This window comes from Chanodichthys erythropterus, chromosome 24, assembly GCF_024489055.1.
Source record: "Chanodichthys erythropterus isolate Z2021 chromosome 24, ASM2448905v1, whole genome shotgun sequence".
Lineage (NCBI taxonomy): Eukaryota > Metazoa > Chordata > Actinopteri > Cypriniformes > Xenocyprididae > Chanodichthys > Chanodichthys erythropterus.
Window position 1 is genome coordinate 18421216 of NC_090244.1, and position 61114 is coordinate 18482329.

General features: G+C 34.8%; 2 protein-coding genes across 2 annotated transcripts; one reads left to right on the forward strand and one right to left on the reverse strand.

The window, feature by feature from the left end:
- Window positions 1–5696: 5696 nt before the first annotated feature.
- On the forward strand, window positions 5697–12186 carry LOC137015378 (uncharacterized). The gene is made up of 8 exons (XM_067380296.1): window positions 5697–5830; window positions 7006–7145; window positions 7550–7713; window positions 8833–8922; window positions 9158–9323; window positions 9433–9591; window positions 11130–11807; window positions 11950–12186. Exons 1-8 carry the CDS (start codon window positions 5788–5790, stop codon window positions 11992–11994), a joined length of 1485 nt encoding a protein of 494 aa, XP_067236397.1. The 5' UTR covers window positions 5697–5787; the 3' UTR covers window positions 11995–12186.
- A 13995-nt stretch (window positions 12187–26181) lies between these two features.
- Window positions 26182–58887, reverse strand: cib2 (calcium and integrin binding family member 2). Its single transcript, XM_067380116.1, has 6 exons — window positions 58615–58887; window positions 51594–51628; window positions 38488–38599; window positions 32428–32575; window positions 32046–32241; window positions 26182–26904 (listed from the first exon to the last, which is right to left on the reverse strand). The coding sequence occupies exons 1-6, from the start codon at window positions 58663–58665 to the stop codon at window positions 26883–26885; spliced, it is 564 nt and encodes a 187-aa protein (XP_067236217.1). The 5' UTR covers window positions 58666–58887; the 3' UTR covers window positions 26182–26882.
- Window positions 58888–61114: the final 2227 nt, after the last annotated feature.

The window sequence follows — 61114 nt, forward strand, 5'->3', positions numbered from 1 at the left end:
AAAAAACATAAACCAAAATTTTAATCATAAATGCTCATCTTGAAGTAGCTCTCTTCTTCTTCTTCTTCTTCTTCTTCTTCTTTATTTGAATTCCAGCAGTGTACACGCTGCTAAGTGTATTACTGCCCTCCACAGGTCAAAGTTTGAACTAAATTCTCATATACAATATGCTAGTGCAAGTATATAACAATTTAGTTCAAACTTTGACCTGTGGAGGGCAGTAATACACTTAGCACTGTCTACACTGCTGGAATTCAAATAAAGAAGAAGAAGAGAGCTAGTTCAAGATGAGCATTTATTGTTAAAATGTATATAAATTAATTTTTTTTTTTAGATAATGAGTGATGGTTTCTTTAGATAAGACCCTTATTCCTCGTCTGGGATCGTTTAAAGCCCTTTGAAGCCCATTGAAGTCCACTATAAGGAGAAAAATCCTGTACACTCTAAAAAATGCTGGGTTAAAAACAACCCAAGATGGGTTAAATATGGACAAACCCAGCAGGTTGAGTTAAAGGACACCTATTATGCCCTCTTTCACAAGATATAATATAAGTCTCTGGTCTGGTCAAGTTTCAGCTTAAAATACCGCACAAATTTGCCCCTATTTGGGAGTGAGCAAAAACATGCCTTTTACTATATTATTATATTGCTGGCTAAAAAATAAATCCAAAATTGGTTGAAAAAAATGGCTGGGTGAAAACAACTCAATCCCTGGGTTTGTCCATATTTAACCCAGCATTTTTTAGAGTAGGCTAATGTTTTCCTCAAAAACCTTTAAAAAAAGAAAGAAAGACATGGACATCTTGGATGACATGGGGGTGAGTAAATTATCAGGAAAATTTGAATTTGAAAGTGAACTAATCCTTTAACTAAGATTAATAAATGCTTTACAAGTATTTTTCATTGTTAGTTCATGTTATCTGATGCTAATGCTAACAAACGAAACCTTACTTATTGTAAAATTTTACCACAATTTCTTACTTGCAGTGCCATTTGTATTTCTTTTATTTTCTTTTTGTTAAAGTCCATCATTTAAATTCTGTTTAATGCCAAATGATCTTTTAGCTAGTTCTTTCGACGGTTATCTTAACAATTCAAATTTTTAAAGATGGCACACAAATCTGCAGCAAACAGACGTAACTGTCACTCTGACATTCTCCGCTATAAACAGACGTCTGACCTTTCTGAAATGTCACAATATTCCTCCACAGTCTCTCACTGATAAGTGTTTTGTTTCCTTTTACCTTCTGTTTAAACTTCTGGCCTCAAATCTTTGAGGTTCAAGTGGGTCATTCGACAAAACGTGTGTCATTTGTGTCCCTCGTACAATACATGGCTTTGATGACTTTAACAATGAATAACTGATGCCAACGGGTTAGGAAATCATATCAATAAAACCAAATTATTTTATTTTATTTCATGCTTTTTTTTAGTCATGAGGATGCTGTATTTAGCCTGCTCTCTTTTGTTTGTTTACAATGTCTTACTACTGTATATTAGTCAACTTTGATGAACACAAATTAGATGGACATATAACCAAGCATCTTGTCTGTATTTATGTATTCATTCATTCAATCATTTATTATTTTGACTGATTTTATTTGACATTATATATCATCACTGTTACTATCATGTGCCCCAATTTAAAGGCACAATATTTAAGATTTTAGGATTAAAATATCCAAAAAGCACTAAAACAGTGTCATATAGCTATTTTGTTGACTTGTGTACTTACATTATCCCAAATGTTTCCAAGAATGTTTAAATCCAGAGAAATAAGCAACTTTAACCAAGACACGGACCGTGTCCGTGTATCACCTTTAAATTACATCGTCCGCGTTATCCTCGATTTCTGGTTTTATTTTGTGGAAACCATGGAAAGACCAAAGACGCTTTAACATATTATGTGTTTTATTAGACGAGGAACTGTTTGGACACATTCGTCGACATAAAACTAATCAAATTATATTGCTAAACACAGTAAGTCTTATTGTTTAAATCTTGTTTTCTTGATTTACCATGAGTACCATGTTTTACCATGTCTAATATCGATCTAGCTTGCTGTAGTTTGCAACAAGTGCCTCATAGCAGCCGCCGAGTGAACGCACAGTGTAGCATTATAACAACTTTCAACACACATATGTATCTAATATGATAAAACAGCTCTGGGTTACTTCACATATGCTTGACCGGAAGAAGCGCTTGTATGCTACATAATAAAAGTCCCGCTGCTCTCGAGCTGTGTGTCGCGCTCGTCTCTCATTAGCAATCGCTCCAGCGGCTTTCAGCCACAGTCTGCTTCATAATATAGTATCAATAAATCTTTTATACATTAGCTCATCCATGAATATGATCTCTGCCCGAGTCCCGTCGGATTCTTTCCTGTAGACGTGAAGATAACACATCCCATGATTCCACGAAATCAAGGCGTCATCAAGCTACGCCTCTGTTTTGAATAAGCGACCTCTATTGGTGAAAAATGACATATTGTGCCTTTAAAATAACAAACTATTCCATAAATTAAAATAAAAAAAAAACTTTTGTTGTAACGGCATCTTCATCCTTTCAATTATAATATGCTACTTTTATTTAGCAAGGATAAATTTAATTGATTTAAATTGTTACAAAAGATTTCTGTTTCAAATAAATATGTTGTTTTGAACTTTCTATTCATCAAAGAATCCTGAAAACAAAAAATAAAAAAAAACTTTTCATGCATTTTAACCATTAATTTACATTTTGGGGCATAAAAACGCGAAATTTTGAAAACAGTTTTTGAAAATGATACTGTTATTGTCCCCGTGTAAATTCAAAAACATTAATTTGTGAAAACGTGATGTCATGCGTATGTGTATTATGTGTTCGGTATATAGGCTCATAGTGTTTCTTTACAAAGTGACATCGCCATCTACTGTCCTGGCATGAATAATACAGTGTTTTTAGACGTTTTCGTGGATCCGTGTGACGGGGAATGTTCGTCTGCGCAAAAAACGCAAAGGAAAAACTTTTCCATTTTTAGTACATCGTTGTTGTGTAAACATACCACTAAACTCGTAACTTCAAGGTAAAAAGTCCGAATTGTGAGACGTAAACTCGCAATTCTGAGAAAAAAAGTCATTATTGTGATATAAACTCACAATTCTGACTTTTTTCTTGCAATTGCAAGTGGTCCCACTTTATATTAAGTGGCCTTAACTACTATGTACTTACATCAAAAAATAAGTACACTGTACTTATTGGGTATATATTGAATTGCAAAACACTTTTGCAGCTATTGAGGTGGCATACGGGTAAGATTAGGGAAAGCTTTGGTGGTATGGGTAGTTTATATTTCGCAATTCTGACTTTATAGTTCGCAATTGTGAGTTTATATCTTGCACTTGTGAGGGGAAATAGCCAGAGTTGTGAGATAAAAAGTTGCATTTACCGTTTGTAGTTTTTATTCCGTGGAGGAAACAAGCTTCCGTAATAGCCTTTGTGAGCATAAGAGACTCTTACCAACCGCAGACTTTTGAAAGATAATGTATCATCATTAAACTTTTGTAGTTTCATGATCTTGAGAACTGTTAAACAATACTGTTATTTATCTGAAGGGATGATTCACTAAAGTGATTCAGTTGAAATGAAATTATATGTAGAAATGATTAACATTTGATTAAAAAGGCCCATTAGTCACAAGAACAATTCCATTTTCAACATTACAGGAAGTTAGGAAAAATGTAGGTGTCTACCGTCTTACAGAACTTTAGCTGAAAACGAAAGGCCTTCTCTTTTTGTGCCTCATGGAAGAATTAAAACTGTGGTTGAAATGATACAAGGGTGAGTAAAGGACACAATTAAAACTTTTTGGTCAACTCGCACCGTGTTGTTTTTTGTGTTGTACCATAACTTGCAAGTGATTCACCAACACCATATAAGGAACATATACAGTCCTTACACTATCCCTCAAGTCAAGGATCAAACAGCTGATAGAGTACAGTAATGATGAAGCCACCGCAGAGACAGTGGATGGAAGGTCTCAGGAAAACCCTGTCCACCAGCGTGACACACACTGTTTCTGAAGAGGCTGCTGTCCCACGTGTGAGGGGTGGGGAGAACAGATCAGACCACAGATCAGACCAGCCCTGGGCAAAAACCACGAAAATACAGTACTCACACTTTAACCCTGATGAGTCAGTTATTGATTCTGTGCAGGGTTGCCACAGTAATGACCACTTTACCGACATGATGTGTTTGGGGACACTGATTTCCACAAAACCAATTTCAAGATTTAATGTAGTATTATATTATATTATATTATATTATATTATATTATATTATATTATATTATATTATATTATATTATATTAATTATATTATATTTGACATATTAAGAACTATAAAATATTATAGAAAATGTATAAAATAAATAAATAAAATATAGATAAATAAGTAAATTATATTTCATTTGAAGTTTATTAAAATTGATTCAATATTATATATTACAAAAATAAATATTTAACTAACAATTATAAAATATAGAAAATGTATAAAATAAATAAATAAAATATAGATAAATAAGTAAATAAATTATATTTCATTTGAAGTTTATTAAGATTGATTCAATATTATATTTTATTAAAAAATTAAATATTTGACATTAGGAACTATAAATATTATAGAAAATGTATAAAATAAATAAATAAAATATAGATAAGTAAATAAATTATATTTCATGTGAAGTTTATTAAAATTGATTCAATATTATATTATATATTAAAAAATTAAATATTTAACTAACAATTATAAAATATTATAGAAAATGTATAAATAAATAAAATATAGATAAGTAAATAAATTATATTTCATTTGAAGTTTATTGAAATTGATTCAATATTATATTACATTATATTATCATATTGTATTAAAAAATAAAATATTTCACATAAAGAATTATAAAATATTGTAGATGTATAAAATAAATAAATAAAATATAGATAAATAAGTAAATACATTATATTTCATTTGAAGTTGAAAATTAAGTTAAAATTGATTCAATATTATATTATATTAATTATATTGTATTTTATAAATGTTGTACATTTAAAACTTGGCTGAAGTAATTCTTAATATTTTAAATATTTTATTTGTTTATATAAATAAATATGGAATGTATAAAATAATAAATAAAAATATTATGCTATATTAATACTAAATTAAGCTTTTTAAATGTGGTTTAAGTGTCCGAATATTTATTTATTTACATTTCTTTCTGTGAAATGATTTGTTTGAAAATATATTTTTAATGCCACTTGATTTAATATGTTGTATCTAATGCAATTTAAGTATGTAAAGACCATTAAGTATGGTCATATGTTTTATGGCCACTGTATTATAAAAGTAAACTGTTTTCAAATTTGGCACTATGCAGTTTCTTAAAGTTTACACGACTTCCTGCAAGTAGCGTACATAACCCACCGATACAAACAGAAAGTCAGTATGTGTGTGTGTGTGTGTGTGTGTAATGAGACCACATTTCTTTCCTCTGTGCGTTCCATTTCTCTTCAGGAAACTGTAAGCTGTGATCTATAAGAATGTTTGTGTTTTTCCTTCCCTCCCTCGCGCTGTCAGTCACCCGTGAGACGAGCGTCTTACCCTCTGTTTAACACTCTGTTTTTTCCAAACCCAGTGTGGAACAACGTGTGAGGTGAATGTCAGCGAGTTATAACAGCCAACACACCTTCATAATGTTCTTCAGAAGTGTATCAGGCGTGTGAGAGACTGAGGACAGTTTTAATCTTGAGCAACATGACACTCAAATCACACAGCACGCATCTACACGCGCCAACAGGTACGTCTCTGGCATTCAATGTTGTCGATATCGTGATGGTTTGAAGGAATTTTAATGTACAGTACAATCATTTTTTATTTTGGTTACATTTTATTTTAAGGTGTTCATGTCACAGCATAATTATCACATATTGATAATTGATAATAATTAACTACATCTAATTTTAAGGTTAGGATCAGAGTTTGGTTAGTTACATGCAATTAATTTTGTTATTACTAAAGTAATGTAGTAGCACGGAGGACACTGTAAAATAAAGTGTTGCCTTATAATTATTATTATTATTGTTAGTTATTTAGGTATGGTATGTGTAATATTTGTTAAACTTTTGCTTATGAATATGGTAATAAATTGTGTGGTAGTCACTAAGCAATTAATGAAAAATGTTTCACTAAAACTGAAGTACACAAAAACAAAATATTTAATTTAAGCGTTAAAAAAAGACTTATATATAATTATTTTATATAATATTAAATAAATATAAACATTATTTTAATTATTTAATTTAATTAATAACATAAATAACAACAATAAATGAATACAAAATAATTACGAAAATTTTGTTCACTTAATCAGTATTTATACAAATTTTCGACAAAAAATATTGCATTTAATTCAATTATTTAAAAAAATAAAAAGTAAAAATCAATAACTTGACCAACCAATCAATAAAAATTAAATAAATAAATGAGAAACATAATTGATTTTGTATGGAAGTCTTCCACAGAAGTGATACTACACTGCAAAAAAATATTTTCATGATTTATCAACAATTTTATTTTGTCAAATCAACTTAATGTGGTTCAGATAACATAATATTTTGAGTTTCTGTTGATTAAACCAATCGCCTTTTGTGAGTTCATTGAAATTAAAAATTTAAGTTAATACAATGAGTATTAACTCAAATTTTTCATTTCGCTGAACTCAAAATTTGAAGGCAACCAGGTAACTTTTTTAAGTTAAACCAACTAACATAAATAAATAAACAAACAAACCTTTCTATATCATTATCAAAGTAATTTACAAACATTTTATTATTAAATAAAACTTTTAAAAGAGAAAAATCAATCAACAATAATAACAGGAACCTGCAGTATAACAAACGTTTTTCTATGGAAGTCTTCGACAAAAGTACATTGAAGTAAACTGATGGTTTTACACTTAAATATAATTTATAGGATCTCTATGGACCAGCAGACACAGCAAAAGACAGTACAGCTCTAAATCGCAGCTTAACTACCTCACAAGAACACATCCGATGGAGCAGAGGAGGCCCAAAACTCACAGGTTCCACTCCTGCCTGGTGTTTCGCTTAAAGGTACATGACACCACACGGGACACTTGAATCACACTTCACACCGAATGCCATTGCAATGGAATGACTGTATGAAGTCATTTACTGTCAATCGCTTGTAATGTGATCTAATTTGGGCTTCCGAGATCATCTGAAATAACACAAAATTCATAGGAAATGTACATGACCTCCGGCTGTTTCGCTTACTCTGAGAAAGGGCCTTGTGTGGTAAAATATAACCAAGCCGACTTGACTTGGCTCTGGCATGATAAACAAGAACAATGGCTCTGTTGAAACAGCCGCATGTGTTTTATGACGTCGCTGGGAAAATAGGCAAATGAGACTGTTGGTGTGGACCTGCAGCGTTTAGAGCTGGTGGCAGTGGACATCGAGTGCGTCGTCTCATCTGCCCTTCTATATTGACACAGGACCGAGTGAGGATGGACCACTGCCAGCCTGGAGGAGACGTCCAGGAAAACACTGAGAGCAGACTGAGGGAACTGGCCCTGAAGTGGTTTACAGAGACCCAGGCGCCTTTAATTCTCCACAACGGCAACTTTCCAGAATGGTTCCAAGGATTTATCAGCAGAAAGTAAGAAATGTTTCTGAGAAACAAGCATTTAGTACGGGCAGCAGATGTTTTTAAGTGATACTATCTGATACATGGTGTTACAAAAGCTTTATTCTAGCATAAAATACAAATTCTTCCAAGAAAAAGTTTGTTCATTTCAGAAAGTGCTTTGTAGTTTAAAAATATAGGGTAATTGTAATGTCTCATTTGTCAACATTAGTTAATGCATTAACATATGAGAAATATATCTTTATAGCATAGTTGGTTACACTTTATTTTAAGGTGACATTATAGTGTAATTACTATTTAACTACATGTACTGTAAAAAGGATTGTTGGTTTAACTTAAAAAAGTAAGTTATCTGGTTGCCTTCAAATTTTGAGTTCATTGAAATTAAAAATTTGAGTTCATACAATGAAGGTGATTGGTTTAATCAACAGAAACTTAAAATATAATGTTATCTCAACCACATTAATTATCTAAGTTTATCTGACATAAGAAAAAATGTTGAAAGTATATAATTTTTTATAGTGTAGGGTTAAAGTTATAGGTTAAGATTTGGTTTATGGTTAGTTACTTGTAATTTTGCATAATTTGATGTTATTACTATAGTAACGTGTAACTATGTCACCTTAAAATACTTAATACATTAACTAATACAAAGTTTTTTAAAATGTTCTTCACACTAAGAAAAAAAATGGTTCTCTTAAAGGGATAGTTCACCCAAAAATGATTTACTCACCCTCATGTCATTCCAAACATTTGAGTTTCTTTCTTCTGCTGAACACAAAAGAAGATATTTTAAAGAATGTTAGTAATCAAACCATTCTTTTTCCCTACTATGGAAGTCAATGCCTACTATCAGCTGTCTGGTTACCAACATTCTTCAAAATACCTTCTTTTGTGTTCAACAGAATAAAGAAACTCCTCCTATCTCTTTAAGAACTGTTCACGAAAGGTTCTTTGGAACCAAAAATGGTTCTTCTATGGCATTGCAGTGAAAACCCCTTTTAGAACCTTTATTTTTAAGGGTGACTAGGAACCATTTGGAATTTTCGGTTTCACAATCTCATAATGTTATGCAAGCAGTATTCAAAGTTGGGACTCTACCAAAATTTCTCATGGTGTCGTGTTTCACAGGGATGCAGAGGAGCATCTGAAAGACAAGGAACTGGGCTGTTTCCTCATTCGGCTCAGTGATAAAGCCACTGGATATATTCTTTCATACAAGTAAGTGTACTTAGAAACAAATGAAGTTCTGGAAATGCCGTTGGTAATTCTCTAGCATACCATTTAGCATTTTTCTTTTCCTCCCAAATGACTCAGCTAATGTTTGCATTTCCTTGAAACATTTAAAATGCAAACTTTTGGTTGTGTTCCAGCATTTCCTGGTGTTAATTTCTAGCTTGTGAATAAATCAAAATTTTTTTAATTTGCAGATTTTTTTTTAATAATTGTTTTTCAGAGGTCGCGATCGATGTCGGCATTTTGTCATCAATCAGAATAAAGATGGACGTTTTATTGTGACGGGCGACACAGAGATGCATGACACTCTCACTAGCCTCATTGAATATTACAAGTCCAGCCCCATTGAGCCGTTTGGAGAATATCTCACACTCTCCTGTTTTGAGGTGAGTTTGTACTGTGTATATATGGCCTACACATTTGCAATAATATATATTTTAATAAAACACTTGCATGCTATTGTTTATGTAAACATTTTTTTATTTTGTGTTGCAGTCTTCCACAAGCGAGCTCTACGATGTAATTCACTTTGACATAAGGGAAAAGCCAGGAGTGAGTGTTAAAGCTGTGAAGGATATTTGGAACGATCCACGTAAAAAACATGACACAGTGCAACCTCCTGCCTTGCCGCCCAAAGGCAACAGAAACACACCGGTAAGTCACATAAATTCGATTAGTGTCTTTTGTTATTCGTTTTAAAAACTATTATTTACTTTTATTAATTATTTGATTGTTGTATTTAATAAATTCCATACTTATTATAATTGTGTGTAAATGTGGTCCCACTTTATATCAAGTGCCTTTAACTATTATATAATACCATATACATTCAACATCATTTGATACAAAAAGTACTTTTTACATTGTACCTTTATTTAAAAATTACCTGCATATAATTACAGCTGTATTTAAAATCTGTAATTACATATTACTTTTTCGCATAATTACGCATTACTTTTTCTCATCTGGGCTGGACTTGCTTGTTTGTTTTTTAATAACAAAAAAGTTATATTTATGGCAAATGTTAAGTAAAATGAATAAAGCCAATGCAAATTCATGCAGGGCGCAGCGCAGGCAAGGAAAGTTCAGCACTCTTCAACAACAAAAACAAAAAAGAAACACAAATGTGATGCTTATCTACAGTTATATTTGCTTATTAGTATGGTTGAACTGGATCAACAAAGGTCAGCAGCAAAGACATTGTTTAATAAAGTGAGATTAAATACATAAAGTGTATTTGTGTTATTTAACATTTAATTTATGCATGTTTGCGTAATATTCTGAGTTTGCATTTCTCTCAACATGGACAGGAGAGGTGTCAGTTAATAAATGGGAAAACACCCAAAAACGAAATTTCTATCATTAATTACTCACCCTCATGTCGTTCCACACCTGTAAGACCTTCTTCAGAACACAAATTAAGATATTTTTGATAAAATCCGATGGCTCAGTGAGGCCTGCATTGACAGCAAGTTAATTTACACTTTCGATACCCAGAAAGCTACTAAAGACATATTTAAAACAGTTCATGTGACTACATTAGTTCAACCTTAATGTTATGAAGCGACGAGAATACTTCTTGCGCCAAAAAACAAAATAGCGACTTTAATCAACAATATCTAGTGATGTGCGATTTCAAAACACTGCTTCATGAAGCTTCGAAGCTTTACAAATCTTTTGTTTCGAATCAGTGGCTCAGAGTGCCAAAATCATGTGATTTCAGTAAATGAGGCTTTATTACGTAAAATTAAAAAGTTCATGTGATTTTGGCAGTTTGATACACGCTCCGAACCACTGATTCGACACAAAACATTAGTAAAGCTACGAAGCTTCATGAAGCAGTGTTTTGAAATCGCCCATCACTAGATATTGTTGAGTCGCTATTTTTTTTTTTTGGTCCACAAAAAGTATTCTCATCACTTAATAACATTGAACTGTTTTAAGTACATCTTTAGTAGCTTTCTGGGCATTGAAAAAGGAAATGTCATTGCTGGCAATGCAGGCCTCACTGAACCATCGGATTTTATCAAAAATATCTTAATTTGTGTTCTGAAGATGAACGAAAATCTTACGGATGTGGAACGACATGAGGGTGAGTAATTAATGACAGAATTTTTAATTTTTGGGTGAACTTACCCTTTATACATCTGCCTTTGGCTTCACATCTGGATAACTATGATTTCCCTCCATAGGCAGTACCTTTAGTGCCGAGAAAAGGCCCTCCTATGAAAGTCGCCTCCTTGGATGTAAAGTCCAACACAGAAAGCGTGCTATATACGGCGATAGACCTGCAGAAGCCCCGGGAAAGAGCCAGAACACCAACAGAGGGCAAAGACATTTCAGTCACAGCTAGAGGGGAATTCAGAGCCCCGAGACAACAGAAAAGCCCTGCCGCAAACCAAGGAACCATTTACTCTGAGATCATAGTGCCAAACTTCAGAAGTCAATCCCTGCCGTTCCTGGATGATGACTGTGAAGATGAAGGACACTTAAATAGAAGAAGCCAACCACCAACATCTTCCCACGTACAGAGGGAACAGCTCAACAATCCTGCCACCCACTTGGTACCAGGTCTCAGCAACAGCCTGGATATACTATGTAATTCATCGCTGTATCAATTAGCCGGAACACCTGGCAACAAAAACACTGCGGGGATGAGAATCTCAAACATCAGCATGCAGGAAAGCGAAGTTACGTATGCAGAGGTGCCTCTTGAACCCGTTCCAAATCACTTCCTGGTTGACAACACATACGAGCAGATTCCCGACTCGCAACCTACAGCGAGAGCAGAGGAGACTTCACACACTAATACCTACGAGACGCTAACGGACTTAAAACCGAAGCAGATTATTTCTGCCCGGGCCATTAAGGTGAGTGTTGGTGTGTTTTTGTGTATAAACCATGTTAATCTTTTAATAAAGATTCTTAGTGGAATGTAATAGGCATATTTAGAGATGATTATGAAAGATTATCTTATAATAAGTGTAATAACGTACCTATTGTTTCTTGTAGGCTGATAAATGGAAATGGCTGTCCCCGGATTACTGGAAAAAATGACTTCTTGGTCCACAGACAAGCATCATAAAATTACACTAATAGAGAACAGTTGTTAACAAAAACTACTTCCGTCCACTCAAGCTATTTCTGATCATTGAATACTAGAATAGTACAGCTTTATTTTTCAACATATTTGTGGGATTTTTGTATGTGTATTTGTGAAATATTTTAATTTTTCATATTAAAAGAATATTTATTAACTTAATAAACGTATCTTATTCTTGATGCCATTTCTTGATGTTTCATTCTTGTTAGTCATGTGACTGTATTGCAAATTTTCCTTGTGAAAAATAAGTGTGTTTGATTGTACTGAATGTGCACTTGTAGTGTACTTCAGATAAGTATTTAAAAACTACTTGCAGAAAATACTATAATAAAATAAATATGTAAAGAGTACACTTTCATTCTGTTTCTTAACACTTTTAAAAAGTGCAATTTATTCGATAATGTTAATATATTTTAAATGTACTAAATTGCAACTTTATCATTACAAATGTAATTGCAATTATATTTAAATATAAGACATACAAGTCATACAATACATAGCCTATTTAACCATATTTCAAAGACATTATGAAATATATATATAAATTATGAAATTAAAAAAGCACATAATATAAACTTAAATTATAATACATTTTCATTCGTTTGCAAGTAACATGCAATTAAAAGCCTGTTCACACAAAGAAAGATAACTAAAGTTATAAAGATAATTATAATAATAAAGAATATAATAATATTTGCGTCCACAACAAGGATTCATAACGCTTCGAAGCAGTGTTTTGAAATCGGCCATCACTATATAAGTTGTTTTTCTGGCGCACCAAAAATATTCTCGTCGCTTTATAATATTAATATTGAACCACTGTACTCACATGAACTGATTTAAATATGTTTTTAGTACATTAATGGATCTTGAGAGAGGAAATGTCATTGCTGGGCCTCACGGAGCCATTAGATTTCAACAAAAATATCTTAATTAGTGTTCCAAAGATTAACAAAGGCCTTACGGATGTGGAACGACATGAGGGTGAGTAATTAATGACAGAATTTTCATTTTTGGGTGAACTAACCCTTTGAGTAGGAAAAAAATCATCAGATGTGAGCTGTGTGGATGGGGTAGACTAAATGTCATTACACCTACATGTCTCACCCGAAATATTAGCTGACCTAATTCATTTTGATGTTGAAGCATATTTGATATCATTGCAATTTAGGGATGTGGGGAATGACTCTTTTGAAAAGAAGAGAAACATTTCATTTATGTGATATAATAAAATGTTGATATTTTGAAAAGTCAGCTTTGATGCCACACTTTTAGGTTGTTTTTGGGGGGGTAGTAGGCCTGCACAACAATTCTTGTCTCATCCTAACTTTATTGGCCATGAATATAACTATTAATAAACAGAGTGGGAATTGGAAGCTGTTAAAGTTTACAATCTTCTAAATTACCTTACTTGCCAATAACAGAGACCATCTGTTGAAGGTGCACAACTGCCTTTACGAGACTCGGTACAACTACTGGAACCATAGAAAGACATGATTTCATTGTCTCTCTTTCATGGCCTTTCACTGAGTATTAATAGTGTAAAATAGAAACACTTCACACATGTACATAAGTACTGTTTAAAACAAGGAATTCAACATTAAAATCAAGAAAATTTAAAAATCTATAAATGAATTTTTGAATGATTGTGATTCTTGTCTAGACTCATACTTTTATGCCTGTGTAAACATCTATTCGGGAAATTATACGGCACCAGATATCAGGTGCATGAATTACACTTATGGTGCATTCAAGTCATGTCATTCTGGAAAGTTAACGTTTACAGGTTGGGAACGTCAGGTTCAATCAAATTTTCTACAAAAATAAGATTTTAAATCTGCTTCTACAAAATAATGAAGTATGCTATCAGGTGCATAGCAGCTAACAAACATATTTATGTCTGAGTACTTGTATTACACAAATAATGTGACAGAGGTCCTATTATCTATCAAATTATTTAGGTTTCTATCTATTTATTAATGGTGCTTGCTAAGCTATAAGCAATTAACCAGCTAATAGATTTATTTGTTAAGAAACAGCTAACAACTAGCTAATCATCATTACATGACAGAAGTGAGTCCGTAAACTGCTTTCCATTTATTCATCAATGGTGCTTGCTAAGCCATTAGCAACCAGTTAACAGCTTTAACTTTATATATATTCATTAAAGCTGCTATTAGCAACCAGCTAACAAATTTAGCTTACTATATACATTAATGCTGCTGTTAAGCTAGCATTCAGCCAATAGGCCTACTCATAACATGACAGTGAGTCACATTATTTGTAATCTTCTTTAGCTTTTATTCATTAATGGTGCCAAGCTATTAGCAACCACATAACTGTTTTAACCTCTTATCTATTCATTAATGCTGCTTATTAAGCTATTAGCAACCAGCTAACAAATTTAGCTTACTGTCTATTCATTAATGCTGCTTATTAAGCTATTAGCAACCACATAACTGTTTTAACTCTGTATCTATTCATTAATGCTGCTTATTAAGCTATTAGCAACCACATATCTGTTTTAACTTCTTATCTATTCATTAATGCTGCTTATTAAGCTATTAGCAACCAGCTAACATATTTAGCTTACCATATATTCATTAATGCTGCTTATTAAGCTATTAGCAACCAGCTAACAATTTTAGCTTACTATATATTCATTAATGCTGCTTATTAAGCTATTAGCAACCACATATCTGTTTTAACTTCTTATCTATTCATTAATGCTGCTTATTAAGCTATTAGCAACCAGCTAACATATTTAGCTTACCATATATTCATTAATGCTGCTTATTAAGCTATTAGCAACCAGCTAACAATTTTAGCTTACTATATATTCATTAATGCTGCTTATTAAGCTATTAGCAACCACATATCTGTTTTAACTTCTTATCTATTCATTAATGCTGCTTATTAAGCTATTAGCAACCAGCTAACAAATTTAGCTTACTATATATTCATTAATGCTGCTTATTAAGCTATTAGCAACCACATATCTGTTTTAACTTCTTATCTATTCATTAATGCTGCTTATTAAGCTATTAGCAACCAGCTAACATATTTAGCTTACCATATATTCATTAATGCTGCTTATTAAGCTATTAGCAACCAGCTAACAAATTTAGCTTACTATATATTCATTAATGCTGCTATTAAGCTATTAGCAACCAGCTAACAAATTTAGCTTACTATATATTCATTAATGCTGCTTATTAAGCTATTAGCAACCAGCTAACAAATTTAGCTTAAAATTTATTCATTAATGATGCTTATTAAGCTATTAGCAAACAGCTAACAAATTTAGCTTACTATATTATATATTCATTCATGCTGCTATTAAGCTATTAGCAAACAGCTAACAAATTTAGCTTACTATATATAGACACCCTGACGAAGGCAATAGCCGCAACGCGTAGGTGTGCAGTTTGTATCACCTGTTTTTAAGTAACAGCCAAAAATGAAATAAAGGCTTTTTAACATTACTTTTTGCTTGAATCGAGTGCCTTGGACTACCTACTATTATAAGTATTTTTTTCCTCGTATCCAAAGAGCACCAAGCCTGAATTTACACCCCGTGCAGCACATCACTTGCACCATCTTTTTGTGTTAGCTTACTATATATTCATTAATGCTGCTTATTAAGCTATTAGCAACCACATAACTGTTTTAACTTTTTATCTATTCATTAATGCTGCTTATTAAGCTATTAGCAACCAGCTAACAAATGTAGCTTACTATATATTCATTAATGCTGCTATTAAGCTATTAGCCATCAGCTAATACTCATAACATGACAGAGGTGAGTCAAATTATCTGTAAACTGCTTTAGCTTTCTATTTATTCATCAGTGATGCTTGCTAAGCTGTTAGCAACCAGCTATTATCAGCTAAGACCAGCTAAAAACCAGTAATCATGATCCAAAAAAAACCATCCTAAACTGTGTTTTCGGACTCAAATGATCTGGTTTTGACAACATTGCTAGCTTGGGCAACGTAAAACATCCCTTAATGGTCTAAGGACAAACAAAGAACATTAATGTTCTGCTTCAGTTGGCTCAGAGTGTTTATTAGAAAAGCTAAACTGTGAACTTAACTATATGGATTTAAAATAGGACTATTGATCATAGTAATCATGCATAACTACACAATACTGCACAACTACACAGCATTAATCATTGTTTCCTAGAAACCTGAACACATCACAAAGAAAGAAAATTGCTAACTCCATACAGAAAGATATCCTCACATGTGATTTATGTCTGGAAGAAATTTATAGTGGCCATTCTGACTCCCTGGAGAAGCAAGACTGTGATTTGCACGCTTACGCACAAACTCAAGGGACCAAATGGTGTCGGACAAGATCTTCATGTAAAAGAGGACAATAAAGCTGCCAGCAGTGACTGATCTGGTTTTTGTGGGGAGCAGGAATCATAAATAAGAGAGTCATTGCACAGACAGCGTAACTTCAGGCAGATTTAAGAAAAGACGAGAGACAGTCTACAAAATGTGTCCTTCTCTGTATGACACATAAGCTATACTGTGTGCATGATGAATGGCATCTACCAGCGGGGGCTAATGCGGCTAAGCTAACCAGTTAAAACTTGCATCCAAATATCCATACTTCCCTACTATATAGTAGGCAAAAACAGTGTGTTAGATGAGTAGTATGTCTGAATTCATAAAAGAGTTGACAAAAAGTGTTTCAAATTGCCTACTAATTCTGCCAAAATTCTGAACTTTGCATCCAATGGACAATTGACCCTTCGCAAAGACCCATCCTCCTTAGTTACTGTTGCTTTGTCCGACAAGCCATGGCGCTGTCATGCCACATGCAGTGAAAAATACATCGCGGAGCAAAGAGGACACTGACAACACGTCGACAGACAAGACAGAGCAGGTTACTTATGATATTAAAATCCCAGCTTTCAAACTGTGTCGTTTTTTAAAGAAATTCGAACAATAAATATCGTTTTGTGGCTCTCTAATGTATCGTGACAGATTGCTGTAGCGCCTCAGCCTAAGCGGCACGTGAACCGATCATCTCTTCCTACTAGTTCATTTATAGTGTCAAATAAACGTGAATGAACATCAGAAGGAATGTTGTTTTAAACACGAAAAGATGTCAGTACACACCATTTTTCAAGTTCAAGTCCACCGAGCTTAATCTTTGAACTCCTGACTGCTTTGTCGGACAAAATGGGATTTGATTCGGTGTTATGATTGGTTAGATCGCTTGTCAATCAAACTCCCGGCAAAGGGTCAATTAAATCCCATGAGGCCATGGGAGAGGAGGAGAATGGTGGTGAAGCGATGCAACTGACGCTGGTCACATGACAATTACAACATGACAGATGTAGTGCGTCCGAACTGCTTTAATGTTACACACATTTATACGATATAGAACATACTTTTTTAGTAACTACTATTTCGGACTGAGCTCTTCAACACTGTAATATCTAACATAATCCTAAAATCTAAATGAGTTAACGAGCTGTGTCCTAAATCGTCGCCTATACCCTTATAGTGCGCTATTGGGGGGGACAGCCATTTATAGTGGTGTTTGAAAACAGTGGACATTATAAGGTAAACTCATTCAATTCCACGATGCACGGCAACAACAACCAATTTACACTGAATTGCTGTGTCCGAAATCACGTACTGTCTGAGTAGGTACTACATTTGAATTTGAGTTTACTTTACGAAAAAAAAAAAGTATGAATGAAATTCGGACGTACTTCATCTGCCATGTTGTTATTGTCATGTGACCTACCAGAGTCAGTTGAATGCGCACTTCAGAATCTGAGCGGAAGTAGTAGGTCATCCGAGTACTTTTTTGCCTACTGTTTTTCGAATACTATGTATTCAGACATGTTACTCTTTTGGCGTACTGTTTTTCGCATACTATATATAGTAAGGAAGAAATCGATTTCAGACGCAGTGAATGACTAGAGAATACCCATAATGCACCATGAGTGAATTCCTGTGTCTTGGCAGTAGAAATACAGTGATTAGCCTACCTGTTAAATTGGTTATTAATTGTTAAATTAAGGTTTATACAAGCAAGTTTCTTTATTTGTTTTAATTCACTCCTTCGATATTAACAGATGTATGGAGGGTATAGGGGCGATTTCGGATACAATCTTTGATCCAGAAACACATGCTACTATGCTAAATCAAGTTATCATATGGCTACAGTGGCAAAAGAGACTTCTGGAATGCTAATGGCTTAACGTAAGGTGAAAAATGGGATGTAAACGCATTGTGTAAAACCTAGGATGTTGTGTTTTTGGACTCAAACAAACGTATTATGTTTCCTTGTTTACAGTTATTGATCAGGAGATTAGCATTCCTGACAAAAAAGCCATTACTTGAACACATCCAGTAATACTGCTATATCTTGCCCTTGTTATCGAACTGGCTCCTAAAAAACACAAAAATGGATTGTTTTGAAACTCTTGGGATGCCATATTGGCAAACATCACTGAGCTAATAAGATTAGAGGGCAGCCAAGGCCAGCAAACCGAGTGTGTGCACAACCACCGCGCATGTGTGAGTCGCTGACGTCCTGTTTTATGCTCTGAGTCCAGAAGAATCAATGCTCTAATGCCTACATTACTGTCAGCAGGCTGAGTGGCTGTATCAGACTGGAACAGAAGCACATCTAAATCAGCAGATGCTCAGGGTGAGAGCCGTAATTAACGAAGGCGCATCATCAGCACTTACATCCCACTGGAGTTTTTAATACAGTCCTCATAAAGGGAGCTGAAGGTAACGGGATGAGGAATTAACTGCATATTAGTGCAGGCGTCCTTATCCCTAATGACTGCACACCGCCGTGATATCACTAAAGCGGTTCCTCACCAATCCATTCAGGCATGCCTTGTTTTATGTCTGAGAACCATTTTCATGGTTACGTAAGCCCAGGAAATGGGATTTTTTGGCAATTAACAAAGGCCCAAGTGCATTTTTATTTATTTTAAAGTCCATTTTAGTTGTTTTTTACGGAAGAGGATTAGGGCCAAGCAATAATAAAAAAATAAAAACCATCTTAGTTGATTAAAGTTGTTAAATTTCAAGAAAAAACTTGTTAAATTTCGAGAAAAAAGTCTAAATAAAATGTTGAGAATAAACTCATTAAATTATGAGAAAAAAGTCGTTAAATCACAAGAACATATTTGTAATTTAACGACTTCGCAATTTAACGAATTTGTTCTCGTAATTTAACGACTTCGTAATTTAACGACTTTTTTCTCATAATTTAACGAGTTTATTCTCAACATTTTATTTTGACTTTTTCTCGAAAATTTAACGTCATTTTTCTCATAATTTAACGAATTTGTTCTCATAATTTAACAACTTTTTTCTCGTAATTTAACGAGTTTATTCTCAACATTTTATCTCAACTTTTTTTCTCGTAATTTAATGACTTTATTCTCAACATTTTATCTCAACTGTTTTCTCGAAATTTAACGATTTTTTTCTCGTAATTTAACAAGTTTATTCTCAACATTTCATCTTGACTTTTTTCTCGAAATTTAACAAGTTTTTTCTCGTAATTTAACGAGTTTATTCTCAAAATTTTATCTAGACTTTTTTCTCGAAATTTAAAGATTTTTTTCTCGTAATTTAATGAGTTTATTCTCAACATTTTATCTTGACTGTTTTCTCAAAATTTTACGAGTTTTTTCTCATAATTTAACAAGTTTATTCTCAACATTTTATCTCGACTTTTTTCTCTAAATTTAACGAGTTTATTCTCAACTTTTTATTTCGACTTTTTTCTCGAAATTTAACGAGTTTTTTCTCGAAATTTAACAACTTTAATCTCTAGATCAGTGTTTCTCAACCCTGGTCCTGAAGGACCCCCAACACTGCAGGTTTTGTCTTTCTCCCTAATTAAACACACCTGATTCAACTCATCAGCTCATTAGAAGAAACTCCACTACCTGAAATGAGTGTGTCAGACAGAGGAGACTTTCAAAATGTGCAGTATTGGGGTCCTCCATGACCAGGATTCAGAAACACTGCTCTAGATGGTTTTATTTTTTTATTATTGCTTGGCCCTAATCCTCTTCCATAGTTTTTGGTATGTATGTCACAGAACTTGTTTAACGATAAAAACAACACTATAACCATTTCAGATAATGGGTGCTTTATTAGAATTTAAAGGGATTGTTCACCCCAAAATGAAAATTCTGTCATTTATTCACCCTCATGTCATTGTTTCAAACATTTTTTTGTCCATTCAATGAAAGTCTACGTCTAAAACATTGGACCCCATTGACTTTCATTGTATGGAAAAACAACAACACAAAAAAGACAGAACATCATAAAGGGATAATTCACCCAAAAATGAAAATCATCTCTGCACTCTGTTTCCAAACCTGTAAGATCATTTTGCTACTACCTATATGAGTGTTCAAATTAAAATTTGTGCTACAGATATGAATAACTCAAAATTGTGTGGCTTGTTGAGGACAGATGATCTACAGTATAACCTTTATAAATATTCAGACTTATGATTTCCCTCAAGTAGACGATAAAATGGGTTATAATGATGCCATAAAAAGATAAAATTATGACAAAGAAACATAATTATTAGATAAAGTAATAATTATGACAAACTTTGTCCTCACTGACTTATCACTAAGTCAAAATTATGAGATAAAAAGACAATTATGACTTTTAAAACATCACAATGACATAAAAGGACAAATTAATGACAAAAACAGCTGAGATAATCATAATTATGACAAATACGACAAGTCATAATTATGAATAAGTCATTATTTTAAGATAAAAAGTAATTATGAAAATAAAACATAAAAACATTTATCTGATAATGTAGTGTCATAATTTAATTTTTTTGTCATAATTATGACATTTATTTAATGTAATTTACAAAAGCATGTTTTTTTTTTCTTATGTGACAGAAATGAGCTCCCATACAAAACATCTCTATATCTAGTGCTCTTTTGACTTTGACCTAGCAACCACAAAAAACAGCCTAACAACCACATAACAAAGCTCCCAAAATATCCTAACAACCATATATCCATTGCACAAGTATGACTCGCGACTTCATGTGGACATCACGCAATGAATAAAATGACATGATCAGCAGGATCAAACACGCATCCTGTCATCCCCAAAAACAAAAGCACAACATATACATTTACATCTTAAACAATGTCCTTGCAAAAACATTAAAATGCATTTGAATCAATGTTGGATGGTGTTAAGAGGACAGGAAGCGGTTGACCCGGTAAATCATGAGCTGAACTAATATGGCCAAGGACAGCTCCGGGTGGAGATTTACCGGGCTCAAAGTGCGCCGTGTATAATCATACGGGTGCTGAGGCAGCGCTGCTCCTAACGATCTCATTCAGCTTAAAAAGTCATTAAAGTGGAATACGACAGATGGGCTGAAGAATCATTGTTGGCCCATCTTTATTGTTAAGGCTGGTTGGTTTGCAGCTGCATGGGGCTTGAACTAGAATGAAAGGAGGACAATGAAACAACCAGGACCAGGACTGGGGTTACAAAAGTGTGGCTGTTTAAAATTAGCTTCGAATATCATAGAGTACAAATATTTATACCAAAAGAGTCAACTCTCAAGTTGTCCCAAACCTGTTTGAGTTTCTTTCTTCTGTTGAACACAACAGATATTTTGAATAATGTTGGTAACCAAACAGTTGACGGTAGCCATAGTATTTTTATCCTACTATGTAAGTCAATGGCTACCGTCAACTGTATGGTTACCAATATTCCTCAAAATATCTTATTTTTGTGTTCAACAGAAGAAAGAAACTCATACAGATTTGGGATGACTTGAGGGTGAGGAAACGTTACAAAATTTCCATTTTTGGGTGAACTATCCCTTTAAGTAGTTAATGCAACTGCAACCCAGTTTCATTAGAAAAACATTCACGTGGGAACGTTTTCTCAAGTTGCAAAATACGTACCAATACGTACATATCACTGCAGTTTCAATGTGAAATGTCCACCGAGTGGCGCTTAAAGCATGTTCATTTTTTTTTTTTTTTTTGCCGGAACATGTAAACGTGTTTTTTATACGAATCAACGCAGTTCTGATTTGAAATTTGCACTGAATTGCGTTTTAAAGTAACGTAACACCAATGCTCACCTAAACCTACCCCATAATGTTAACAAAAGCAAATGTGACATAAAAAACACCCGTAATCGTGTCGTTTCTCTCTTTAAAGGTGCCGTAGAAAGACTTATATTACATCTTTTGAAAAGACGAAGGCAGGTGTCTCAAACTCAAATTGACGGGGGGCCGTTTCTGTGATTGACACCTCATAGGAGGGCCATAACATTCAAGCATAAGAAAGCGAAACATTTCAGAAAATTTACTTTCCTTTGCATTATTTCTCATTTACATCAAATTTGCCTACTAAAATATCTTTATACCTATACTATAAATATTTTATTTACCATATTAAATGTAAACAGCAGTGTCTCTCTCATTGTTACAGAGTGTCATATAATTATATAATACTATTACTAATATAATACTACTAGGCCTAATATACTATTAATTGCAATAGTCTGGTGCAATTTCTCACATCCAACAAGGTGCATGGAATAAAAAAAAATATAGTAATTTAGGAACAAAACCATCAACACTTGTGGTGTGGAGGGGTCAGAAATAAACAAAAAACTGGAGATGCCGTTTGAGCATTGGTAATGTTTAATGGCTACATCGGACGCGTTTCGGTGGTTTAAATCGACGCTCGTGACTTAAAGTCGAGTGCTTTTACTGTAATTTGGGCAAGAGCGCCCATAATAGAAGTGACGCGGTTGAGAGCGCGGCTCATGGTTGCATAGCAACGACAGATGCCACTGGAGCGAAAGCGCATTGGAAAGAAGGAGAATGCGTCTTATGTGACGCGCTATGTGAATGATCCCATTGAACGGCGACTTTTTCTTTGCATATCAGACAGGTAGCAACTAGAGAATAATATTAATAATTTAGCGGGCTGGATTATGTTTTATTTTTGAGATCAGTTGCGGGCCGGGTAGAGGGAGGGCGGGCCGTAAATGGCCTGCGGGGCCGACAGTTTAAGACCACTGGTCTAATGTGTCCCCTGAATGTGTCTGTGAAGTTTCAGCTCAACATTTATACAAACAAATACATTTTTTTAATTTTTTAAGGGGCTGCTCGGCCCCTTTAAATCTCTCGCTCCCTGCCCACAGAGCTCTCGACTATAAACAAAGTTCACACAGCTAATATAACCCTCAAATGGATCTTTACAAGATGGTCGTCATTCATGCTGCATGCATGCATCGATTCCTGTGAGTATAGTATTTGGATGTTTACATTTGATTCTGAATGAATTTGAGGCTATGCTCTGTGGCTAACGGCTAATGTTACACTGTTGGAGAGATTAATAAAGAATGTGTTTATGAATTATACAGACTACAAGTGTTTAAAAATGAAAATAGCGACGACTCTCTTGTCTCCGCGAAACGATGGTAACTTTAACCAAATTTAACAGTACATTAGCAACATGCTAACAAAACATTTAGAAAGACAATTTACAAATATCACTAAAAATATCATGATATCATGGATCACGTCAGTTATTATCGCTCCATCTGCCATTTTTCGCTATTGTTCTTGTTTGCTTAACGTTACCTAGTCTGATGATTCAGCTGTGCACAGATCCAGACGTTAATACTGGCTGCCCTTGTGTAAAGGCTTTCTCGTTCTAAGTTCAACTCGAGCAAGCGTGTTATAGTAGAACAAAGCGAAACATATGGAGCTGTTTAAGCGACGCAAAGTCCAAAATATATTCGTTTACAAATCGTGCACTCTGGTAAAAAAAAAAAAAAGCGTTTTGAAGTCATAACATAATATTGTGCAAGAAGACGTGAAAACTAGTCCAAAACGAACCTGTATCGCGATGTGAGAAGGCAGAATCGCGACACACCCCTTCCAACTCCCAGAGTTATCTTTCCTGTCCAGATCCAATGCTACCACATTTTTTAAATTACTATAAGTATTAGGGGTGTAACGATTTATCATAGATGGTGTGTCTCAATCAGCTCTCTAGTTCAGTAAGTGTTTCGGGCACACATTGAATCTTGCAAGCAGGTTTAAACGTTTCTCATGTCAGTCTCTTGCATGGTCGCGTGAGAAGTCGTGGCTTTCTTTCACCGCAGTGCACAGCAACAGCTGTGCTCACAGAAAAGCAAAAGACGCTTGCGATGCTTTGCTTTAAGAAGTTCTGTGGCGCCGTTCACATATTGCGTCTTTTCCGCGTGCAAGTCAGTTATTATTTTCAAATGTAGCCGCGCGGCAGGCGCGCTCATAATGGGATCGACGCGCATGCAATTCTCAAATGCCGCAAGCGCACCGCAGGTCGTGTGACAAGAATCAACTGATCAGCTATGGCCTTTCCGTAACAAAACATCAGAAGCTCAGCCGAACAGCTGATCATAGCTGTACATGATGGTTTTTATATCTTATCTCCATCAATATCTCGTAGTAAAACTAATGCAAAGGCTAGAAATCATTTATCCTTTGCAGAAACGTCCTCTGATCCTCTTGGAGAGCTCAGTTCATGGCTGCATAGCAACGACCGACGCCACGGGAGCGCAAGCGCTTTGGAAAGAATGAGAAGCGGTGCGGCCGCACCTTCCACGCGTTTTTAGACGCAATATGTGAATGGCCCCTATTCATAATTCTAAGTTCATGTTAAATTAAAAAAAATGTTTCAGTGACAGACAGCCCTATTCAACTGTTAATTTGAATACAGAAGGTTTTTATTAAAATTTTATATTTATTTATTTTGTTGAAATGTGATCTTGTATGTACAACAAGGGAAATTATTGAAATTTGTTAATGTTTTTTTTTAATAAATCTTGTTTGAATTTCAGTTTCATTTTGTTCAAAATATCGTGATACGTATTGTATCGTGAACTCCGTATCGAGATACGTATCGTATCGTGACTTGAGTGTATCGTTACACCACTAATAATCTGACTCGCGAAAACCTTCCCGCAGGTAGGCCTACGTCTTTCCTATGAGACTGGGTTGCAATAGGCTGGTAACCAGAAGACTGATGGTTTGAATACCCATCATGGGCAGTAGGGACTGTCCCTCTAAGTTCAAATATATTTTTTAGTTTTCCCTGGTTTGACGTTGATACCAAATGCCTATAAATGGTTTGTTTAGACTAAAATTAAAATTTTGTCATTTACTCACCCTCATGTTCTTCTGTGGGACACAAAAGATATTTTGAAAAATGTCTCCAATGTCCAATGTTGTTTTGGATCCCATTGACTTCCCCCATTGTTCCGCAAAAAACTTGTACAGGTTTTGAATGATTTGAGGATGTGTAAATTATGACTGAAATATGCTTAGAGAGCAAAAACTAAAGGAAAACAACAGACATTTATCCTCCAATGTGGAGTTGTCTGTTCAAGGTCAGCATTGGTATCTTTCTTTGAAGCTGTTTTAGGTTCTAATGTGGAAAGTGGCTGGAGTACAGAAATAAAACAAAGAGAGAAAAAGCTTCGAAACACTTGAATTATAGCACACAAATCACAGGGAACACAAAAAGAGAAATTCCAAAGAATGTGCATGTTGCTCTTTTCCAAAAAAGCACCACAACAGTACCATAAAAGTAGTGTTTCAAGACAATCTTCAACCTCTGCTGTAGCTCCACGTTGAGAATTAAAGGTATAGTTCACCCAAAAATGAAATTATTTCATCTCATATCATATTCATATCATTCAAAATCTGTATAGCGCACTTAAAATATAGTCACATGGACTACTTTTGTGGTGCTTTTTTGGAAAAGAGCAGCGTGAACATTCTTTAGAATTTCTCTTTTTGTGTTCCACAGAGGACAGAACATGATACAGGTTTGAGAGTGAGTAAATGATGGCAGAATTTTCACTTTTGGGTGAACTATCCCTTTAAATAATATCATCACCAAAATTAGCCATTAACCCAAGAACATCATAAACAAATGCACTCAGTCAACAACTGACAGAAAACCTTTATTAAAATTTAAGTCAAATGCCCTCTATCACATCAAATACTGAAAAAAATGTCAAAGAAAGGAGACCGTTTGAAGCTAACACCTCAAGTTAGGACAGAAGGGATAGAGGGATTTGCAGGCAGAACAAATACATGGAGAGCGAATGACAGTAGGAGAATATATGATGACAGAGCCCTTCGTTCAACTGGAGAACATTTAGATATGATTGTCGTCATGCTCCAGTACTATAAGCAGTTAGATTGTGAAATGGCAAAGCTGTTGGAACATTAGGGAACGGGGAAAGGTGGGGAACGTAATCTAATTCATGCATTTAATGGAGAAAGATTGCATAGCTGTAGAAAACACTGTCTCAGTGGTGCTGACGCCAGTATGTGCTTTTAGCCCTCTCTCTCACTCTCTTGTCCAGTTTGTTTGTTCCTTCCTGAAAACTGTCCCATGATTATTTGATCCCAAATAAGAGTCTTTAGAAACGGGAGAGTGAGTCAAAATTGTGTCCAATGTGCCACGGACATTGGTAGAAGCCCATAAAAGCGGTTTACTCCCGCATTAGTTTTCCTCCAGGAGCAGGTGTGTGGGTTAAACCCACAAAAGGCCTCACCTTTCCATTTCATCTCTCTGAAAACACAAGGAATTTCTGATCCAAAGTTTTCTGTTCATGAAAAAACAGCCATGCATTTGTCAGTAATCCTGTGTAGTGTGCTTCCGGTGCAAAAACGAAAGGAAAACAACGGTAGACATTTATCCTCCGATGTAGTCTTGTCTGTTCAAGGAACATCAGCATTGGTATCTTCCGTTGAAGCCATTTTAGATTCGTATATGGAAGGTGCTGCAGAGAAGAAAGATGACAAAGAGAGAAATATTAGATTAGAGGTAAAAGCACATGGAGCAGTCAAAACTGAATTACGCCCTTTCATGCCCCTAATGCATCATTTATCTGACGACAAAGCCTGGATATATATTTAAGGATTTGCATTTTACAGCCTTAACCATTCGAGTAAATTTTGCTGTCTCACTGATAACTGATGAAAATTGAGCATTAAGTTATTAAAAGGTATTCAAGAAGAACCAGGACGAGGAGCAGATGGCTTTTGATGGCATTTTGATAATGAAATTGATGTTAAAATGAATTTGGAATTCAACCAGATTGAATAGCAGAAAGAACTGAGTTCCAAACCTTTGTCATAGATCTTCAGCAATAGACATTAACCACCTGTGCATACGTCACTTGGGGGAAGTGCTGTGTCATTCGCTTAAATTGACAATTTTACCTCATATCACCCTTTACTGTCATTTGAATGAATGTTTAAAACAGTGAAGGAGGAATTCATAAAGTTTGAAGTGTGCGTGTTGGTTTGTACATGCTGTCTGCATTGTTTTTGCCCCCGATTCACTAAAAAAACTTGCATAATAATGGCAAAAAAAAGTGTGCTCAACACAATTTATGTATATCTTATTTATTTAATTAATTTATTAATATATTATTAGAAAAATAATATATTACTATTCAAAAGTTTGGGGTCGGTTAAGTTTTTTATGTTTATGAAAAAAGTTTATTAACATCCTTCAAAGATCATTCTAATATGATAAATTTGTGCTCATGAAACATTTATTTTGATTAAATTGTTGTGATGCTTAATATTTTTGTGGCAAATGTGATCATTTTAGTCTTTCAGGATTCTTTTATGAACAGAAAGTTCAAAACAATAGCATTTATTTGAAAAAATATTTTTTGTAACAATTTATAAGTCTTTACTTTTACATTTTGATAAATTTAAAGGTGCCCTAGAATCAAAAATTGAATTTACCTCGGCATAGTTGAATAACAAGAGTTCAGTACATGGAAATGACATACAGTGAGTCTCAAACTCCATTGTTTCCTCCTCCTTATATAAATCTCATTTGTTTAAACGATCTCCGAAGAACAGGCGAATCTCAACATAACACCGACTGTTACGTAACAGTCGGGATCATTAATATGTACGCCCCCAATATTTGCAAATGCCAGTCCATGTTCAAGGCATTAGACAAGGGCAGCCAGTATTAACGTCTGGATCTGTGCACAGCTGAATCATCAGACTAGGTAAGCAAGCATAGACAATAGCGAAAAATGGCAGATGGAGCGATAATAACTGACATGATCCATGATATCATGATATTTTTAGTGATATTTGTAAATTGTCTTTCTAAATGTTCCGTTAGCATGTTGCTAATGTACTGTTAAATGTGGTTAAAGTTACCATCGTTTATTACTGTATAAAGTAAGACACGGAGACAAGAGAGCCATCGTTATTTTCATTACTAAACACTTGCAGTCTGTATAATTCATAAACACAACTTCATTCTTTATAAATCTCTCCAACAGTGTAGCATTAGCCGTTAGCCACGGAGCACTATCAAACTCATTCAGGATCAAATGTAAACATCCAAATAAACACTGTACTTACACGATTAGACATGCTGCATGACTTTGTAAAGATCCATTTTGAGGGTTATATTAGCTGTTTGAACTTTGTTTATGCTGTTAAAGGCAAGCACGAGCTCTTGGGGTGTGGAGCACGAGATTTAAAGGGGCCACAGCCTGAATCAGCACATTTATAATGATAGGCAGTTAAAAAAATGAATTAAAAAAAACGGGGGGGTATTTTGAGCCGCAACTTCACAGATACATTCAGGGGACACTTAAGACTTATATTACATCTTTTGAAAACATGTTCTTCGGCACCTTTAAAGCTTCCTTGATGAATGAAAGTATTAATTTCTTAAAAAAAAAAAAAAAAAAAAAAAAAAAACGTAATGACCCCAAACTTTTAAATGGTAGTATACAGTATATACGGAGTTTACAGCATTTAGCACCTGGTTAAGCTGGATTGTGAGTGGTTAGTGATCAAGACAAGTTTTTTTTTTTTTTGTGTGTGTGTTGAAATACCATGTGCAGAAGGCATAAGTGTTTAATGAACTGGAGTGATTATGCAACAGCTCTTAAAATAATTCTTTCAGGAAAGAAGCATGACAGATTAAAACAAGAAGATATTTGTTGTAGCACTAAATTATTTTTACCCTTAAACCCTATAATGAATGTGTCTGTGGATCTGATTTAAGGGTACATGGTCCTATTAATGTGGAGAATTGAAGAGTCATGCAAACACCTTTTTTTTTGTTTATTTTGCAATTTTGTTTGATGACATTAGTGCAGAAATTACACACTTCACTATTAAAGGGATAGTTCACCCAAAAATGAAAATTTGATGTTTATCTGCTTACCCCCAGTGCATCCAAGATGTAGAGGACTTTTTTTCTTCAGTCGAATGCAAATTATGATTTTTAACTGCAACCACTGCCGTCTGTTAGTCAAATAATAGCAGTGATTGGGAACTTGAACAATAAGAGTCGAAAAAACTTCCATAGAAAAATCCAAATTAAACCCTGCGGCTCGTGACGGCACATTGATGTCCTAAGACACGAAATGATCGGTCAAAAAACGCGTTGTGATGACGGAAGTGATGTCTCGCCCATATACTTCAATGAGCACGAGACTTCACTTCCGTTGTCAGAGCGTGATCAGACCTCACTAACCGGAAGTTGAACGAAGTTGGACATAGTGGTGTATTAGAGGTAAAAATTATATAAATAATGTTCGGTTTCTCGCACAAACCGATCGTTTCGTGTCTTAGGACACTAATGTGTCGTCACGAGCCGCAGGTTTTAATTTTGATTTGTCTAAGCAAGTTTTATTTACTGTTATAGTTGAAGTTCCCATCTACTGCTATTATTTGACTGACAGACGGCAGCGGTTGCAGTTAAAAATCATAATTTGCGTTCGACTGAAGAAAAAAGTCACCTACATCTTGGATGCACTGGGGGTAAGCAGATAAACATCAAATTTTCATTTTTGGGTGAACTATCCCTTTAAGTGAAGTCAAATCCCTTATGGTGTTCAATTTTGGGACCTCTTCTTTTTGCTTAAAAAAAGATATTGCTTATATTAATAATATTGAAACTCTTTGGTCAGTTTTGTGCGAGATGCTAACGGTCTAATCAGATTTAATGAACTATGCTAAGCTATGCTAAAAGTTGTACTGCCAGACCCGGAGATCGACTGAATGGATTTGAAAATGGTAAAACTCAACTGTTTAACTCTAGGGGAGTTGGAAAATGAGCCTATTTTCAAAAAAAGTGGAGTGTTCCTTTAAATATGATTCCCCTAGACCATATTTTCCAGAAACACAACTTATCATATAATTTCTATGCCAATGACACTCAGCTTCATCTTCTTGTTAAATAACAGCTGTTCTGTGTCTAATCTGTTTGAATGTCTTCAGGACATTAAATGCTGGATGGACATGATTTTTTTTTTTTTCAGTTAACTAGCAATACAACTGAGATAATCATCTTTGGCCCATCAGTTATGACTTGTGGCATTAAAGTGTGCAAACTGTCAAAAACCATGGTTTTATCTTTGATCCAACCTTGCGTTTTGACAAGCAGATCAATGCTGTTGTAAAAAGCAGTTTCTTTCCATTAAGACTGCTAAAATCAAGAAGATGCTTTCTAAAAAGGACCTTGAAATTTCCCTTGAAATCTTGAAATTGTAATTCCCTCGATCTGGGTTTGCCTAAATCTACTTTAGATGATTTACAATTGGTGCAAAATGCGGCAGCTAGATTATTGACTGGCACTAGAAAACGTGAGCACATTACTCCTGTACTCGCCTCTCTACACTGGCTACCGTTCTGAGTTGATTTTAAAATTCTGCACTTTGTTATTAAAGCTTTGCATGGACTTGTTCCCCAGTATATATGTGATCTCCTCACCCCGTATACTGCCTCAAGATCTCTTCATCATCTAGTCAATTACCCCCCTCCTTCCCTCGTTCACGTTTTAAAGCTAAAGGTGACCGGGCTTTTTCGCTGGCTGCTCCCAGGCTCTGGAATTGTCTTCCCCTCAATATTAGATCATCCCCATCGAGTTCTCTGTTTAAATCCTCTTTGAAGACACATTTTTATTCTTTATGTTTTAATTCCTTTTGAGGGTGTATAATTTTCATTTGTCCATTTGGTTTTTATATTATTATTTGTCTAGTCTTTAAATCTGTTTTATTCTACCTGTACAACACTTTGGTTTCAACTTCTGGTATTTTTAAATGTGCTTAAACAAAAATAACAAAAAGTACAGTCAGCAGAATGCTAAAAGCATTAACTTTCTATGAGTGCTCAAGAAAGTAATTGCCTCTTTGACTGACAGCTGCTGAAAGCAATTCGAGATTTTTTGGCCTCCAGGTCTCAAATGATGGTACAAAACCTTCCTGCCCCTCTCAATCATGTGGTCTGTGAGCACAGCTGTGCAGTCCAAAAAGGCCTGTAAAAGCCAAGCAGAGGAACTCTTGCCCCATAAAGCATATTTGAGTGCAATGCAGGCAAATTATAGCAATGTGCCTTCAGAACTATGACGTTAGTAACTAGCATAACTGGCTTTACACTCATAAGGACTTAGTATGTCCGATGTGAGTACATTAACTCCCAATAAAATTTAGCATCATTAGTTTGCAAAACTATGTACAAACAGTATCTCTGTTCCAAAACTTAGTGAGCTGTCTTGCTATCTTCTGTCAACATAAGCAGTGGCTTCAAAAGACAGTATGCTAATAGAAGCAAATCCATACAACATACAAACAGTGTAGACTCCATTTACAAAGTATTTCAATAGAGTTTAATGTTAGCATGTTGCTAAGCTAACACCATAGTACTCGAATGAGCATTAAATAGTAATTTTTGTACTAGATTTGACTAACTTAATCACTATATGTCTGTGGTGAATAAAATATTTATAATGAGAATATTGCCCGCATTCTCCACCAATTTGGAGAGGTTGGACTACCAAAAGCCTAACTTTAAATGACAATTTATGGTAATACAACAGCAAAATCAATCTCTAGTTAGCATACATCTTCACTGCATCCAATATTCTTACCTTAAAAAGTCAGGAGCCCTGGAGATCATGTTCTCAAAGTCAGCAAAGGAGAGCTTGCTGTCTCCATCCAGGTCGGCCTCTTCAATGGCCTTCTCACACACCAGATTAACCTCCTCTGGTGTTAACTCCTCCTTCGTTAACTTGTTCAGAGTCTTTTCTAAGTCCTCTTTGCAGATGTAATTATCCACATTGAAGTCTAAGAACAAAATAGGATGATTAACCACAAAAAGTTCATGTTGTAAAGTTGCTGCACTGTTTATGTATGCTGCAATATAAATGTTTATTAGAACCTCTAAAACTGCATTGTGTCAATCACATCGTAAATAATTTTATATTTTTGTCCTAGTGGACTGTACATAAGGTGATGAAAAATAATTTTTACCATATATTTTAAAAGCATAAATGGCTTTCAGTTCTCTTGGAGCCATTTCGCTGAGAACCGAAAACATGTCCACAAAGTCGTTGAAGCTGAGGTTCCCCTGGCCATCTTCGGAGAATGATTCCACAATCCGATTCCTGAATGGATTCTCCTACAAAACAGAAATCGAGGTACTGAGCCGGCGTTCGGACTGCACTGCGTTCGCTACATCAATTGCGTATAACAATGGTACAAATTGTTAAAAAAAATTGTTGTTATTTTGTTTTGTTTGCGTGCAAAACGTGTTTTTGTCGCTTCATAACATTATGGTTGAACCACTGTAGTCACGTTGACTATTTTAACAATGTTACTAGCAAATTACTACCTTTCTGGACTTCAAAAGGTGCAATAACGTTGCTGCCTATGTGTGGTTCGGAAACTCTCGGATTTCATCAAAAATATCTTAATTTGTGTTCCGCAGATGAATGAAGGTCTTAGAGGTGTGGAACGACATGATGGTGAGTTAATAATGACAGGAATTTCATTTTTTCATTTTAAGTGAACAGATTTTCCCTTAAAATCAATGTAAAAAAAAAAATATGGAAAACATCTAGTAGAGATTGCATCTTGGCCTGGCTATAGAGTACAAATGTCTGGCTGTACGTAAGCATGTGTGCAGCAGAGGGAGTTTTGCTGAGTGAGTCATGTATAAAATGTAGAATGGCTGACTCCCCAAACTGGTGCCCATATATTTCTTACTGGCTATTGGCCTAAAGGAATTTTTATGTCCTATGCTACTCGCTGACTCAACAGCTCTGGGAACAGTAGCATGAACACAGCAGAGCAGGATCAAACCTAACATTTCACCTCTGTTTTAAACACTCTACGTACTGTGCATGGTTATAACTAAAGTTTTACATTTTCGGAATGTGTGTGGTGCTTAACTTGCTGTCGTGATGTCAGGGTGTTCTGGGTTTTTGTTACTTACTGGTCCAAGTCATAAGAGACCATCCCAAGTGATGGTCTCTTATAATTTTGTGCCATTTTATCATCCACTAGGTGAAAAAAGCAAGTTTACACATAGGATTTGAGGTATAATTTATGTTATTAGCACAAACTGCTCTTTATAATTGTTATTTTCCAAATTTTAATACTTTAGGTTAGGGGGTTTGTTCAAGTTCTTAACATATGTAGATATATGTAGATATGTGTAGCTCATATGTAGATGTGAGCCATAACAAGCACCACAGTTCGACCTGAAGGAACTTCAGGCATGATTTTTCATTAGCTACATTTACATGCAACCATATAATCTGTTAGCAATCGGATTGATTGCTCAGTCAGACAAAATAACCTTCATGTAAACACCACAAACAATACACAATCAATGCAAGTTTGAGCTGTAAGAAAATTCATATTGGAATGGGTGGAGTAAATCTACACTCTAAAAAAATCTATAAAATTAGGGCACAATAGAGTACCTCAGGGTTGATGTGTTTTTGTAGGCCAACCCGGAAGTTAGTGGCGCAAGGCTTCCCTCAATCGAAAGCCTATGCATTTTTCCCATTGACTTTTGGAAAATCGCAAAAATAAGCTCTGTGTTTAACAAAGGGTTATGACACTTACACGTTTTGTCTATCAAGATAATCTTTACAAGTTAACAACATTTATAGATTTTATAAAAATAAAGTCGTCAATTATAAAAAGCTAACAGGCAATAAACGGACTACAGCACACCATGTATATACATATACAGATTATGATCTACACTGTGTATGAATACTTATCCACTTTTTTCATGAGAAATGCTGTCCAAATGTCCTGTCTGTCATGATGACATCTAAAGTCCCAGCCAAAGGAAGTAGTCCCTTTTAGCAACCACCGTTTTTAAGACACAATAAAGGTTTAACCCTTAAATGCATACCTCTCTTCCTCGTTAATTTTTTAAAGTTAGACATCAACCTTCTTAGTATTCCTCAATCAATTGATTATAAAGAATATAACAAGAAAAAAAAATCACAAAATTATAACAATTATACAATTCATACAATAATATACAATTCATTTTTTGTAAAAATTTTATAGGGTCACTAACGACCCGAGATGTGTATGAGTGTACGTATATTTTTTTCTGCACAACAATAATTGAATCTTAGATGATGGAATAAGTGCAATTCACCTTTATTCCACAAGGTGACAATGTCTGAAACAATGCTGCAGTGACGCCTCATTCAGACAGAAAACGAAATAATAAGAAAAACATGAAATGGCTCAGCGATTTACTGCAGAGCAAGTACTGAACGCAATCAAATATGACTGTAACTGTTACTGGAATCTGGTGAAGCTGTTAGCGATCGAAATATTGATTTTGAAGATGTTGAAAATTATATAGTTTTGAGAATGCATTTGAGATTGTGATTGGGCTCATATTCGTGACCTCAAACATAAAACTAGCCCATTATTTGCTGAATTTACTGGGAAATGAGCTCTGACGAGGACAGTGGTGATGGCATAAAACATCTGCTCAAACGGAGCCCTTTCAAGCTCCAAAAGGTAACAAAATATGCTTTATTTTATTCTTCTGTAATTGTTACTCTAATATCAGAGGAGTTTTATATTATCGTGACAGGTAGAGATCCTTCCATGTTAGATATAGATCCGGGTCGATAAAGACCCGAATATATAAGAATGATTGGTGAAACAGTCATGCATTTAAGGGTTAAAAAAATCACAAGCGGGTTATAACTGGTGTGTTTTATGTCATAAATCAAAACGTGAAAATATTTTGAGGCGATTTATTTCAGGCGATTATTTCATGCGCTTTAAAAAAAAAGTTGTTTTACCTATATCTTGAATTTTGAACTTCATTGCATTGTGTTTTAGGGGTAACGGAAATGTCTGTAAAATTACAGGATAATATCTGGGTAATAAGCTGCCTCTACTGTTTCTGTTATTTTATGTATTTATTTTTTACAAAGTAGAAAAATATGATTAGTTGGAAATATTAAGCATGTAAATGCTTGAATAAGATTAGATTTCAAAAATACCTTGTGTAGATGCTCAGTGCCGTGATGTGTATTTACATACGTTTTATATCTTGCGAATGTGTGGTCCAGTTTTCTTTTTAGATACATTGTCAAGGCAAAAACGTCAATTATGCTCATGGTAACTTCAGTACATTATCGTGCTGGCTTTCTGAATGCACAATTTTGATTAAAATACAGGTAATGCACATGTAAATCAGATCGCAAGGTTTAGAGTCCATATGAACAAGAATCAGACTGGATTCATTGGAACTGAAGAAAATTAGGGCAGCTTGCCTCATGGGCAACAGCATAGAGAACATCCATCCATGTGTAATGTCAAAACACTCTGAGGGATTTGTATTGGCAGAAGTCAAGTAAACAGCCCTCTAATGCCCTATTGTGTTAAATCACTCCAGTTTTGCATGAAAAAGCCAATTATCAGACTGAATGGGGACTGGGATTTATGTTTATAAAGGCTGAGAGGATCTTTGGAAACTGGAAGCTGTCGTAGTCCCATCAATCCCAGCTAGAGTGGTCTCCATCAGTATCGTCCACTTCTAGGGTTGGGTTTATAGCTCCTTCGTCCATTTGACAGCTTTAGAGGGCGGTAAAATGATGTTCCAACATGGGGGACATAATGGGGCTCATTCTGGAGCTGTAACATCTGACAAATTTGGACTGACTGAGGGTTGGGTCAGAAAAAGGAAACTTGAGATTGGATCAGCGATATGACATGACTGACTAAATAATAGTCTGAATTATTATTAAAAGGAACATTTTATTGAAAATATTGGAAAAAAAAAATCTATTTGCTGATATTTATATGGCCAAAATGTAAAATGGTAGCTGATAGCTTGTAATGTAAATCAATGAGATCTTAATAACAGTATAGCAGACTACTTACATAAAAATGATGTATGGATAATTAAGCAAACTTAAGTTGCTTCATTCCAGTAAAAGTTCATAATATTACTACTGCTGTCAATCGATAAAAGAATAAAATAATTAATTGCAATTAATCACACCTAACATTAAAGTTTTTAATATGTTTTTATATTTTAATAATTTCACATTTAATCTCCAAATTAATGCAGAAGCAACATAAAGACTGTATATTTTAAATATTTTGTTTTATGGCATCTTTTTATGAATGAAGGCTAGTGTCACTGATACTAATGTCTCTATTAAACTGATTTTTTTCTCAATTTTAGCCATAGCTGTTCAACATTACAGTATTATTGAAAGCTATCAATTTTAACATTTATTATAAGGCTTTAAAAATATAACAACTTTTAATTTAAGTGAACTTAAAACAATCTTCACATAAACCCATTGCAATAAATGTCACATTTACCTGTGCCCTTAATATATCAGGGCTCAATTCTAAGGATTTTTTTCTATTGGCCCATTCAGATTGTTACTTGTCCTGCCAAAATGCACAAAAAAAGTTATTGTTTTAATTGTTTTTGACTCATGTACACAGCAAAATCCCCAGAGTTAAATCAACTCTGCTCAGAGTACATAGGGTCCCTCTCTAAGTAGTGTTAAAATAACACTGAAGCAGAGTTAAAGTAATGAGATAATTAAGCAGTTAATAAGGCTGTGACTTAAGTCACTTGTAGTTCTTGTGTTTTTTCTTATTTGTTCAGTGATTCTGCTTGTTAACAGCAGGTGTTCATCACTAATGCACACTCGTTACTTAATTAAATGCTTAATTATCTCATTAAATTTAACTCTGCTTCAGTGTTATTTTAACACTATTTAGAGAGGGACCATATGTACTCTGAGCAGACTCTGGGGATTTTGCTGTGTAACATTGTAAACAGTGCTTTAAGATTTCAGGTAGGTAAATTATGAATCGAATGTAGATTAATCATTTTTAAAGCTAAGTTATTCAGTCAAAAGCAGTGAGTGATTTTCTCTTTGTCTTTAGTTCTTTGACTTTGATTAACATTAATGACAGACATCACAGCAGCAGGTTTATTAGGCAGCTGTCACTTTAGGACCTGACGCACAACTCTTTATGTTCATTTAAAAGTCATTTGAGACTGTGCATTCGAGGATACTCGACAAAACAGGAATTTTGGCATAATTGTGCGTGTTTTTGTCCGTTCAAGCGCTGTTTGTGTCTTGTCGTGTGTGAATGGTCTATTTGCCTGAATAAGAGCGCGATCATACAATGTAATGCTATTGCCAAAGGATGACGGAAAAAAATGGATACTGCCTTAATTACGTTAAATATTTTTAATGCAATAAAAAAGAAAAAAAATATTGTATGCGTTAACGGGTTAATTTTGGCAGCCCTAAATATTACTAACAATATAAAAGTTATTCAGTTGTTTTAGAAAAATCAGCAAAGATTTCGTAGCAAAAACTGTACCATGACCTGAAGGGGGATGTTTTTACAGTTATACTAAAAGGCCTTTAAAGTTTTGATCATGGAGGAGATAGCCCGCCATCAGCCTTTGCCCTTTTGAAAAATCTGAAAGAGTTTTACCATAACCAGCTTAGAAATGGTGCTAATAAAGCACTTCCTCTATAAAGTAACATAATTATGACTTTAATGCTAGCATAATACTAATGCTCTTTTTGGCTAATACTATAAACGATCCCTTAAAGGTGTAGTCTGATTAAACGTATGCGTCTTAACAACCATGGAAAATCTAAAACGCTAACATAATTTGCTGACGGCACCATCTCATGGAGCGTTAACTTTCACAAGCATAGTGGTGTAAGATCCCACGCGCCCACCGCTTGTGCTTTGTCACATAAACAGCCCAGCCAGCGTGGTCATTAAAAACCAATTTTGCCCTATAAAAACTAAAGTCTATCATATTTGATATAAACTAAAAGTACAGAGAGGGTCATTACACAAGTATTTTGTTGCATTAACAAGGGTCTGGGAATATTTCTGCACCCTTTATACTCTTGTATGCGAACTGGAAGTGTATTTCTATGTAGTGAACACAGATAGTGATACAAACAGTCAAACATTCTAAGAATGCAGCTGGACCAATTAGATTAGAGGAGCAGAACAAAGTGGTAAACTTAGAATTACCTTCAGTTCCGGCATGTTGACTATGAGCGCTAAAGGGACTTTAACATCAGGGTCATTGGTGTAGTCCATTGGAACCAAATGTGGAGCCAGCTCGTGGTATCTTCCATGCAAGCTGCAATGCAGAAAAAGTGAAAACTGGTTACTGGAGTTCATTACTCTTGCTCTGACTTCCTCTTAGCTCATCCTTTGAATCAGACCTCATTAGTTTTATTTTACTGTTGCTCTGTCAATTCTGTATGTAGCCTCTATTCTTTATATTAACATCGAGGGCCGCAATGGAAATAAGCCAATGGCTTTATTGTGTTTTATCCTCTACAGTTTTTGTGAAGTGTATGGGATACTTGTTATTTTGTACTATTTTTAAAAAGGCTTGTCAAATAAATAAAACTAAAACTAAAAATTCACAAATACTGAACAAAACGAGAAATTTCAAATGTAATAGAGAAGACCACTACTGTAATCTACTGATTTACTGAGAAATAAGATGTCAAGATGTCAAATATCAAGTTAAAGTCAGCATGAAATGGAAGTTGAGATTGTCTTTCCTTCCCTATTCTGAACAGTTTTAATTTCGTTTGACGAATAATTTGTCATATTTTTCGCCAACAACATTTTTTCACTGACGAAAACGATGATAACTAAATAAAAACCAGTTTGTGATGACAAAAGCTATAATGAAAATCTATTGACGTTTTCGTCAACGAATAAGAACAAGACGAAAATGTTAGGAAGGGACGATTTGATCACAATGAATCTCTTTGTGTGGTAGAGAGGTTTCATGTTGTTGTCAGAGTTCATTGGTGATTTCAAATATGAAGTTTAATCGAAAGCTTAGCGAACAGCTTTGGAGAATTTGATGTTTCCCCATTCAAAGAGATAGGAGAGGCATTTCAAAGATGGCCGCCGAGTGAAACGACTTGTCTTAAAGTGACCTTGACTTTGCGCACCCATCTGAAGCGCGCACACAGAAAGCCACCTCTCTGACAGCATGCGAGTGCTGAATTGAGTTCTCTTTCGTGTCTTATTGTGCATTAGTTCTTTAAGTTAAGTGACTGTAGCCTAAACCTGCTGCTGTCTGAGTCCTTAATGTTAATTCAAACAACAAAAGAAAAAGAGAACATCATTCACTGCTCTTGACTGAGTAACTTTAGTAGCTTTAATAAGGATCTATTCAAGGAAGACTATGCACATGTTATTTTAAATTTGATCACTTTATTCAATTTCTGTAGGTAGTACTGTATTTGCACTGGCACAAACTAAAATCTGATTTTTTATTCACATCTGACACGTGTAAACCCATCCATTCTGAGCCACTTCCAAATGTGGTTTTAAATCAGATACATATCCGATATCTGGATATCTGACCTACATCTAAACACATATATCCAATTCCACTTGAAATTCCAAGCCACCACTAGACGACGGTGACATGTTTACCCACAAAGACCACTTTTAAATGTCATATTATGAAGCAGATGTGCATTTATGCGCTTGTACTAAAACTCACAGCTTTTTTATTGTGGTCGAAGCTTTATATATTGGTAAGAATAGAAACATTCAGAAGAAACATAGAATGTCAGAAACATATAATGTCATTTCATCAGAGAAGAGATGAAATATAACTGCAAGAGGGAAGGGAATTTATTTTGATTAAAGATTATGAGGGCACATAATTAAAAAAAAATAATGATGTCCACGAATAAATCATTTACAATAGTCAACATTTGAAGTGGAACAAAAAAGTTAATCAAAATTGTCCTGAGAAATAAGCTGTCCTAAGAGGAAGGTTTTAGGACAGCTTTGATGAAAGGTTTTGATCCACTTCAAATGTTGACTACTATATAATAAATACATCAAAATTCCATAAAAAACAAGAATTTTCAATTTTGATTTCATGGTGACTTTAAGATTAAATATTTTGGAAGGAACTATAAGAAAACTATAAGAAAAAGAAAAACAAAGAACAACAAAGGAAAATATTTGTATTTTTGTTTGGTAATGCAATTACAGAACAGAACAAGACAAAAACAAAAATCAACCTATGTATTGTTTTGTTTCTTAAAATCAAATAAAACAATAAAAATAAAAAACAGCAATGCAAAGAAAAAAAAACAAAACAAGTTGGCCTTACACAGTATACTGAAACAATTGATAGCCTACTTATTTTCCAACAGCAGTGGTTTATATTTAATTCAGAAATTACCACAATGGATTAAGCTAAATGCATTTCACAAATAATGTAAAATTCAATTGTTAATCACACTAACCCTTCATAATTATGCACTCAGTGTAAGAGGAATTAGCAATGCTCTTGACTAAGCAGGCAGATTTCACAAGGCTGTTTTGTCTGTTTGTTCCTCACAGAGATCTGGACACTTGCCAGCCAACGGTGAACTGATGACTCATTCTGAGCATGGCAACAAGACAGAGGGAAGCGGACACTGTAATAGGCCTTTGCAGCAGTAATAAAAAAAAGAAAAAACTTGCACATAGATGATAGGACAGCAGGGACACAGGACGATATAGAAAGCTGATCTTTGTATAAATAAGCAATTAAGTTAACATTTTGCATTAATAGCCCTGTATATGTCACAAAAACAAAACAACATCTTTATCATCTTACTTGTTTGTTGATTACTGAGCAAAACAAAACCAAACAAAGCATAAACAAGAAAAACGAAGTAAAATAAAAGAACTAAAACAAACAAATAAACAAAAAAAAATCAAAGCAAGCATGAATTAAAACAAAAAGAAAATAAACAATGAATAATAAACAAACAAAAAAGATAAAAGGAAGCTGATATCACAGAGTATACTGAAACAAGTAACAAAATCCTCTAGGCTCTAAAGGCTCTCTAAACATGTAAATATAGAAGGCTAAAACAACCTATTGTAAGAAAGAAAGAAGTATTCTCCATTCACGACCGTAAAAATGTAACTCACCAATATGACACTTTAGATTATTTTCCCAACATCAATAAATACTAAGAAATGTTAAACCAATATTATACTTCATATGAAACACTACACTGTAGTAGTAAACTACAATTTAGTGATTAGGCGTGTGATCAGTAATTGCTCCAGCTTGCAGAATTCAATAATAAACACATTCATTACAATAACTGCGGCCCATTATATTTGTATTATGACATATGATAATATGTTTTCAGACAAAAAGCTTTGCTATTAGCAGAGGCTGTGGAAATATTTCTAGTATTGATGACTGTACAGTATATGCTACTGTATCTTGTTCCTGCCGAAGTTACAAGAACAGAGACAAATCTCATATTCCACCACAGGCATCCAATCAGGATGCAAGGAAATACAAGCCAATTCATAACGATTGCCGATAACCCTACGCTAACCTTGCATAACAGTGTGGCGGACTGTGGCGGACGGGGCCGGTCTGTGCGGAGAACAGGAGAAACTGAGTGTTTTATGAAGGTGATAAAGTACAAGACTCCATTAGGTTTGCCAGTGATTGTCTATTTTGTTTCTCGTGCTCCACTGGACCTGTTATCAAAACCAATCTCAGTGTCATTGCAGAGGCACAATCCATCCACATGAATCAAAATGGGCTGACACATCTTATGTAAGAACTGGATCTACTTATGAAACATTGGATGGCATCCCTGAAAGAGCTGTCAGAAGTAAGAGTTCTTATGCAAATAAGGTGAGGTTTGCGAGCTGTTTTGAAAGCACAAAACTAAAATTGGTAGACATAATTCATATAAGTTATTCATTATATATGTAAGTGCGCCATCAAGGAAGATGCAGCTATAGCTCTGATCACTATGTGATATCTAGAGCCAACAATTCCTGAACCCTACATATTAAACGTCAGTACGTGACACTGTTTGTGTTACAAACATGATTGATACCCCAAATTATGTGGCTTGCTGAAGAAAGATGTGTGCTATTGCTTGTCTAAGGCATCAGATGTACATTTTTGCCTGGTGAACAATAAAAGTTTAGCAACCACATAGCAACACACTGAAAACTCAGAATACCTTAGCAACCACATAGCAACACTCTAAACCACTCAACACCTTAGCAACTACATAGCAACATTAACTCACTCAGAAAACCTTGGCAACTCCATAGCAACACTCTAAACCACTCAAAACACCTTGGAAACCCAATAGTTACACTCTAATACACTCAGAACACCTTGAGAACTGCAGAGTAACATTCTAAGACACTCAGAACACCTTGGCAACTGCATAGAAAGCACTCAGAACAACTTGGCAACCCCATAGCAACATTCTAAAACACTCTGAACAACTTGGCAACTGCAAAACAACACTCTAACGCACTTTAAACACCTTGGCAACCCCCTAGCAACACTCTAACACACTCAGAACACCATGGCAAGTACATAGCAATACTCTAACACACTCTGAACATTTTGGCAACCGCATAGCAACACTCTAAACCACTCAAAACACCTTGGAAACCCAATAGCGACACTCTAAAACACTCAGAACACCTTGCAAACTGCATAGCAACATTCTAACACACTCAGAATACCTTGGCAACTGCATAGCAACACTCTAAACCACTCAGAATACCTTGGCAACTGTGTAGCAACATTCTAACACACTCAGAACACCTTGGCAACTGCATAGAAAGCACTCAGAACACCTTGGCAACCCCATAGCAACATTCTAAAACACTCAGAACAACATGGCAACTGCATAGCAACACTCTTACGCACTTTGAATACCTTGGAAACCCCATAGCAACACTTTAACACAATTAAAACACCTTTGCAACCTCATAGCAGCATGCTTAACCATTTAAAACCTAACGCTAACCACTGAGAACACCTTGGCAACCGCATAGCAACCACTCACAACAACACCCTAGCTGTTGCACAAGTAAGCACTACACAAACTAGCACCAAAAATCTCATTCAGATAAAGTATGCATTTCCAAAGAGACAAAGATCAGACTGGATCAATGTTTTATTTGACTTTAGCAGTGGTAACTCTAGCATGGTATCATTATCCAGAGCCCCAAAGATTTAACAACATCAAGCTAATTTTTATGTAGAATATGTTGCAGTTTATTCAAAGCATCCTGGTGCATTACAGCACCCAGCGAAAGGGTAATGAAAGCAGAGGATTACAAAGCACTCTGGGGACATGAGATAAAAGCCAGTAATGGTTCATTGCTGAAGAATAAGCGGAGCCTATAATGGCCATTAGAAAGTAATGCATTAAACATCTCATTAACCCCTTTCATGGATGCAGCCTCTATGTTACACTTTAGCCCAGTTAATAAATGCATGGATTTTTTTTAAACCACTACATGAAACACATACGTGATAAGTCTTTACAAATGCGGTGGATCTTTATCGAGAGATTGTGGTTTCTCTGATTGGAATAACTCAACTATGTGTGGTAGTGATAAGGTGATGTGTTGAGATGAAAGTAAGATGTTTCTTTGCTAAAGGAACCTACACACCATGGTGAGGCTTATTCACCGTCAAAGAAAAGTCCATGAGCCATCATGAGTCACCAGGGGACTGTAGGATGGGTTTCATTATGATAACGGAGGCCTTTCATTACAGTCTCACTCATTAGATGGGTATTACAGCCACAAAAAAAGAATTAATCACAACCAGTACTGATCAACATAAAGATCTTCACCAGCTGCTCATGTGATCTCAGCAAAATGCCTCTGGAGAAGGAATTCTGGGTAATATAATGTAAAGAACTTTCCCTTAATAGGGTACAAAATAGGGTCTGAAACTCTTCTGAAACTGATCATTGGAAAAAAAAGTGAAAAAAAGACTTTAACATTCAGAAAATATTGATCATCAGTCTAAAGACGTCAATGGAGTGCAGATTTATTTTAAATTAAGATGTCACTCAGTAAAGTGTTACACGCAACTTTAATAATTGTTTATGTACAGTATACCCTAAAAGAAAAAATATGGGATTTGCACCTAAAAAAAAATAATGAGACACCAAACGTACCTTATTCTTGGAAATCCACCTTATCTTATTCTGTGAGTTTATTTAAAGGCTGCAATGCGCACATTTTTAAAGACTGCATTATAGAAGAGCATCCACATAAATGTCTATCAGAATCGTAATAAAATCTCATTTAACTGTCACCATGTCCACAACCAGGGACTCGGACGGACATGGCCAAGAAAACAGCAGTAAATCATCTGTACGTGATGCAGCGCAGCATCCTGAATCATATCATATTATCCTTTCAAGCTTTACACACCAGGGCAAACATCACACCAATCTATCAATCTCACATCACACATAATGGACATTAGAATTGAACATAATACACTCTCAGCTGAAGTGAGAGCGATGCATTTTGCGTAGCCTGATAGTTTGGTGAAAGATGGCGATGATATTGGAATAGAAGGTCGATGAGAGCTTTGAGACAGCTCAGGGAACATCAAGAGAAACTACTAGAACATTGTGGTTGGGACAAGTGGGATTGAGTTGCTGATGATTAAAGATCAATCATATGTCCCATAATCAATATGTCATGGCAAGTAATTTACATCAAAACACTGATTCTTTAGTACCAGCTCCATAAAATCTGAGTCACTGAGAGAACAACAAAGCAAAGTAGGCAGATACCTACTAAATTTCCTACACACAAACCGACTTATGAAAACATAAGTGGTATGTATAGCATTGGAAATGTCCTGGCTATGAGTCAATGGGGAAGTACACTAGCTACCGCTCAGCCAATCAGAGCCTTTTGTTAGGCTTCTGTATTACCGTAATTGGGTCGTTTGACTGTAAACTGACACTGTACCCCTTTCTCCTGTATCTGTTTTTAATTTCTTAAAGTAGACACTTGATCTTCAAACGACAGCGATTAACAGCATATCCTGAAACCCGAGAGCAATATGTCAATCCTATTAGAACAGAAAGCAAACAATTTGTTTTATTTATACCTAATGCACAGAGGGAATGGACAACAGCCAGGTCGAATAACAACACAAGGCTTTATTTCTTTATGTTATAGTGAATAGGAATCTACAAAGGAATGAAGCAGACCTGATGTGATACTTTGCGAGCCTGTGCCTAATCAAGAGATTGAGTTCCAGGTGTTTCGTAAGGTTTGAAAAGCGATCCTACACCGTGAGAGAAACGCAGGTAACAGCGCTTACCCAAAATGTCTCCATTTCAACCACTGAAAAACCATTTTAGTAGCATCTTAGGAACACAATGTTTGTTACAATGTTAATTAAACATGTTTATCATTCTCAAACCGTAATGCAAATCTTGTTAGTGTTTATAGGTATTCCAATACACTTTCATGACAATTCATAACTATTTTACTGGTGATTTTGATGATTTCATATGGATTTGTGATACGTTTTTGTACAATCTGCTCACACCCCATCAAGGGTTAGGTTTAGGGGTTGCGTTAGGGTGGAGCTTCATGTTTAAAGGGTTAGTTCACCCAGAAATGAAAATTCTGTCATTTATCACTCACCCTCATGTCGTTCTACACCCATAGACCTTCGTTCATCTTCAGAACACAAATTATGATATTTTTGATAAAATCCCATGGCTCAGTGAGGCCTCCATTGACAGCAAGATAATTAACACTTTCACTTTCAAGAATACTTTTTGTGTGGCAAAAAAAACCCAAAATAACTTTATTCATCAATATCTAGTAATGGGCGATTTCAAAACACTGCTTCATGAAGCTTTTACGAATCTTTTGTTTCGAATCAGCGGGTATCAAACTGCCAAAGTCACATGATTTTAGTAAACGAGGATTAGATACATTATAAGTGTTTCAAAATTAGTTCACCACTGGGTGGCGTGACTTTGGAAGTTTGATACGCACTGATTCGAAACAAAAGATTCGTAAAAGCTTCACGAAGCAGTGTTTTGAAATCGCCCATCACTAGATATTGTTGAATAAAGTTATTTGTTTTTTTGTCGCACAAAAATTATTCTCGTCGCTTCATAACATTAAGGTTGAACTACTGTAGTCACATGAAGTGTTTTAAATATGTCGGATTTTATCAAAAATATCTTAATTTGTGTTCTGAAGATGAACGAAGGTCTTACGGGTGTGGAACGACATGAGGGTGAGTAATTAATTACATTATTTTCATTTTTGGGTGAACTAACCCTTTAATTTATATATAAATCGCCAATTTGCTAAATAATTGCATTTTCTCATAAAATCGGGTTGGGTATTCATACGTGTTCTAGTACATGAACATTTTCCTACAATTGGATTAAGATTGTAAGAATATGAACACATATGAACTTTCAACATGGCTTCATAAGTAGCTTATTTGTTAATGAAATTGTATTAATTCATATAGTTTGGTTGTAGAAAAATGTATGACCCAACCATAATTGAAATAGAAAAAAAATACATAAAAGTTGGACATTTTTGTATGATCCAAGTGGTCCATTATCATTCGACTTTATATATTTGATCTTATACAAATATATAATATATATATTTGTTATATATATATATATATATATACACACACACATATGCCTAATTTGACATTATAACAATTAAATCTGAAAAGTTTCTTGAAAGGTTTTCCATCATAAATGAGACTCCCACAATGGGATTAAATCTGAGTAACTCGGTCATATGCAGCAGTATTGTTGCAAACTTTCATTAATTTCAGTTTCAATCAGCCCTCAGAAGACTCACAAATATTTGTACGTTTATAAAGTTTATGTTTGCACTGTAGATACTGTTAATATGTTGTATTATATGTATTCTTGTCTATGCAAACATACTAAAATGCACATATAATCTATGTGTAAACTTTATGTAATAGCTATAAAAATGAATGAGATCACCCTGAGTATGTGTATATAATGCACCAAAGCAGCACTGGGATGCAAGATAAAAGCAACATTGTAAGAGGATTCTTAGTAGCTGTAACTAATGGCTGGCCTGCTTAAGCTGAGCTGTAAAATACGGCCGAGTCAATAACTGTGACTGAGCCTATTTGTGTTTACAGAGCTACTAGAGCAAAAAGAAATCGTGTGAAAATAGTGAGATTGCTCTGGAAAATCCCAATTTTGGGCTTTAAAAAATTATCTACTGCTTTTGAAATATAAAATCAGAAATAAAAAAGCATTTTATACGTTTATTGCAGACAAAATAATTTCAGCCAATCATACAGAATGGGTTTTGTTGAGTGGTAGTGTTACAACCACCGGTTCCTGCACTACACTTCCCAGCATCCCCTCTGCCCTGCACCTGCACGTCATTTCCATCACACGCACCTGAAGACGATCATCATCAGCACTCATTAGGACTTGTATATTACCACTCACCCTGCACTCTTGTCTTTGCCGGTAACTGTTGTATGCTAGTGTGTGTTTATCTCCTGTGTTCCCTGTATGCTACTTTGGATTATCTAGTAAAGTTGGACTTTGATCGTATTCTCCTAGTCGTGCGTGTTTCTACACACCAGTAACGTAACAGGTAGAAGATGCAAATTCAATTTATTTTAACTTGAGCGCCACATTTTAAGAATGCTGTATTATGTGCGAGATGCAAGTGCAACGGTCAAACACATCTGTCTATCACATGTATACAATGAAAAACAATGGGAAAGAAGGGCAGCGGAAGGCAAAAGCGTGTTCGGTGTGAACGGCCCCTAATTGTAATTCAGATCAAGTTATGGTTGCCTCAGTTTATTACCAACAATTTCATTACATACATAATCAGCGCCCATGGTGACATAAAACCTGCCTTATAAACAACATTCTTAGACTACGTAATATTAAAAGCTGAAAATGTCATATTTGATTGGTCTACATTTACAACTTGACTGCAGTAGTTCACTGTGCAATGAAGCATTTTCATCTACTGTTTAATCACCCAGTTATTCTGTTGCCATTGTTTACTTATATGTTTACATGCTAAATAGTATAATATTTAACAATATAAACAAATTTATACATACTATATTTCTTTATTTATAAAACTATCAGAACTTACAAGCTATGTAGAGAAAATGGGTAAATTGGATGGCAGCCACCTGGTCTAATTGAGGCTGGCAGAGAAATTGAGTGATGGACTCTAGTTTTAGCTTGGAGCTCATGCTCATTAATACCAACAAACCTTTCGGATTGAAAGCCGATTAGTACAGCTACACTGAATGATGCTTCATTGGGCCAAAAGTACAGCGTATGTATATACCAACGGCTTACAACCGAGGCAATGTCATGTTAGTGGCTAAAGACAATTACACGCTTTGCTGCTTGCTGCATGGCCTGTCAGAGAGAGATTCTGATAGAGCCACAAAAAAGCACGAAAAAAATCACATTCTTGCAGACAGAGCGAGGCTATAAATCTCAATTGGATGGGATGTAATCTCTCTCACAATGTTTACCAGGACAAATGTTTCTCGCTTAAGAACATTGGCTTCTAATTCAAAGAATGCCTCTGTAGAGCTTTCCAAAAGCGTTTCTTTCGAGGAAAAAAGTTGGCTATAAATATACTTAGATTTTACTCAAGTACTAAACAGTAGTGAAAAAGTTCAATCTAATAGAAAATGTACTATTTTAGCTTTTTAGAGTATCATATTGTTAGCTTAGCTACATGCTAATCTCAAAACAGCTGAAGAACAGTATTTAGTGGCATGGCTTGGTTTTCTGGGTCACCCGACTTAAGACAAATTGACTAAAAATATAGCTATATATGATAGATATTTTATTCAATACTGAAGAGTAGCGCTAAAATGTACAACCTCCTTAAAAATGGACTATTTTAATCTATATGTAACACTGTTCGCTTAGAGTTGCTGACTATGCCCAAATGCCTAAGTAGAGAAAAAAGTTGGTTGTAAATTTATATATACACCAATCAATACTGAAAAGTAGCACCGGAAAAGGTTAATCCAACTAAAAATGTACTATTTTAAACAATAATTGTGTACTAGGTATTTTTGTGCTTTTTAGAGTATCACATTGTTAGCTTAGCTACATGCCGTGTAGCTACATGCAATGTCAAACAGTTGAAAGGAGCCCTTGAATTAAAAATTGAATTTATCTTGGCATAGTCAAATAACAAGAGTTCAGTACATGGAAATGACATACAGTGAGTCTCAAACTCCATTGTTTCCTCCTTCTTATATAAATCTCATTTGTTTAAAAGACCTCCGAAGAACAGACGAATCTCAACATAACACCGACTGTCGTTACGACTGTTACGTACGTTTGCATATGCCAGCCCATGTTCAAGGCATTAGACAAGGGCAGCCAGTATTAACATCCGGATCTGTGCACAGCTGAATCATCAGACTAGGTAAGCAAGCAAGGACAATAGAGAAAAATGGTAGATGGAGCAATAATAACTGACATGATCCATGATTACATGATATTTTAGTGATATTTGTAAATTATCTTTCTAAATGTTTCATTAGCATGTTGCTAATGTACTGTTCAATGTGGTTAAAGTTACCATCATTTCTTACTGTATTCACGGAGACAAGAGAGCTGTCGCTATTTTCATTTTTAAACACTTGCAGTCTGTATAATTCATAAACACAACTATCATTCTTTATAAATCTCTCCAACAGTGTAGCATTAGCCGTTAGCCACGGAGCACCATCAAAGTCGTCCATAATAAAATGTAAACATCCAAATAAATACCGTACTTATGCGATTAGACATGTTGCATGATGAACACTTTGTAAAGATCCATTTTGAGGGTTATATTAGCTGTGTGAACTTTGTTTATGCTGTTAAAGGCAAGCTCCGTGGGCGGGGAGCGTGAGCATTTAAAGGGGCTGCAGCCTGAATCGGCTCATATTTAATGATGCCCCAAAATAGGCAGTTAAAAAAAATTAATAAAAAAAAAATCTATGGGGTATTTTGAGCTGAAACTTCACAGACACATTCAGGGGACACCTTAGACTTATATTAAATCTTTTAAAAAGACGTTCTACGGCACTTTTGAAATAAATCGTGAGACAAATCTTTTCTTCAGTGGCGTGGCTAGATTTTCTAGGCCCCCTCATTAAGGACATGTTGACGAAAAGTATAGTTCTGATTAATCTGATTAAAAATTGATTATTTACCCAATACTTGATGGTACTGTTAGCCTATGGACTTGTTAATGTCAAATTTGGTTGAAATATTTTATGAAGTGAATCTCTAGTGTGCCTCATGTAAACTGCCTATGTAGAGTGCTCCAAATGATGAAGTCGAGAAAAAAAATTACATTTCATTCAGTACTAAAAATACAGTGACAAAAAAGTTAAATCCAACTAAAAATGTACTGCTTTAGCCAATAATTGTAATAATTGTTTTTATGCTTGTTAGTGCTATACTGAAAAATACAGTTAAAATAGATCTTTAATTAAAAAATTAACTATCTGATTAAAATTGGACTATTTTATCAAATATTTGTTGGCAATATGTAGTTAGCTTTTCAAATCTCTTCTGTTTTACAATAATTTATAAAAAGTTTTACCCAATATTTGTGTTGCTGCTGATGTTCCAAATCAGTCACTTATGTAGACAGCAAGTGAGCTCAACAGATTTTGGAACAGAGTTTTAGATTAGCGTTCAGAGCTCAGCGGCTCTTAAACATAAATGGCGGCTCACATAAATGGCAATTCCCATAAAAAGAGATTTTATAATGGTCAGGTTCTCTTTATTAGATCTCAGGTTTCATCTGAGCAACTGTATGAATTTCAGTCAAACAAATGGTGCCCAGCCTGTGAATGGAATACTAATAAAGCCAGTGGACTGTTAAATGTAGACTGGTCTGTATGAATGAGCATGGATGAATATCACTGGAGCTGAACTGCTGACGAGGGAAAAATCCGTTGTATGAATGGGGTGAGAGAGATATATAGATCTTACACATGGTTAGTAAGAGCAAGTGGAATGCAGTGGAGTTGAACGAACTGGTAGAACACACTATACTATAACACAATAGCTGTTTACTTAAAATTTCTGCTTGTATTGAATATGAAATTTGTCAATTTCAGATTCATATTGTACTTTTCTTTTTGTTTAACAAATTATACCATTTTTAAATCCTTACTGCTGGATTCCAAAGGATTATTTCCCAAAATAAGCACAGAAAATAACCAAATCTATACTCACCGAAGAATCTCTTTGCGGGTGAAGAAGGTGCAGTCCTAAGATGAAAAAGGAAAGATAATCACTTCTCTGAACACGTATAAAGTATAACATACATTTCATAATACAAATTTCAAAAAAAAAAAAAAAAAAAGATTAGTAACAACATCTGGCTTAAACCCCAAGCATAATTTCTAACTGAATTTAAGTATTTTAAGTATTTTTTAAGTATTATTCCTGCTTTGCTAACTTTTGGAAGACTTATGCTGCCTTCACGTGTTATCGGAAATTTGATAATTCCCACTTCTGAAGTCGTGATTGCGAGCTCATCACATTCAAGTTTCAAAATGGTAGGGCATTCATGTGCAATTTTTACCTAGGAAGCTTGTATTTGGGTCAATGAAGGGTAATTTTTTTGTCTTAATAATAATAAAAATCAAAGATATGACATCCAAAGTATGTAAGGTAGCACAACTAGATCTCTTTTATTGAATCCAAAAGGTTTTAATTATATTTTGCTACATATAAAGGTATTTTAAAGATTTTGAAGTGTCAAAATGTCATTCGGTTTAACCACCAAAGGCCAATACAGCCATTTCATTTGTGATTAAAATATCTTAAAATTTAATAAATGTATATATTTTTTATTCTGGCATGATTTTATAACATCACATATCAACATAGTGCAAAATGGTATTAAAATTATGTGTAGAAGTCGTTGCTTTGTTATGAGAAAGAATGTCCGGAAAAATGAATTTCATTGATATCATTCGGAGTAACCGATATAAAGGGACCATTTTGGATCAAGTCATACGTTCAATATCATGTGACAGGATGTGACATCATTCAGACACATGCATAGGAGCACATGAAGTAAAGTAACTAACTCTTTTCATGTTTTCACTTGCTCATATGCATTTCCTGAAACATCAGATCAATTCGGTACAACCGCTATAAAACATGGAAAATGTTTAAAAATATGTACTAGATATAAAATATGTTTGATTGTCCTATTGGTAGATATCAGCCTGTTAGCATTGTTTGAAAATATCGTCATTTGGTAAAACCAAAAGTGTCATTCGGTAAAACCGAAATTTTGGTTAAACCAAATTACTTTTTTGGTGACAAATCTTGTAAACAAAATTACAAAAGCAGCGTTAATTGATTATAAAAACCACATAATCCCGTAAACACTTAATAAAACGTATATATCTATAAATATATCTCCATTATGTTTTTTGTACACTTTTAAAAACCTTATTTGTCAATGACCCATTTACGATTACAATTCCAAGAGCATGTGAAGGCAGCATTAGCCACTGAATTAGGCCACACCCTCTCACCAAAACCCCACCCTTCAAAAAATATCAGCCAGTAAACAAGAGCACACAAAATGATTCCCAAGAGAGAACATCTGATTGGCAGAAAGCTTTTTTAACCTATTTTAGTGATATATTTGACAGGTAGTAGTGCAATATTGAAGAAAAAAAAACACACACACACACACACATTATGTGAGAAAAAAAAAAAATTGAAAAAAAGTTAAATAATTTTTAAATTTACAATACTTTCAAAAAATTCAGTTTGGTAAGATTTTTTTCATGTTTTTGAAAGTCTCTTATACTCACCAAGGCTGCGTTTATTACAGTGAAAGAGTAATATTGTGAAATTTTATTACAATTTAAAATAACCGTTTTCTATTTTATGTATTTTTTTTATTCCTGTGATGCAAAGCTGAGTATTCAGCATCATTACTCTAGTCTTCAGTGTCACATGATCCTTCAGAAATCATTCTAATATTCTGATTTGCTGCATAAGAAACATTTCATATTATAATCATCAATATTGAAAACATTTGTGCAGCTTAATAATTTATTGGAAACTTTTCCTCAAGATTCTTCAATGAATAGAAAGTTCAAAATAGCAGCATTTATTTGCTTTTGACTAATTTAATGCGTCCTTGCTGAATAGAAATATTAATTTTTCTGATCCTCGTGTAGCTTTGAGTTATCCTGTTTTAAATTAGCTACAAAGACAAAGGGAAAGCACGTGAACAGTGAATCTGACACGTTAAGCAACAGTTTTGCACTCAAACTGCATGACTGCACGTGGATCAACACCTGAGATCCTTGTCGGCCTTTTCAACACCTTTTGTATTAGCACACAAAGCCTCTTAGGTTTCACTGTGTATGATAAGTGTTACCCGTCACACACATGAAATGAGGCCTGGCAATATGACCGCAGGGAATCGAGACAGCTGTCGACCCACTGTAGCACGATTCGCCTAAAAACCCATTATGAGACTGTTTCCAGGTCTGTGGATACTATCTTACCTCACCGTACTCAGTGTAGCCGTGCCGACCTGAGCCGGCAGATTTATTAGCTAATGATTAAGCTCTCCTTTATGATGTTTACCCGAACACCCAGCCAGCTTTATGCTAAAAAAATAACCATCCTCCAAATCAACGGAGCAGCTTGGAAGACCGTTCTATGATTTACGCACACAAGCCTTTGAGTACTGTTAATTGCTCGTTAATTTGAAATATTGAGGCTTGAATCTGTAAGATGTGAGGTAAGGCCACAGCTGCGAGTTATTAGCGAAGAGGATAGATGACCCGGTGTTAAATTATTGCCATAGATGTAAGCCCACATATCTAACAGAGAAATGGCTTTTTCATAACTTCTTATAATAACGTCATAGAGATGTAAAATAAAGGTATGAGAGCAGTTGTTACAAATCCCAAATGGAGGTAATAGTCCTGCGCTCTAAAAATATTCATATAAATAAATATGGGTCATCGAAATTCAGAATTTACCTCATTGTGATCAGTTATGAGATGTCTGGCATTTAATGGTACTTTTATAGTTGTTTTCTTCCATTTTTGGTAGAGCAGGAAAAAAACCTATGTCGCCATTGCTGAATCTTCAGCATCACAGCAAAATAAATCTAATGTTGTGAATGTGAATTTGCAGTCAAGAAACAAGAAACATTCCTGTATTAGAGCATTCAAAAACAAACATATGACGCGACCAGTGTATTCTGATTCACCAACAAAAGACTCTCAAGAACCAGTTCTTTTTAGTGAATCAAAAACATACATCTGATCAGCGTAACCAGTGTATTCCGATTCACAAACAAACGACTCTAATGAACTTGTTCTTTTTAGTGAATCAAAAACATACATCCGCGTAACCAGTGTATTCCGATTCACAAACAAACGACTCTAATGAACTTGTTCTTTTTAGAGAATCAAAAAAACATGCATCTGCGTAACTAGTGTATTCCGATTCACAAACAAATGACTCTAATGAACTGGTTCTTTTTAGAGAATCAAAAACATACATCTGATCAGCGTAACCAGTGTATTCTGATTCACAAACAAACAACTCTAATGAACCGGTTCTTTATAGAGAATCAAAAAAACATACATCTGTGTAACCAGTGTATTTCGATTCCAAAACAAATGACTCTAATGAACTGGTTCTTTTTAGAGAATCAAAAAAACATGCATCTGCGTAACTAGTGTATTCCGATTCACAAACAAACGACTCTAATGAACTTGTTCTTTTTAGAGAATCAAAAAAACATGCATCTGCGTAGCTAGTGTATTCCGATTCACAAACAAATGACTCTAATGAACTGGTTCTTTTTAGAGAATCAAAAACATACATCTGATCAGCGTAACCAGTGTATTCTGATTCACAAACAAACAACTCTAATGAACCGGTTCTTTATAGAGAATCAAAAAAACATACATCTGTGTAACCAGTGTATTTCGATTCCAAAACAAACGACTCTAATGAACTTGTTCTTTTTAGAGAATCAAAAAAACATGCATCTGCGTAACTAGTGTATTCCGATTCACAAACAAACGACTCTAATGAACTTGTTCTTTTTAGAGAATCAAAAAAACATACATCCGCTTAACCAGTGTATTCCGATTCACAAACAAACGACTCTAATGAACTGGTTCTTTTTAGAGAATCAAAAAAACATGCATCTGCGTAACTAGTGTATTCCGATTCACAAACAAACGACTCTAATGAACTTGTTCTTTTTAGAGAATCAAAAAAACATGCATCTGCGTAGCTAGTGTATTCCGATTGACAAACATATGACTCTAATGAACTGGTTCTTTTTAGAGAATCAAAAAACCATGCATCTGCGTAACTAGTGTATTCCGATTCACAAACAAACGACTCTAATGAACTTGTTCTTTTTAGAGAATCAAAAAAACATGCATCTGCGTAACTAGTGTATTCCGATTCACAAACAAACGACTCTAATGAACTTGTTCTTTTTAGAGAATCAAAAAAACATGCATCTGCGTAGCTAGTGTATTCCGATTCACAAACAAACGACTCTAATGAACTTGTTCTTTTTAGAGAATCAAAAAAACATGCATCTGCGTAACTAGTGTATTCCGATTCACAAACAAACGACTCTAATGAACTTGTTCTTTTTAGAGAATCAAAAAAACATGCATCTGCGTAGCTAGTGTATTCCGATTCACAAACAAACGACTCTAATGAACTTGTTCTTTTTAGAGAATCAAAAAAACATGCATCTGCGTAACTAGTGTATTCCGATTCACAAACAAATGACTCTAATGAACTGGTTCTTTTTAGAGAATCAAAAACATACATCTGTGTAACCAGTGTATTTCGATTCCCAAACAAATTATGCTTTTAAAGGGGTAGTTCACCTAAAAATGAAAATTCTGTCATTAATTACTCACCCTCATGTCGTTCCAAACCCGTAAGACCTTCGTTCATCTTCTGAACACAAATTAAGATATTTTTGATATTTTGATTTTTTATCCCCTATAGAAGCAACATAATTACCACACTCAAGATCCAGAAAAGTAGTAAAGACATTGTATAGTCCATGTGACTACAGCGGTTCAACCTTAATGTTATGAAGCGACGAGAATACTTTTTGTGCGCAAAACCATTTGTGCGCATCACATTTGTGATATTAAGGATGAACCACTGTAGTCACATGGACTATTTTAATGATGTTTTTACTACTTTTCTGGACCTTGAATGTGGTTGCTTCTATGGGGATAAAAAAAAAGCCTCTTGGATTTCATCAAAAATATCTTAATTTCTGAATTGTGAAGATGAACGAAGGTCTTACGGGTGTAGAATGACATGAGGGTGAGTAATTAATAACAGAAATGTGATTTTTGGGTGAACTAACCCTTTGAAGCATATTCTTTTTAGTGAATCAAAAACATACAATGCGACCAGTGTATTCTGATTCACAAACAAATAACTTTTCTGATTAAGTTCTTGTAGTTCTTTTTATTAAAAACAAATCAGCACAGCCAGTTTGATTCCTGAATAAATAAATCTTATGAAAAAGTTATTTTTAGCAAATCAAAAACATAAAGCATCACTCTTCTTATTCTTGAACAAACGACTCTAATGAACCAGTTTATTTTTAAATACATACAAATAACTCCAAAGCATGGCCAGTGTAGGCAAATTCTCAACTCAATGATTCTTATGATGATTCTTTTAATGAATAAGAAAGCTTGAATCAGTCATGTGTGTTCGTATTTAAATTAACCTTATAACTGAAATATTCCCAGATGAATCTGAAATTAGTCAAATTGAAATTGGATTGGAGTTGACTGATCACCATTTACCAAGTAGTGTTTTGGAAACAAGAAGACAGAATCCTAATATTTGGATGTCTCCTTTAAAACATGGATAAGTTTTTAAGGCAAGCAAAATGTGCATTTAAAAAGGACTTTATTAGATTTATCAACCAAATTTTCTGCAATATCCCTCCCCCCACTAGCCTGATTCACTTTTACACCACAATGAAGGTCTTGATAAGACTTGGCTGCTCTGAGGAATGAGTCTATCAGCCAAATGGCCAAGCTCCACTGATCCAGGTACGAACAAGTACAACCCAGTGATTAAAGAGCACAAGGAGCGGTGGCCATTGTTGCTAACAGCATTTGATCTCCTTGATTCAGATGCTTATTCAAACTCCCTTAATATCTGACTCAGTCAACCAGTTACACCACATATCCATGCTAAGATTATTTGTATATCTACATATAAATCCATTTGAATTTAATCAGGTTTCATCATACTGCAATGACAAAAAACAGAACTCCAACAGCTTATTAATCAGAATTTGGTTTCCTAGACATGTATTAATATTTAAGCCTCTCCGAGTTCTTCTCGAAGCAGCAGGCGATGATGTTTCGCCAAGGCATGACAGACTACTGTTACCAAAGACAAAGCATCTTCTCTTCTCACATGCTCGTGCACGAGGAGGATAAGCGCTTTGGAACAATATGATCAGATGTCTTCAGATATGCCTCAATGAATGCTCAGACCTTTAGGTATCACAAAAAGAGCAAATAATACATGATATATGATTATAAATGAAAGTGGCTTACTTCTCTGTGTTGACCATTATGGTTCCTACTGGTTTTAAGAACATCATGAAGATTTACAAAACTAAAACTGACATTTTGACTAGTTTAAAGCAAAATGTGCAACAGCTATATATGTCAAACTCATAATTTCCTTGTAAAATCCTACAATCTGTGCACTGTGGAAGACAATAAAGTGGCTTGTATGCCGCAGACGATAAACTAAGAACAAGGTGAAGCCTCATATAAAATCATAAAGACCATCTCTGGGAATAAACACCTGTGTCAGCTTTTGTTTACACAAAATAGGCTTATATATATATATATATATATATATATATATATATATATATATATATATATATATATATACACACACACACACATACATACAATTAGAGGCTATATATATATATATATATATATATATATATATATATATATATATATATATATATATATATATATATAAACAGTACAATCATTAATGAAGTTTTTTTCTTTGCTGATTTCTTATTGCTTTTTACTTATTTAGAGAAAACAAAGTCAAAACCAAAGATCTGTTCATTCTTCACCCAAAACTTGATTTTGTTGCTGTTGTCTCTATATATGATCTGCAAAGAATGATAAAGACTAGAGTCTCTTACCTGATAGGCGTCTAGCTGTTCATCAGTAAATATCGTTTGCTTATTACCCATCTTAGTCGAGTGATTTTCCTCTCGTGCAGATGCATCACATTGGTCTTCTCTGTTCTAGGCATTTATGTCCACGGTTTGCCCAGCCGAGAAAATTGGGAGCCAGCATGAAATTTCAGTCCTTCTTGAAGTAGCCAATGTCTGTTGGTGGTAAAGGCGACACTCTCCATAAATACTTAAACAGCTCAAGAAACGTTACACTTGTTTGACGCGTACCGTTCCTGACGCGCGCAGTATGTACTCGTACTGTCGCTGTTCGCTCTCACTATGACGGAATTCTCAATGAAAATGACTCTTGAACCAAATAACACCTTTACACCAGCAGGGGGCAGCATGGAACGCCCAGGAGCGCCATAGGCTATTCTATATATTATTATATGTTAAATAAGGGCGTTTCTTCAACTAGGGCACTTTTAACCTTGTGAAGTTGAAAAGAAAAAAAAAAACTTGTTCAAGTCATTTAACATAGTCTCATAAGTTTAAATAATCTGTCTAGTTTTAAGGTCTGTAAGAGGACAAACTTAGATTACAAGTTAATATTTTACCATTTTTATTGACCTGCAATGAACAAATGTCATTTCCACCACAATATACAGCTGTTATTTAAAAGTAGAATAACCTCTGCCACTCAAGATTATTTTTGTAACTAGTTTTAGTAGTTTTTCCATAATGTGCAATAATTATACATTTGTCAATGAGAAATTTAATATTGGTTTGGGTAAGAGCGTATTAGAAAATAAATAACTTGAATTTTTATATTAAGTAGAGCATGATCTCATAAATTGTGGATACATTTTTAATGTGTGATGAGAACTTTTTAAAAAAATTTAAATATGTGTGTGGTGATGGAAATTACAATTAATTAAAGGTGCAATATGTAAGATTTTTGCAGTAAAATATCTCAAAACCACTAGGCCAGTGTTATAAATTTTGTTCACTTGAGTACTTACAACATCCCAAATGTTTACAACTATTTGTAAATCGTGAGAAAATTGCAATTTTAACCAAGGCTCCGGGACGTGTGAGGAGTCGCCTGTCAATTGCGTCATACCCGCGTTACCCTCGGTTTCCGCTTTTATTTTGTAGAAACCATGGAAACACAAAAGACGCTTTAATATACATTACATGTTTTAGTAGACAAGACAAAACAACTGTTTTGATATATTCATAGACAGAAAACTAATTGTTGTTATATAGCTCAACACGTTTAGTCTTATTGTTTAAATCTAATTTTCTTGTTTTGCGAGTATCATGCTTTACCATTCCTCAGAGAAAAACACTATTTTTAAGTAGCTAACATAGCATAATCAGATGCAGCTTTATTTTTAGTAACAGTAATACAGCATTTTCTCCATCATACAATACGTTTTATAATTAATTGCATGCCATTTATCAACACAAGCCATCCAGCATTTAATATGATATTCTAAAATCGATCTATCTTACTGCAGTGTGTAACAGTGTCTCACAGCAGCCGCCGAGTGAACGCACAGAGTAACATTATAACATAATTTTCAACACACTCAAATGTATCTAATATGATAAACAGAGCTGTGTTACCTCATACTCATGACCGGAAAAGCGGAAGCAGCGCCGGCGAGTGTGTCATAATAAAAGTTCAGCTGCTCGTGAGGTGTGTGTTGCGCAATCGCACAGCAACGTTAATAATCACATCCATGAACATGATTTCTTCCTGAATCCTATCCCTATTTTTTGCACCGTCCGTTGAGGTGGAGACCACATGTCCCAAGATTCCGCTCTAAAACTTGGCCTGATCAAGCTACGCCTTTGTTTTGAATAGGCCTCTAGCGACCTCTAGCGGACAAAAAATATTACATATTGCACCTTTAAAGCAGAACTAAGTAACTTTTTTTACCTTCATAAATATATTTTTCTAAGTCCTTAAGATGGTTAATTGACTTGTAGTGGTGTGTTTGAGGCGAGCACTAACCCCCTCTGGCACGTCTACGCCAGAAAAAAGCACTTGCAAGTTGAGCTGCGCCGACCCGAAACAATCTTGATTCGTGTTCACGTTCACATGAGAGTGACAAAATGCTTTACGGTAATTCAAAAACAATGTATATATTATGACTTTATAAGACAATTTTGAAAATTACCCACCTCCATCGAGATTTCTTGTACTGTATTTGCAAAACTACTGCGCTGGTGAGCGCTGTAGTCCAGAGCTGCGCTTGGAGTATTTACAACAGTGTAATTCACTGAAGGAACCTGTAGGGGGAGCTTCGCAAATCTTACTGAGTTCCGCTTTAACTTAATCACCACAGAGGGCAGTGTGGTGGAAATGACATTTCTATAGTTTTTTTGTGAAAAAATGGAAGATAGCTTCACTGATTAGCTTTGAATTAATACTTAGCATTTCATGTATGCAAAATACTCTTATTTACTTAACTTAAAATTTTTAGCTTTTTAAAAACACCCTTGAAGGTACAGC

What these genes read in the sequence shown, in the direction of transcription:
- cib2 (XM_067380116.1), bottom strand. Translation starts at nt 58,665, where the DNA reads ATGGGTAATAAGCAAACGATATTTACTGATGAACAGCTAGACGCCTAT. An exon ending in TCAACATGCCGGAACTGAAG is followed by an intron (nt 32,576 to 38,487) that starts GTAATTCTAAGT and finishes TCTGTTTTGTAG; the next exon opens with GAGAATCCATTCAGGAATCG. An exon ending in TTATGCTTTTAAAATATATG is followed by an intron (nt 32,242 to 32,427) that starts GTAAAAATTATT and finishes TTTTGTTCTTAG; the next exon opens with ACTTCAATGTGGATAATTAC.
- LOC137015378 (XM_067380296.1), top strand. Translation starts at nt 5,788, where the DNA reads ATGACACTCAAATCACACAGCACGCATCTACACGCGCCAACAG. An exon ending in AAGGCAACAGAAACACACCG is followed by an intron (nt 9,592 to 11,129) that starts GTAAGTCACATA and finishes TTCCCTCCATAG; the next exon opens with GCAGTACCTTTAGTGCCGAG. An exon ending in TTTCTGCCCGGGCCATTAAG is followed by an intron (nt 11,808 to 11,949) that starts GTGAGTGTTGGT and finishes TGTTTCTTGTAG; the next exon opens with GCTGATAAATGGAAATGGCT.